The following is a 72,089-nucleotide window of genomic DNA, read 5'->3' on the forward strand; positions in this document are numbered from 1 at the left end:
TAGATGGACATTCTGTTAATGACATGATTGAATATTCTAATGACTATGCTGATGAACCAGAAACTGAAGTTAGACACAGTAAACGCATTAGAAAACCGACTAATTTTGGGTCTGACTTTTATATATTTCTAATTGAGAATGATCATGTGTCTTTTCAAGAGGCGATGTCTTCTCAAGATGCTGCCTTTTAGAGAGACACTATTAATGATGAAATAGAATCAATTATGTCTAATAATGTTTGGAAATTAGTGGATCTACCTGTTGGTTGCAAAATTATTGGCTGCAAATGGATTTTCAAAAAGAAATTAAAAGTTGATGGTACAATCGATAAATTTAAAGCTCGTTTGGTTGCAAAAGGTTTTAAACAAAAAAAAGGTATTGATTATTTTGATACTTTTGCTCTTGTAACCAAAATATCTACTATTAAAATTCTGATTGTCATGGTTGCCATATATAAGCTTCAAATCCATCAAATGGACGTGAAAATGACCTTTTTGAATGAAGAATTAGATGAATAGATATATATTGAGCAATCTGAAGGTTTTGTAGTGCTAGGGCAAGAGCGCAAAGTTTGCAAACTTGATAAATCCTTATATGGATTAAAGCAAGCCCCTAAGCAATGGCATGAAAAATTTGATAGTTCTCTAGTATATAATGGTTTTAAAAATCATGGTGCTGACAAATGTGTCTACAATAAAGTAGATTGTAACTCAATTGTCATTATTTGTTTATATGTTGATGATATGCTTATTATGGGTTCCAATACTGAATGCGTAAATCAAACAAAAAGATTTTTATCTTCAGTGTTTTGTATGAAAGATTTGTGTGTGACAAATATTATTTTAGGAATCAAAATTATAAGAGATAATAATGGCATTGCATTATGTCAATCACATTATATTGAGAAAATTCTTACAAAGTATGGATATATTAATAGTTGACCAGCATGCACGCCATATGATCCAAATATGAAATTGACTCTAAATGTTGGTGCAAATGTTCAACAATTAAAATATGTCAGTGTTGTAGGTAGTCTTATGTATGCAATGAATTGCACAAGGCCTGATATTTCCTATGCAACGAGTAAAGTATGTAGATATACTAATAATCTTGGGCATCAACATTGGAATGCAGTGAACAAGATTCTTAGATATCTTAAGCATACTTTAGACTACGAAATCCACTATACCAAGTTTCCTTCTATTATTAAAGGGTATAGTGATGCAAGTTGGAATACCGATTTTGAAGATTCCAAGTCTACGAGTGGTTGGGTTTTTACCATTGGTGGAGGAGCAATTGCATGGGGGTTTAAGAAACAGACCTGTATAACTCATTCTACAATGGAATCTGAGTTTATTGCTTTGGCATCTGCGTGTAGAGAAGCTGAATGACTTAAAAATATGCTAGTGAATATTTCACTAGGTGAGAAGCATATACCTGCTATTTCAATGTTTTGTGATAGCCAATCAACTATATGCAAAGTAGGTAATATGAAATACAATGGAAAGTCTAGACATATTAGTCTAAGACAAAGTTTTATAAGACAAATGATTGATGACAATATTATATAATTGAAATATGTGAAGTGATGTAAAAAATTGACAGACCCATTTACGAAAGGCCTTTGGAGAGATGTCATCAGTAAAACATCAAGGGGAATGAGAATTAAGCCAATTAAGTCATTACCTAAGGATACCCAACCTAGAGCGCTGGAGATCCCACATGCCTAGGTTCAATGGGAAATGAATTGGTGAATGACAAATATTGAGCATATTTATGTAAGCCCATTACTGATGTGTGCTCATGAGTTGTAACTAATGTGAGGGTTGAGCTAATAGCTCTTAATGAATTTGTAGGCCTTAAGGCTAGGGTGTGTGTTACAGTACACCTAGACAAACTCACCTATGTGAGTGTAGAAGTGTGAGCCGCTTTTTATGAGATCTGACAATTCTAGAGCACTCATGAATCCAGGAAAGCACAAGGCTCAAAATGTGCCAACATAAAATCCACACAATCGAACTTTTTAGAAAGTTGTGTATGATTGAAAACTCGTTAACAATATAAGGAGCTAAGTTCGAGGTAAGTCCACTTAGCACCTTGGTTAATTTAGGTTTTCTTTCAATAAATGGGGGTTCAAGTCTTGCAGACACTCTCACTGATGCATAAGTTTCTATGCAAGCCAAGTACATTTTAAAACTAGTGGGGGATTGTTAGAAAAGTTTTAAAATATAAAATCTTGGTGATTTTGGTTACTACCAAAAAGTGCTTTAAAAAAGTTTAGTCCCATATCTAAGAGAGAAAAGTTTTTCAAGTCGTTTAAATAGAGAGTTTGTTATCTATTCTTTACTTTGGTAAACCTTGAGTCTTTAAGTGGATTGTCGACGTTGCTGCGCATTGTGCAGCAACGGACACACCATTCATGCGCACGCGCGCATGCATGTGTGCGCAAGGGCGCTTGAGGTGAAATGTGACATTTTGATGACGCACTTTGCACTTCGCATGCTCGCAGTGATGCGATGTGCAAATGTCTGTTTTTGTCTTTTTGGTTTTGAGATATCTGGCCGTTTGAAAGGTTTTAATAGCATTTATATTGAGTTTATGGCGCTTTGTGGCTGTTGGACGGTTTTGAAGGCCTCTGATTGACAGTCAAAGGTGGGTGACCATTCAAGGACTTTTTCGTCCTATTTTCAATCCGTCAGGATTATGGCCATTAATCTCATTTATCTCAAAACATTTTAGGCCTTTCTAACAAGTCTATAAATCTCTTCCTTTTCCGTCTTTTGGATTATCAAAATTTCTGACTCTCCAGTTTTCTCCTTTCTTTCTTTCCGGTTTGGCTTGCAGAGTTCATGTGTGGGAGAGGTCATCTGTTCTTGCGAAGCAGTGACTCTCTTGAAGTTCAAGCCTAGTTGTATCCTAGGAACTCAGTCGTAACAAAACCCTTTTCGCATCATCGGAATTCTCGAAGTGGGGTGATTGAAGTTCTAAAGATAGCGATCTTAAAAACATGCCTTTAGGCTTGAGATCTCTTTTCTTAAATCCTTTTTATCACAAGGTTGGTATAACACCATTTTCTCCTCATTAACGTGAGTAATGAGATCCAATTCACAGACGTAGAGCAAACTGGAAAAAAGAACATATGTCGAGTTCAATTCAGAAATTAAATAGTTTCAGATTTATGATATTAACAACCACCTGCTGCCATTTTTCATCAAGCACAATCCATGCTTTTCAATCCCAGTTGAAACAAGGTGATAAGATGGTGATAGTTTCTTTAAATTGATTATAGATTAATACAAAATTTTATGCACTTATAAAAAGATTCACAAAAACACCACAGAAGTAACATATATCAGCAACAAATTATAAATATCTCCCTTCTCTTGTATAAGAGCAAATACCAAATTTCCACCTATCATCAACCATACAATTAAAACCAACATATAAAGACAATACCGACTCTATCAATATCTACCATATATCAAAGTTTCTCAAAATTTAACAATCCCACAACCAAAGATTACATTAATAGATTATATCCTAGCCATATAGGGCACCCCTTTACCATAAAACTGCTTCAGAATTTCCCCCACCATCCCCATCAAAACCAGCCAAATGCATGCTTAGCATGTGAAAATCGAAGCCAATAAGAAACAAGTTCAGAGTAACATGCTTACTTTTTCTAAGTCAATAATAGTGTATATATATACACAATTACAGACTAACGATAATCTTGAGTACAACTCATTCACAAGGATACCTCCAGATCTAATGGAGATAAATAAAGAAAAATTATCAAATGGTTACAATAGTTCACGATAAGAAAATAGTATAAAATATCAACAATAACCGACTCCTCGCCTTACGATATGGCTTTCCTAAATGAATGATAATTTAGGATAGATAGTAAATTTCAATACTCCCCCTCAACCTGGTGCATATAGATCACGAATGCCCAGGTTGCATAATAAACTTAGAAATTGATTTTTACCAAGTGACTTGGTAAACAAATCAACTAATTGAGAATTTGTTCCAACATGAGTTGTCTAAATCCTTCATGTCTTTATATGTTCTCTAACAACATGACAATCCAGATCAATGTGTTTTGTACGCTCATGATAAACTGGGTTAGTTGCAATATGCAACGCAGCTTGGTTGTCAAAAAACAAGTATGTCGGCATAGAATGAGAAACTTGTAAATTTGTCAACAAAAATCTGAGCCATGTAAGTTCACAAACTGCATTGGCCATGGCTCTATACTCTGCCTCATCTGATGAACGTGATAGTGTGGATTGCTTTTTGGTTTTCCAAGAAACAAGATTGGTTCTTAGAAAAACACAATAACCTGATACAGATCGTCTTGTGTCTGGCAGATTGCCCAGTCAGCATCACAATAAGCCTGTAGACACAAAGGAGATGAGGTTGACAAAAAATTCCTTGCCTCAGATTTTTCTTTAAGTACCTTACAACTCTTAGGGCTGCATTCATATGAGTACGCTGAGACGCATGCATAAATCTGTTGAGAACATGAACATAGAAAGTAATATTGGGTCTTGTTATAGTTAAGTAGATTAACCTTCCAACTAGTCGCTGATATTTGGACGGATCATCAAGAGGTTTGTCACCATGAGCACTTAATTGAAGTCGTTGTTCCATGAGAAAATCACTAGGCTTGGCTGCAAACATTTTGTTTAATCAATAATTTCAAGTGTATACTTCTTTTGAGACAAACATATTCCTTCTTTAGATCTGGCAACTTCAATTCCAAGAAAGAACTTTAATTTTCCCAAGTCCTTCATATGGAATTGTTGGTGAAGATGTGACTTTATATGATCAATTTCTTGATCATCATCGTTGGCCAATATTAAATCATCAACATACACCAAGAGAGCAACAAAGTTTCCTTTCTTTTGATATGTAAATAGGGAGTAGTCTAACCTTGACTGAACAAAACCAAATTTAAGTAGGGCTGTTGAAAAGTTTTCAAACAATTTTCTCGAAGCTTGCTTAAGCCCATAGAGTGCCTTATTTAATTTTCATACAAGATGCTCCCCCTGTTTGTGATATCCTTAAAGCAAAGTCATATATACATCTTGCAATTCTCTATGTAAAAATGCATTATGGACATCTATTTGATGGAGCGTCCAATTTCTAACTGTAGCAATGGTCAATAAGCAACGAACAATAGTAAGTTTTGCTACAAGGGCAAATGTCTCATGGTAATCCAACCCTTTCTGTTGAGCATAGCCTTTTGCCACCAAACTGGCTTTGTACCTTTTTACTGATCCATCAAATTTATATTTAATTATGTACACCCACTTGTTTCCAATGGGTTTGACGCCATTTGGTATTTTCATGACAATCCAAGCGTTGTTCGCTTCTAATGCTTGAAATTCAGATTGCATGGCTTTTTGCTATAGAGGATTTTGGAAAGCTTGAGAAAAAGAAGTTGGTTCAAACTCACTTGAAATAGAAACAAGAAAGGCTTTATGTGAAGAAGACAATTGATCAAAGGATACATACTTTGATAAAGGAAATCTAGTACCTTGCCTTAACTTCAATGTTGGTTCGGACGAAGAATTAATAGCCAAACAATAGAAGTTTTTAAGTAAAATAGATGGTTGTCTTTGACGTGTAGATCTTCGAACTAGTTCTACGGTTTGAACTGATGAATCATTGATATTTTGGGTTGGTTCAAGATTTGGTTATGAAGTATGTTCAGTTTGAGAATTTTGATATTCATTGGTCTCAACTAAATATGACAATTCATGAAGTTCATGTTCAACAATTGGTAGGACAGGTTCAAGATGCTTTTCTGGTATGTTATGAAATGGAAAATTATTTTCATGAAAAACAACATCACAACTAATGACAGATTTATGATTTTCCAAATCATATAACTTATATGGCTTTTGACCATAAGCGTAACCTAAGAAAACACATTTTTTGGCTCGAGAATCAAATTTAGTTTTGCTTTGATTGTAATTTGTAATAAAACATAAACAGCCAAAGATACGCAAATGAGCATAAGAAGGACGCTTGTTAAAAAGGTGTTTTTCTTTTAAGAGGAGTTCTATTTATAAGGTAAGTCGTGGTCAAAACACATTCACCCCAAAACTTAAGAGAAAGATTTGACTAAAAATGCAAGGCTCTAGCAACTTCAAGGAGATGCCTATGTTTTCGTTCAACAACTCCATTTTGTTTAAGAGTTGCAACACAACTGTGTTGATGTATGACTCCACATTCAGCCAAAAAAATCATTTTAATTGAAAAAAATTTAAAACATTATTGGTTCGAATAAATTTTTTTTGATTAATGTTGAGTGTCAACCAAACTAAAAAAACTTTTAATCAAATTTTGAGTTTCAAATTTATGCCTCATTAAAAACACCCAAATATATCAAATGAAGTCATCCACTAAAGTTAAAAAATAGTGTGCCTTTGTGATAGAAGCTTGAGCATAAGAACCCCAAATATCTCTATGAATCAGATCGAAAGGCATAGAAGTTGATATCTCGCTTAAAGGAAAAGGAACGTGTTTGTTTAACACACAAACAAATGTCACAAAAACAATGTTTGTTCATAAAAATACCCAAATCATAATCACAAAAAAATTTCATCCTTTTTGGAGATGGATGTTTGAGACGACAATGCCATAAGTCAAAAGTAGAGGTACGAGAACTAAGGCTTATAGGGATACTATTTGAGATCTTCAAGTGATATAGGTCATTTCGTTCCTCACCCGCTCCAATCATCGTCGTCGTGGCAAGACCCCGTATGACATGAGATTGAGAAAATAAAGTAACTAAACAATTCAATCTTTTAGTCAGTTGACTAACTGAAATAAGATTAAACTGAAAAGATGGAACACATAAAACTTTATCAAGAGTAAGATTAGGATCAATCTCAACTGAGCCTATGTGCGACACATGAGCATGATTTCCTGTAGGCAGTTTAACAGGAAGAGATCAAGAATCACAATTACTATTGGATAAAGAACTAGCTGATTTAACCATATGATTGCTGGCTTCTGAATCAATGATCCAAGGAGTGGAAGAAGGTGAGTTAAGAGTAGGTGATAAACCTGCAAAATTGACGATTGGCGAAGACTGCTTGACAAGAGCCAAAATCTTGTTATATTCATCCATAGTAAAAGAAGGAACACCATTTGATGGAGCCGTCACTTGATCCCCATCTAACGTCTTACCAGATTGAATTACAAGAGGTGTCTGAGTAGCAACATTTGCAATGAGATTTCTCGATCCTCCTTTGTTTAGAGTAGGAAAGCCATGAAGCCGATAACATTTATCCTTTGTGTGACCTGTCTTATGACAATAAGAACATGCGATCTTAGAGTTTCGAAACTTGTTACCATGCATTGAAGAGTTCTCTTATTGCTAGTTCACCACAAACGCAACACGTTCAGTATTGGATGAGGATTGCAAATATGCTTCTCTTTGTTTATCTTCTTGTAGCACAAGAGCATACACCTTAGCAATAGTGGGAAGTGGATCCATAAGAAGGATTTGTCCGCGGGCTGCATTATAAGAGTCATTTAGTCCCATCAGAAACTAAATGACTCTTTGCTGTTGTTGTTGTGAAATTTGATCCTTCATCGCACCACAAGTGCATGAGTGTGCAGGGCAATAAGACATTAACTCATCCCACAACGCTTTCAATTTAGTAAAATAAACAGTCACAGATTCAGAATCTTGCTGAAGCCTAGATATGGCATAATGAATTTGATAGATTCTTGGCTTTATGCTTTGAGAGAAACGATCCTTAAGATCATCCACACATCTTTTGTTGTAGTAGCATATATGACACTACTAGCAAGTTCATGTGTAAGAGAGTTTAACAACCATGAAAGCACCATATGATTACATCTAGTCTATAATGCATAATCTTTTGAAGTAGAATTGAGTTTAATAATTGTACCATCTACGAAACCCAACTTATTTTTGGTGCTAAGGGCCATACCCATTGCCCTGCTCCAGGTGGGATAATTTTCCCCATCCAATGTCTGCATCACAAGAACTGATCCTGAGTTCTTTGAGTGATGCAAATAGAAAGGGCTTGATGATTCTGCAGTGGTTGTTGTGAAACCTGAACTCCCTTGTGTAGTTGCGCCGTCTACCATTAGATCTTCAAGAGGTTAAATGTCAGAAAAACCAGCAACCTTTGATAGAGTAGATGGGAAGAAAGTTGATCCAACAGGTAAACATCCAACACCCAATACACGGTGGTTGAGTAGGGTCCCATGAAACACCAAAATAGAATCAATATGCTGCTGCAGGAAGCCTGACAAATACAGACTGATTCAAACAACTATGCACACCAGGCAAGGTCAAGATATTGCAGTAGTAAGACTGATAAACTCAACAATGTGTAGATTGATACAAACTGACAAATTGCAGCAATGAGAGGTCTCTTAAGCTTTGATACCATGTGAAGATCGAAGCCAAGAAGAAACAGGTTGAGAGTAGCAGTCTTACTTTTTCTAATTCAATGATAATGTATATATATACACAATTACATACCAATGATGATCTTTAGTACAACTCATTCACAAGGATACCTCCAGATTTAATAGAAATAAATAAAGAAAAAATAGCAAATGGTTACAACAGTTGCTTAAAACAAATTACACTAGAAGGAAAGTATGATAAGAAAATGATATAAAATATTAACAATAACTGACTCATCTCCTTACGATATGGCCTTCCTAAATGGACGATAATTTAGGATAGATAGTAAAACTCAATATAGCAACCCACTCTCTCCAATCAGGCAAGATGGCATTGATGAATTCTTGCCTTGCTTGGTCCTTGGTCATATTGCCCAGTGCCAACCAAGTTTGCTGCATGGCCATGAAGTTGGGGGTCAGATGGGCACATGGAGAGGTGTAAGGGTGTGAAATGACCATCTATGGCCTGTGATTTATAGGCAAACAATAGGGCCTTAGTGTTCTCATCCAAGAACTCCACTGTAGAGGATGGCCCTTTGCTCAAGAAAAACATGGCTTTCCTCCATTCTTGCTCTTTGTTGGGGGTGCTCTCCATTATGGGTATACCACTTTTTTCTCATTTCTCTACCATGGTGGTGATCAGATGAAATTCCTTGTGCGGGTTACTCTCTCTCTCTCTCTCTCTCTTGTAATTTAAGGAACTGAAGAAGCAAATTCTGTGTAAGAAGAGGTTAGGGCAATCATTTGATTCTTGGGGTTTTATTTTTATTGTTTTGTTGGGCCAACCATTGGGTATCTCTGTGGGATAAGGTGGGTGGGGGTCTGATCTTATTAAGATGGATCTAGCGTACAGTTTAGGTGCTAGAGACACCAAAGCCACCCATCTTCCAGATGGGCGGCTCGTAGATGTAGGTAGCTTCATACAACCCCAGGCGCTTCTTTGTTAGCCCATAGATCTGAATTGTAACGAGCCTGCGAGCAAAATAGTGAATGAATGAAAATGTGTTGAGCTTTCTTTGTTCACCCTCGTTGTGATTACCCTCAAGTGATTACAATTTCTCTCTCTCTCTCTCTCCCTTCTCTTTCACTCTCTTGCACTCTCTATACTCAAAGCTTTTGCAGCAGCAAGCGAGCGACTGAAAAGGCTTGTGGCGGTAAAGAAGGATCATCGTGCGGCACTGGCCTGTTGAAGAAATAGGCTCATGACAAGTGGTATCAGAGCCCATTCTCGAGCTTGGGAAGGGACTCCGAAGTCAGTGTCAAGAGATGCGCCGACTGACCACGATTTGTGAGCAAGACATCATGGTGCACCAATACAACTTGTGAAGCACCAAAGGTAAGGCAGTTGCCGAGACTGAGGAGATGGGTTCATCTCGGGGCTATGCGCAGATGGCCAAGACTGTCAATAGACTGGTGGCTAATGTGACTTTGCATGAGCAAGCGATTTCATGCGTAATTGAGTCATTCAAAGCAATAAATGATGAGGTAACAAGCCTGCGAGAGTAGGTGAACTTGCTGATGGGATAGGTTACATCGCTGACTACGACAATGACCGCTCTACATACCGAAGTAGGGGAGCTTCAGTTGAACAACCACACTTTACAGTGGACAATGACCCTAAATGGTGGAAATGGTGATAGGTCATCAAAGATAGACGTGCCGAGGCCATCAAAGTTCAATGTTTCCAAAGATAACAAGGCCATAGAGAATTTTTTGTTTCAGATGGAAGACTATCTGAATATTCAGAATGTACTAGCCGAGGACATCAGGGTGAAGGCTGCAACAACTCTGCTTGATGGAGATGCTACAGCCTAGTGGAGAAGGAAACATAGCGACATGAAAAGAGGGCATTGCATCATTGATACTTTTGAGGACTTCAAAACTGAGCTATGAAACTACTTTATGTCACAAAATGTACAACGCCAAGCATATCAGATGGTGTCAGAACTGAAGCACACTGAAGCCTTGATAGATTACATTAGGACGTTCCAGAAGCTCGTGTTGGATGTACCCAATATACTAGATAAAGATAAATTCAATTGGTTTATTATGAGACTACAACTATAGGCACAACCTGAAGTGAAAATAAGCAATCCTGAGACTTTGGAAGACGCATACGTGACAACTGAGCGCCTAGTGGATACTCAGTGCAAGACCTTCACTCAATTTTGACAAGAAACAGAACTACAAGAAGTACAACAATGATGACAAAGGGCGGGTTGTGACTTGTTGGTTTTGTGGTAATAGACATATCGCAAGGCAATATTAAAAGCTTCTCGTGAAGGACGATGGACAAGCCAATGCGATACAAGCAGAGAGTAGTGATATCGAGGTCGTGCAACCCAGAATGGGAGCCATCTATACCATAAATGTGGTCAGAAGTTATGCAGTAAAAAATATACCAGTTAGCAAAGAACTCATGTACTTAGAAGTCATTGTGAATGAGAAGTCTACTATGGCAATGGTAGACTTTGGGGTCACACATAACTTCGTCTTGCGAGAAGATGTGAAGCGGTTGGGCTTGAAGCCCAGGTCAAAGCAGAAGACCCTTAAGACAATGAACTTTGAGGCCAAGCTCATTCTTAGTGAAGAAAGGGATGTGGCTAAACAAATTTGGAGTTAGGTCGGCAGAACTAACTTCTCAATGGTGTTCCTGGATGATTTTCGAATGATTTTGGGCATGGAGTTTCTTCGCAACCAGAATGTAATGATGCTGCTGAAGGTGAACTCATTGACAATTATGGGGTCAAACTTGTCGCACATGATACAATGTCCCACTCTTTGAGGCAAGACTTCAATGCTATCTGATATGCAATTGAAGAAGGGTATCAAGTGGGGAGAGCAGACATTCCTAATTATTGTGTGCACCGAAGAAGTGAAGGTTGAAGCAACAGTGTCGCCAATCTTTACCCCACTATTGGCAGAGTTTCAATAAGTGATGCCCCCAGAACTGCTGAAGCGTCTGCCGCCGAGATGCAAAGTCGACTACAAGATTGAGTTGATCCCGAGAGCAAAGCTCCCTGCCATGGTCTCTTATCGCATGAGACCAGCTTAATTAAAGGAGTTACGTAGACAACTGGACAAGATGTTAGAAGCAGGCATCATTCATCCTTCAAAAGCACCCTTTGGCACCCCTGTGCTCTTTCGGGTGAAACATGATGATTCCAAGAGGCTATGTGTGGATTAACGTGCGTTAAACAAAGTCACGGTGAAAAAAAAGTATTTGTTGCCACTGATAGTGGACTTGTTCGATCAGTTAGGCAGTGCCCGTGTCTTTTCGAAACTTGATTTGCGATTGAGTTACTAGAAAGTAAGGATTGCAGATGGTGACGAGCCAAAGACAACTTATGTCACTCGTTATGATGCCTATGAATTTTTGGTAAGTGAGAGAAATGTCTCTTCGGGCAGAAGGAGATCAACTTCCTTGGCCACGTCGTGGGGCGTGGTTTGCTGCGCATGGACGAGCAAAAGATAAGAGCCATTCAGGAATAGTGTCTACCAACCAAAGTGTCAGAGTTGTAGTCATTCATTGGCTTGACAAACTACTATCGACAGTTTATTAAAGGCTACTTACTCATTATTGCGCCCCTCACGGATTTGCTAAATAAGAATCAGGTATGGATCTGGACAGAAGCCTGCCAAGATGCCTTCGATGGCTTGAATAAAGCCTTGGTGAGGAAACCTGTGTTGTGATTGCTATACCACAAAAGACCCTTTGAAGTCCACACAGATGCTTCAGACTTTGCCATCGGTGGAGTTATCATGCAGGAGGGACATCTGATTGCTTTTGAGAGTCAAAAACTGAAGGATGTAGAGAGACGCTATACTGTGCACGAGCGTGAGATGACGACCATTGTGCACTGCCTCAGGATATGGCGGCACTATCTTCTAGGTGCCTAGTTCATCATTAAGACAGACAATGTCGCCACGAGCTATTTCCAGATGCAGAAGAAGTTGACGCCCAAGCAAGCTCGATGGCAAATATTTTTGGCTGAGTTCGATTTTGCGTTGAAGTATAAGGTGGGGAAGACCAATATTACTGTTGATGCTCTGAGTCGCAAGGTAGAACTGGTAGCTGCACGGTCGGAGCATTTTGAAGTTCACTTGGAGGACACATTGTTAGACCGCATTCGCGAAGGTATGCGGCAAGACACAACGACACAACATATTGTCTATCTAGCACAAGCAGAAAGACTCAGTGATTCTGGCTACGAGATAGCATCCTTATGACTAAAGGAGGATATATCTTCGTGCCGCGGTGGGGATGCCTTCACTGCAAACTGCTTAAGAAGTGACATGATATACTATGGGTCGATCATCCAGGTCTGGAGCAGACCTTAGCACTCGTTGAGAGCGGCTACTATTGGCCGTAGGTGAGAGACGATGTTGAGGGGTATGTGCGAACGTGCCTCATCTGCCAGCAAGACAAGAGGATCAACCAGAAGACTGCTAGTCTCGTTGAGCCTCTGCTTATTCCAGAACGTCCTTGGGAAATGATTTTCATGGACTTTATTGTTAGTCTGCCAATGGTAGATGGCTTCAGCTCCATCCTGGTGATGGTGGATCATTTCTCTAAATACGTCACCTTCATCTCAGCTTCGAAGGAGTGCTCCACAAAAAATTATGGAGTTGTTCGTCAAGCATGTTGTGAAACACTGGGATGTACCAAAAAGCATTGTGAGTGATCGCGATGCTCGCTTCACGAGCAAATTTTGGCATGAAGTCTTTCAGCTACTCAACTCTGATCTGCTATTTTCAACAAGTTTCTACCTACATACTGATGGGCAGATAGAGCGCATCAATGGACTGTTAAAGCAGTATCTCAGGCACTTTATTAGTGTCAATCAGAAAGATTAGGTGAAGCTCCTAGACGTGGCCTAATTATGCTACAATCTTAAGAAGAGTGAGTCTTCAGGCCACAACCCATTCGAGATAGCCACGGGACAACAATCGTTGACTCTACATACTCTAGTCACACAGAAGAAGGGAATGCCATACTTTGCCTATCAGTTTATTTGAAACTGGCACGAGCAAACCAAACTAGCGAAGGCATTTCTGCATAAGGCGGCTAAGAGGATGAAAAAAAGGGCAGACAAGCATCGTCAACCTGCTGAGTTCTGTGTTGGGGACAAAGTGTTGGTGAAGTTTTATCCTGATCGCACGAGCATCTTTCATGGATGGCAGAACAGACTGATCAGAAAGTACGATGAACTATTCACCATCACCAAAAGAGTGGACAAGCTAAACCATCCCTCGGACTTCAAGGTGCACTCAGTGTTTCATGTGTGCAGCCTAAAACCATTCTATGCGGACGAGGGGGATCCAGAACATAGTGTGTCACAACACACTCCTATCCTACAGAGAGCTCCGACAACACAACAGGCCGAGAATCATCTCAGCAAGATCCTTTGTCACATGGTCAACTACTTGGGTGAAGCGAAGAAATATTTTGTGCAGTGAGAGGAGATAGTGTAATCGACATGGGAACCAACATTTCGGATGAAGAGCCGCTATCCAGATAAAGTAAGGGCTTACCATGAAACATATGGCACCGAGGGCAGCACATGATTTGAAGGGAGGTCCACATGTTCCCTTGTAGCCTACTTTGTACAGTTGTGTCTAGAGTCTGTTTTGCTTTGGCTACTTGTAACTTTCTCCGGACCACCCTTGTACTTTAGTTTAGGTTGATCAATACCCTAAAGGGTTACCTTGTAGATCTGAACTATAATGAGCCTGCAGACAAAATAGTGAATGAATGCAAATGCGTTGAGCTTTCTTTGTTCACCATCGTTGTGATTACCTTCAAGTGATTGCAATTTCTCTTCCTCTCTTCTCTTTCGCTCTCTTGCACTGTCTATACTCAAAGCTTCCGCAGTAGCAAGCGAGCGACCCAAAAGGCTTGCAACGATAAGAAAAGACCGTCGCACCACACTGGCTTGTTGAAGAAATAGGCCCGTGACACATACTGCATTGGTCAGAAATCGAGGTGGTGCAAGGTTGATTAGTCTTATTTTTAAAAAAAATCAAAACTCGTTAAAATAAATTTTAAATAATTTAAATATTATTATGACACATATCATTTTCTGGTTTAAAGTGAGCTGATTTAGTTTGATTCAACTTGGAATCAATCGATTCACCTAAATCATTGTCAAAACTATTCAGGGTCCTATAGGATTTGGGGGAGGACTACCATCAAAATTGGATATTCTTTATGGTCCTTTATTTTTTGTTAGAGATAAACCAATCGGTTGTACGACTTTATTGTTATCTCACCGATTGGTTATGCATGAAAATATGGATAAGCCAAATACTCAATAACATGGTTGCTATTTTGATTAAAATTCTTATCTAATCAAAATGTGAAAGTGATCTAGATTTGTTTGTTGTAAATAACCGATGGATAAGAGTTATCCTACCATTGTGGGATTTTCAAGCTCATAGTTTTTTTCTCTTCTTTCTTCTTGTATAAAAGCATTGTAATATTCAACGTAAGATATGCGATTATTATTCTCACTGAAATTTCGTTTATTGTTTTTATCCTAAAAATCCAATCCTCATTTAACCATTTTTGAGATGGAGGAATTGTTGGAACAATTCATCGTCTCAAATTGAGTGCAATTTTTTTTTTCAGAATTTTTTTATTGTTTGAAACGAATAGAAAAGTTGCCATCTTTCCTTGTAGTTTTCCTAGCATTTTCCCGCGTCCAAACACACCGAAGGTAAATTTCTTCGACAAGAAAAACCGAAAGAATGTTAACAAATCATCAATTTTTTTGTTTAAAACATTTAACAATAGAATAAAAGTATTTGGCGAATAGGAAAAAATACAAATCAGACGATTAACTGAGTTTACCATACTTTACAAAAATTATTGCGATGGTCAATTTGTCTCTAATATTTCTGATATTTTTTTTTCGAAAATGAAGTAGATGGTACTCACTTTTTTTTTGCACCAAACCTTGTTTTGTCTGAGACTAAAAAAATACATCAAACATGGACAATTTACTACTCAAAATATGCCAAACATGGCCACTTGATGTTTTTATTGACAGTTTTACCCTTTTGTCGCCTAACAAATTAGATGTCTTGGTCATGTAATTGTCACCTGAAAAAACCAGGCATCAACTCAGTTCACCTCGAAAAATAAGACATGTAAGTTGCCGTTTGAACGCGTAATTTTTTGCCCGACAAAGGGCAAAGTTGTCAATTTGACAGTAAATTAGCCATGTTTGTTGTATTTTCTAACTTGCAGTTAGGAATTGTATTTCCAATAAAAGTGTGGGCTGTCTACATCATTTTTTTGGTTTTTTTTTCCTCCTTTGTTAGGGCAATGTTTATATGAAAACTAGGATCTTATCTTCCCATGCTATTACAAACAAATCAGTCAGATCTCTCACTCTTTCCGTTTTTTGGTACAATTTTGACGAAAATTTTACTCAGAAAAATGCTCTCTCTCATGTTTTCATATGAATATTCAAAATTTTCTATGAGAAATTTCCCACTCCCAGGCGTGACCAAATATACGTACTCGTGCCATAAATTAGGGCATTTTCCTTTTTTGGTTGGTCACTGGGTCGGGCCAGGCAGGGCTGGGTTCGGGGAATACTTGACCCAACTCTAGCCAGTCTAGCTCTCATTGGGATAAGATGTATCCTGCTTGTTTTACATCAAAGCTTAAAACTAAGTTCATCTACATATACTCTCCAATAAGGTTGAACCCAATTTCAAGCCTCTAGCTATCAGCTGCCTGGCATGGATTGGACCCCAGTCCGGAACCGGTACTATGTCTGCACCTACTCCTCTCTCTTCTGCTCATCTTAATAAATTTCACTCTTTGCATGTAGGAGGGGACATAGTAATGGACTGGGCTTGGGTTAGACCCACAAAGATCGACCGTGCTGGATCTTGTGTTTGATCCAGTTCGTTGCTATGTTGTCAGATATGGGTCTTTGCATGTAGGAGGTAATTGCTTGTATGCATGTAAGCGGGTTGGGTTTCAGGGTATGGACCCAGTCCATTTCAGGAAGACCTTAACTAGGTTCGGTCTTGGGATAGATTGATTGCAAACCTGACCTGATGCCAACCTACTAGGTGTTGCACACGAAGTCTCGGAGAGCCTTGTAGCGTGCCAATGGTGGAATTTAGCCCATGACACTAGGTGATTTATGGTCCCAACTTGTCAACTTGGGGCCAAGATCCACCCCAATTCTGGTCCTGTTGTTGATGAAGTCCAAAATGTCTTTAAATGGTTACTCACCTAGGCTTCCAACAGGTTGGACCCAAACAATTGAGATCTATGCCAGCTGGTGGGTCTGCAATATTTTCCAGAGTTTTCATAGTTGATTGTTCATTCCCAACCAATACATGGATCGAACCTGGGTCTATTCAATTACAGTCGGATCTGCATTTGAATTCAGTACTCTAACCTAGTGGTTTGGATCATTGACGCCCGTATAGAGGGGTGTATGATGGATAAGATATCCGTCCCAAAACCTGTCCAAATAACAAATGGACAAGTTTATGTTGTGTTGGGTCAACACAAGGAACACACACACATGCACGCACTCACACACACACTTTTTTTTCCAAGGCTCCAAAAAGAACACCTATGGACGATATTTTTACAATATCATGATATTTTCAAAATCCGGTTTAATTTAAAAGGATGCCATGTTTTCAAAATTCCACCTGTTTTAAAAATATCACATATTTATTGCAATGCAAATGTGATAAAGCACTTTTTTATAATTTCTGTATTTATTTTACTGCCTAATAAATGTAATTTTCATTAAAATTTATTATATCTACCAATAGCAATGTTGCTAAAATCGGTTCGCTATGTGAATCGGTTTCTTGAAAAAATGAAAAAAAACTGAATTGAATCGATCAACTTTCACCATCAAATGACGTGCGTCATTTGAAAATAAAAAATATTAAAAATATATTAAAAGAATTTAAACCCCTTTAAATAATATAAAAAACTGAATTGAATCGGCCCTTTTAGAATCGCTTGAAGCCCATTCGGACTGATTTTAATAGGTATGTCAACTGGTTGGATTCGGGTGGAAAAAGCTAAAACTGAATCGGATCCGACCTAATCGGATACGGATTCAGACTTAGAGTTGGGTTGGAAAAGATAAAATAGAATACAGGTCCTACTAGTCTAAAACCTGATATTTACACTTAATCGGATTCGGTTCATAGCCAGATTTGGGTTTTAATCAGATTTGGATTCAGATTCCAATGAAAAATAATACCAAATCCAATTAATCAGATTTGGAATTGGATTTGATATCGGGTTGCATCCGACCCGTTGACATCCCTAGATTTTAATAACATTGGCCAATAGTTTTCTTTAGATTTCCCCAACAAACAAACATTTTAATTTGCCGCAAGATTTTCCTCACCAAGACTTTTCCCACTGACTTTTTTTTTCCTTTTATTTTCCAGTGATTAATTTGGTTTTGTAGAAGACATGGAAAATCCATGCCTACAGTTAAAATCTTTTTATTATTTTTTTTGAAAGGCAAGCTGGGGTTAGGCAGACCCTTTTTATTATTTTTTTTTGAAAGGCAAGCTGGGGTTAGGCAGACCCCTCCCAGTTATACAGCTATACCATTTGGTTTTGAACCTGCAACATCCCAACACAAGGTGACATGCACTAGCAGTTCCTACCAGATAAGCTGAGCTCCTGTTGGTCCTACACTTAATATTGTATCCATTTGTCATGGCCCTCTTATAACCGCATCAAAGAGGGCCACAGTCGGACCTGAATTGGGTTGGATCTAGTAGGAGTATGTCTGGTTCCAATCTCTACTAGGACTGGAAGATGTCAAAGCTCAGATACAACTGGGCCTGTCGGTTTAGGATCTGGACACCAGAAGGGAAAAAAATCCTTTCTAGCCACTATGCATGTGAAAATGTAACTTAAATTCAATAGGGAATGTGGGTCCAAATCTAGACCCGTATTCCCGGTATTCAATGTGTGGATCATTCAGATCTCAGAACAACCTCTTGAGAACATTGATACTTAGACCTTAGTGACAAATATCGTGAGATTTATGAAAAACTTGGGATAATATGTCGAGAAACTGCCTGAAAGTTTAAACGGAAATTTCTCATGAAAATTTTGAAATATTGCGAGATTTATGAAAAACATAAATACCACGATTTAAATGTGATATTTACATTTTAAATGGCTATTTATCATAAAAATTAATGTATTTTTATTTAAATAATTTTTATAAATAATTTATTAAAAAATAATTTATTAAAAAATAATTTATTAAAAAATAATTTATTAAAAAATAATTTTATAATTTATTTGTTATTGATGAGATTTTGCCAAAAAATGCGAGATTTATGAAACTTTTTCAAATTCTCACGAGTTTTTGAAAAACGACATTTTGCCGTTTTTAACGTTTGTCACTATGACTTAGGCCCCAACCATCGACAAGGTGCGTTTGGATACTTTGGAGGAGAATTCTAATGGAGAAAAGAATTCTCAATTCAATGAAATATCAAAAAGGGAATTCTCAATCTCTATATTTCTAGCGTTTGGATAACTTGGGTGTACCATTCATTTTCTTTGAGAATTCTTATTTTATTATTTTGTTTTATCATGAAACTAACGTAAACATTATCATTTTTCTGGATTGGGGTAGACAAAAAATAAGGTATACTAGTAGGGATGCAAACGGATGAGAATTAGTTTCAATCTGTACATTACTGGATCTTACTTGATCTCATCTTGCCTAATTAGATTTGGTTTAGGAGTTAAAAAACAAATATCGAATTTGATTGTAAAACCTCCTCCAACGTAAATAAAAAGAAAAAAAAAGAAAGTGGTTCCCCATTTGGGGGAACCGCCTCCCCCTCAAACCGCCCAAGGGGGTGAGGATAAACCTCACACCCCATAATCCGCAGGAGGGGGTGAGGCTTATCCTCACCCTGTGTGGCTCTCGCGCAACCTCCTCCTCCACTCAACAAGATAAAGCGACAGAGAGCGAGGGGGAGAAGGAAATCAACAAAAAAAAAATTATGGGGCTTACTGGATTTTGGCGTCGATGACTCAGGTAATAGGCCCCTCCTTCTTCTTCGTTTTCCCCTTTCTTTTCCCCGTGAGTTGAGGGTCGACAACCATAGTTGTCAGTGAGCTACAAAAAAAAAAGAAAAAAAAAGAAACATGAATTGAGAGAGAGAGAGAGAGGTGGCCGGCCCCTCTGCCACAAGGAGGAAGGAGGGAGAGGGCTGACCCCTCTGCATATGTGAAAACGAAAGCGGCTCTACCGCTTTCGCTTTTAGTCTTTTTAGCAGGGGACTGGGTTGGTCCAGGTGTGACCTGGATCGAACATGATCAGTCTGGGCGCGACCCAGAAAAAAAATGGTTGGTCAAACCTGTTTAGGTTAAGTCGATTCAGACTAAACCGGTATGAACCAAACCAGTTTAAGTCAAATCGGGTCAGACCAAACCGGTTCAGGTTTGAGCCAGTCTGAGTCGGGTCTCAGATCCATATTGGTTTGATCTGGACTAGAACGAATCTAGATCCAGTCTGTTCAAGTCAATCTGGACAGATCCAAATAGAACTGAATCCAGAGAGATATGGGTCTGGATCTAGACTGACTGTTCTAGAATCATAACAAAATTGGATCTGGTTCAGATCAGTTCTGAATCTGAATCAGAACCGGGTCTCGGTCCAATCCGACAATTTTAGATCCAGATCAGAACTCAATATAGATCCAATCAGACAATTCTGGATCTAGATTAGTAAGAGGTCTGGATCCAGTTAGGCAATTTTTGGATCTAGATAAAAAATTGACCTGAATCGGGTTGTGAGTTATTTTTGAATTATGAAAATAATTTCAAAATAACCAAAATGCCCTTGTGAATATCCAAAATCCATTTTGGTAAATTGGGCATAACTTCACACTCTGAACTCAGAATCAAGTGAGGTTTGATGCGTTGGACTCGTATCATAAAAAAGAATCTGCTTGTTTATTGGTTTTGGTTAAATTAGAGACACAAAAATTAAGGTCTCATGAGTCAATTTGAGAGAGGTATTTTGATAATTTTGTTAAAATATATGAAGTTTTGTGCATTAATATGAATATAATGGTATAATGACTAGATCCTACTGTTAGACAATCTTGAGACTCGATTGCGACTAGAACACACTATCTGTACTCGAGGTAAGAGATATTATAAATAATTTTAGATTTGAATAAACTTTTTTACGTTGCATGTTGTTATAAATTAATATGATTAGCATGATAGATTTGAAGTGTGAAAATAATATGCATAAATTGACCATGCATGATATTATGAGATGATAGCATACATATGTTAATTATGAAATACATGTTAGTTGTTATATGTCATGCATCTTAGAAAAATTATTTTATTATAACATATCTATGTGATAAACTGTTAATGACATGCATTCTGATAAGTTTGTGTTTAGACTTGACTCTTATTTTTATTCTATTCATGTTGCATAAATGAATATATGTATAACCCCTTAAATGCCGGAAGTGATGACCTGTGGTAAGGGTTACCTGATTTGCGGTCAGAGTGCAACCACCATGAAGAGTATGCCACTGATGTGGAGATCATACATCATTGTGTGCTTATTATGAAATAAGTGTGAGTCGTAATATCATCCTGAGATTAAAGAATGAGATATGTCATGATCATCTTACGATATCACTCATGAAAGAATGAGTGAAATATGAGTTTGAAAATATGGGTTTATGTATTGAACTTAACCTATGACTTAGGGTTACACTCAGACAGTGTTTGAAGACTCTAGACGACCATGGATGGTTGAGAACCATCATGGTTAGGATATAACATAAACCATACCGAGATTGAGATTGAGCCTGACCTCCCGGCGGGGTCTCCTTTTTGTTTCACTGCAGTGTCTGGTGATTCAGAGACCACTGAGAGTGTATGATTCATTGTCTGGCCAACATATAGAATTGTGGTACTCTACGTGGGTTGCTACACCCATAGACGACTATGACCTGTATAACCAACCTAGGAGTAGTGTGGCGTGATAGAGTATTTAAGAGTGTATTGGAGGATAATTAAAACATACAAAATTATGTGATGTGTCGAAAACTAAACTCAGACTAGGTGCTTAAAGTTCACTACATTTGTAAGTTTAAGTATTATTTGCTTATAAATATTTTTTACTGGGTTGTAGACTCACCTCCTTATTTAATTACAATTGTAGGTTTCAAGCACACTAGCACAGACAAGACTTGATCAACTACTTTTTCGGCAGAACACTTGTTAGTTTTTACTTTCTTGTCATTGAACATTTGTGTAATTGTTATCTTCTTTTGTTATAAATGATGAACAATGTAAATAAAATGAGTTATTGGAAGATAATGAAAAAAAATTTACTCATGATTTCTCTGTGTGAACTCTATACACTTTGCCTTTGAAAAGTAATACCAATCGAACTCAGACTCCCAAGGTCCCAGATCGGAGTGTTTCATCGATAGTGATCATAAGTACGACAAGAAGAGCCAGGGCGGTTAGGTCTATGATCCAAGGGGTGTTTTTTCCATGTAAATATAAAAAAAACATGCTTGATTATCAAGTGCACAAGATGCACATGTGAGTTTTGAGAATGCACCAAGCTTTTCCTCATGCCCATATAAGTTTCCACCAACCCTAGTAACAAAATGACAAGCTTTCCCTCTGAAGAAAAGCTTGGTGCATGGGCCGGATTTGGGTCAAGGTTTTAAGTTTAGGCCCATTAGCTACCAGGCTAAAACCCAACCCATTATATATGTCGCTCGGGTCTCTGTTGGCCCACAGGCTACAAGGCCGGCCAAACGAGCTTGAGTTATTTATTAAATTTTAATAATATAAAATTTTAAAAAATTAATTAATTGTATAGTAACTTGGTAGCTATTATTATTTACCTAATTAATTGTATTAATTTTGTGAAGAAGATAATCAGTTGGGTACATAAAAACTTGCTAATTATTTATTATTTACCTAATTAGTTGGGTTTGAGTCAGGCCCGACTGGATTCACATTGGCCCATTGGGCCAATAAGCCGGGTCATGGGCTGCTCTTCAAACTCGAGCTCATTAAGAATTGGGCCATCACCGGGCCCGACACGCCCTATGCCCACCCGACCCTACTTACATGACTTTATCTGCTAAGTGCCAAATGGTACTAGTTGTCATCCTATCCTATGCAAGACAATGTCCAACATGAGAAAACTTTTTTTTATTTGTTTTTTTCACTTTGCAGATCTTCACATGGATATGTTTTATCTTGTCCAGTGGTCATTAGCACTAGAGAAGGGGATGAGATGTAGGTCATACTTATTGCACTGTTTGTCACTTGTTAGATCACGTCCTTGTTTTATAATTCTCAAATGTTTTTCTTACTCTAAAAGTACACAAGAGATTGGAGATGGATCCTAATACTTGATCCAATGAATTGCGTATTCAAATCTAATCAAGAAAAGCATGCTTTGGGGCAGGATATTGACCCAATGTATCCGATCCATGCTTAGTGTATAGTTAGAAAACAAATTTGTTACTATGTCTAGACTGGTTATTAATTAGAGATATCAATGAATTCGATTTTATTCGATAACCAACTGATCGAATTTTATTATGTTTAGTTGCATTTGGTAAGCCAAAATCGTATCTGATTAATCGCATGCAAATATGGTTTTGATTTTTTGTTACCAACTCTGACAAATATCAGAATTTGATTAATATCCAAATCTGTTTATATGTAAAAAAAAGAGATCTTGTAGGAGCGTTTCACCATCCAAATCTGAATCGATCTTGCCAACATCTGATTAGTTGAATATAATATTGACCACATCTGATCTGAATCTGAACCCTTCACATCCCTAGTTTTAATATATATAGATCCATCTAAGTGGATTGGATTCTAGATATCTGTTGAAGTGTTAAGAAGAATCAATAATCTGGATCCTGAGATTGGATCTACCTAATGATATCCACCCAGAGTTCTATAATATTGTCAGTTTGAAATTGACAGGTGGAAGCTGGGATCACATTACTTGGCATCTATTTTTTAGATGGACCCAAGAAGGGTTATTCATTTTGACACAACACAAAGGTAGGGATGGCAGTGGGGCGGGGGACAAGGTCTCCACCCCCGCCCCGCCTCAAGATTTTATCCTCCACCTCCGCCTCCGCCTCCATCCCCGACGGGGATGGATTTTATCCTCCACCCCCGCCTTCATCCCTGTTTCATGTCCTCCATCCCCGGTTCAAACGGGGATGAGGCGGGGCGGGGCGGGGCGGGGCGGGGCGGGGATATTGCGGGGAAAAGTGGTCGGGGCGGGGATGAGGCGGGGATCGTGGCGGGGCGGGGAAAAGTGCACGTCCTTCCCCGCCTCCACCCCCGGACGGGAATGGATTTTAATCTTCGTCCCCGCCTCCATCCCCGTTTCATACCCTTCATCCCCGGTCCAAACGGGGAGAGGCGGGGCGGGACCCCGCTTTCCCCCGGTCCACTGCCATCCCTACACAAAGGGCATAATTATACCCGTTGGACCCAAAGGAATGGCCGCAATTCTTGCATGATCCACTAACCACAAAAATATCGTCCACAAACACAAAATTTTAAACAAGAAAAACCTAGAGCACACGTTTTGGAATCTTAATTATACCAACAATATATATATATATATATATATATATATATATATATATATATATATATATATATATATATTAGAAACATATCCTAAGTTTTTTTCTTGGGTATTATAAAGAAACCCCAAATATTGTTCCCTGGATAAACCAACTATTTTTTAAGATTTACAAATTACCACTGGAATGATATACCATGCATGTCCTTTGATAAAGCCAGAACCAAGAACACCAAAGGTATGTTTGGTTGTGTTTTTGAAAAGTGAAAATACCTTTTAAAAGAGATTCACTTTTAAAATCTAATGAGATTTCATTAAAGTGAATTTTACCATATTCACTTTCTAAATCTAATTAGTTTTTTTTAGGGAAAGAAAAACACTTAATTAAAACCTCATGAAACGTTACATGGTAGTGGCAGTGTGACAAATATCACGAGATTTATGAAAATCTCACGATAATATTGCGAGAAATTGCCTGAAAGTTTAAAACGACAATTTCTCACAAGATTTTCAAAATATTGCAAGATTTATGAAAAAAAACATAAATACCGTGATTTAAACATGATATTTACGTTTTAAACTGCTATTTATCACAAAAAAATCCTATATTTATATTTTTAAATAATTTGTATTAATATTTTCTTATAAAAAATAATTTATATATTTTTTATTGCCAAGATTTTGCCGAAAAAAATGCGAGATTTATGGAATTTTTTCAATTTCTCCCGAGTTTTTTGAAAAATGAGAAATTGCTGATAAAAACTTTTGTCACTATGGGTAGTGGTACAAGAGTTAGTTAAGACAACTTGATCACTAGCTAGTGACTTCTAAATTAGGGCTCTAACCTTCAAAATTGACTAGGGAGCTAGGCTTTTGACTAACTACCATGGCCCCAAAAACCAACCTACTTCTTGTTGGGCAATGAAATAAAAGTCTGGTGGATCAAGATCGGGCATCTGGTCCATAAAGTTTGTTTGGGGTCAGATTTGAAACAATTAGAGAATTGTCATGGGTTAGGAAAGGAGAGGCACTAGTGCAAACTCATTACAACTATTATCTGTTTTTTGTGGACCAACATGGAGCTCACTAGACCAATTCAAAGCAAGTAGCCCCATTTATCCATCTAACCCAGCTTGACTTTGACCGAATTGTGAATCGGTCCACCACATAATCCATACAGGCCACACAAGAAAAAAGGTCAATGGAGGCTCAAATAGGTGATCCGTCTCTTCTGGACCAACTTCAAATTCGATGGAATGGTTTGAGGCAAGAAGCTCAATTTCATCGTAGAACCCAGCTCGGTTCGGCCAGGTTACAAATTGGTTAATGACAATACCTACAAAGGCTAAAGAAAAAAAAAGGTCAATGGAGACTGGGACCAGACCTATGCTCAGTCATAATGCACCACCAACCATCTTGGTCCTTGACCAAGGTGAATGGCGTTTTCGTAATATTTAAAAAAACTATTTTTAAGCTTGAGAGAAAAACTTTTATCCATAAAAAGAACGACCGAACCACTGATAAAACTCTTGCCTGTGGAAAAAAAAAAAGAATAATTAGGAAAAAAAAGAAAAAACAGGATCTAATTGACGAGTAGATCTACTACCCACCAGATTTCTCCCAAAATTAATCGAATTTGCTCTCGTTTCTTCTCTCTCCTCTTCTTGCCAATGTTGGCATCCAGAGTCTCCCCCGCTTCTTTCTACTGCTTTCTTCGTCTCAGGAGCGTCCGGGTTACCGTTGAGTTGAACTATGGCTCCTTCATGTTCCCGGCCGCCGGAAAATCGAATAAACCGGCGTTTATCCGATGGAGAAAAGGTGGGTATCGGCTAAAATCGACCGATGAATCAGGGGTGTCGGGTTCCGTCTCTTCTCATTTGTATTTGGACACCCAGGTAAAGATTTTACTTATCTCTGCACTTTTTGAAAAAAATTTCCGGAAATTTTCGTGATTTTTTCTTGTGGTTTGCTTAATTCTCGTTTTTTATGAAGATGAGTGTTGATGTTCTCGTGGATATAATAAATTGTGTCGTTCTTTATGAGTTTTGAGCTCGTGATGACGGGTAAATCTGTTCGTTTCCATGGTTATTGCACTATTTGTTCATAGTCGGTTCAGGAAAAGAATTTATTGAAACATAGTTTTGATTCTTTGGTTCTAATGTAATGTTTGTTTGGTACTCTAAAAAAGTACTGGTTGATGTTTGTGTTTACCTATATGGCGTTCTTTCAACCTTCGGAGGGTTTAACTTTTTGACGTGTTCTCGTAACTTTCTGAGGATCTCAACTTAGTTTTCATGTTGCTGCTGCCTTCATTTCTGAGATGCAAGGAATCGATTATTTTTTATGTCAAACTGTTAGTCATCGTTCTGTATGAATCATCTGTAAGCAGTCATATATTTCAATTTTTTTCGCTCATTATTTATTTATAAGGCAATTACAGTTAGTTCTCATGTTGTTTTAGTACTTAATTTGCTTGGGCCACAATAAACTCTTGTTTTGGATTTTATGTTTCTACAAATGTCTATTGATATGGATGGACTTGTCAATTAAAAACTTCTTTTGTATGCCATACAGAATTTTTACTCTCCAGACTTTTCCCAATTACTATGGGTTGGCCCTCTTCCTGGGGATCTTGCTGAAGTTGAGGCATACTGTAGAATATTTAGAGCAGCAGAGCAGCTTCATAGCGCTATAATGGAAATTTTATGCAATCCAGAAACAGGAGAATGTGCTGTTTCTTATAAGACTGCATCTAAAGATTTGCAGTCGCTGGAAGAGAATATTGCAGTTGCTCTAGGATGCATGGCGGCACTGCTTAACAGGGCAAGAGAGGATGTTCTTGCTGGAAGATCTTCTGTCATGATGTTGTTTCAAGGTGCAGATGTGGATGTATTGGATGGTAATCCTCCACCTCTTGCAAGGTTCAGAGACGAAATGAAAAAGTGTAGCAAGAATTTGCAGGAAACTCTTGAGCACTATTTTTCAGCTTTTGATAATCGGAGTGACTATATATGGAGGAAATTGCAGAGGTTGAAGAATGTTTGCTATGATGCAGGATTCCCACGGGTGGATGATTTCCCTTGCCAAGCATTATTTGCAAATTGGACCCCTGTATATTTATCTGCTAGGAAGGAGGATATTGTTGTTAAAGAGTCTGAAGTATCTTTTTGGAAAGGTGGTCAGGTAACAGATGAAGGCTTGAAGTGGCTAATAGACAAGGGATTTAAGATAATTGTAGATCTTAGGGCAGAGGACGTGAGGGATGATAATTATCAAGCTTCTCTGGATCTTGCTGTTTTGTGTGGAAAAATTAAGCTGGTGAAGTTTCCTGTTGAAGTTGGAAATGCACCCTCAATGGATCAGGTTGAGGAGTTTGCGTCTTTAGTGTCAGATTCCAATATCAGGCCACTTTATCTTCATAGTCAAGAAGGAGTTTGGCGAACTGCTGCTATGGTCTCAAGATGGAAGCAGTATACTACTCGGTCTACTTCATCTTTTCATAGTCCCACCTCAACTCCATTGTCAAATAGTGAGACAATTGAGAGGTCAAACGTGCACAGTGAAAATGTTACTCCTGGAGAAGGCCTGGGAAACATGATAGAATCAGAAAATGGTTCAATGCAGAAGCATTTAGAAACCACTTCGGTTTCCACAGAAATTTCCCCAGAACAAATATCTCTTGCCCATGACTGTCAGAGTGAAAATGGGAAAGTTGATGGTTACACCAATGGATCTGTTAGTGGAACAGACACTATTGGTACCAAAGGTAATGAGAAATATTTGTGCGAAATTGATCCACTTAAGACTCAGGTTCCATCTTGTAATATTTTCTCGAAAAGAGAAATGACTGATTTTCTCAAGAGTAGAAAAGTATCACCTAAAACCTTTCTTGATCTCCAAAAGAACAGGTTTGATACATGGTCTTTTTCAAGAATTAATCGTACACGTAGAAAAAGCCAGAGTCATTTGCGGCATGTCAAACCTGAGGCTTCAAATGGCACTGTTGGAGATATTAATTTGTCTTCTGATCTTAATGGTGTTTATAACAGCACAGGAAAGGACCCGAGTATTAATGGTTCTGCTTCTTATGAGGGAAATGGCCGTGTTAATACCGAGCAAAGGATCTCTGGCATAGTAATAGATGATCCGAGAAAGGGTATAGCATCAGTTGCATCAAGAGGCCAAACTGAAAATGGAGCTAATTCATCCATAGCATCATCATCAAAAATTAATGGTTTGGATCTTGTTGATGGGAATATGTGTGCTTCAACAACTGGAGTTGTAAGGGTTCAGTCAAGAAAGAAGGCAGAGATGTTCCTGGTTCGTACCGATGGGTTCTCTTGCACAAGGGAAAAGGTGACCGAATCATCACTAGCCTTTACACATCCTAGCACCCAGCAACAGATGCTTATGTGGAAATCATCTCCAAAGACTGTTTTGTTGTTGAAGAAGTTGGGGGATGAGCTCATGGAGGAAGCCAAAGAGGTAAGCTCAACCTTCTAGTTATATGAGCTTCTAGGTGGGTGTTTATAGCGTTTATTATTTTTGAAGGTGCTGAATTGGAGTACCTTTGCCTGTTAGTGATATCAATAGAGCTGGTTTATAGTTTTGAATATGTAAGAATGGATATGAGATAAGGCCACTATCATGTTCAATGCCAACTGCCAATTACTTTGGAAGTTGGTGGTTGAGAATTCAACTGAAATGATTGATGCAGATATCTACCTATGATAGTGTTTTCATCAACTTATAATGAGAAGTTGTGGGTCATGACTGTTGTCATTGCTGTTGATAAAAGGAGCTATTGGCTCAGATGACACCAGGCTAAGAATGGCTTGTTTTCATCAACTTATAACAAGTCGTGGGTCATGACTTTGTTATCACTGCTGTTGGTAAAAGGAGTTAAAGTTATGTGAAGGTTGACCTATTTACTCCTTTTTCAGGTTACCATGCAAAAATCTAGTTTCTTTGTGTAATTTACAGGCCAGCGCATATAACTTCAGATGATATAGTAATCTTAATATCTGTCTTTTTGATAATGCCACTACTGAGTTCTGTTACCATATCCTTGGCTGAGTTGAGCCCTTTGGCAATCTTTATATCATCCACACCAGCCTTCTGTTTTCTTTTGTACAGTCATTTCATCATTTGAAACTTGCTGCATTCATGCCAAGAGGATCGCCAGTCTCTCGAAAATGAACACCATAATGGGACACATTTATAATGACTTAGTGCTGAACCAAGAGAATATACTGATGTCACCAAATATACATTTGTCACCCCTAGAGTGAATAATTACCAAGAATAGAATCTACTTGGAAGGGAATAGAAACATAAATAAATGACTAGTGAATAAACCAAGAACTATCAAATTAGTCAAACAAATACAATAATAAGATTCTACTGATCCTTGAACTACAGTAGGGTGATGTTCATGCCAAGATTCTTAGAAAACAACCACATTCCCTCTCTTCTACATGCGAAAACTGTAATTTGATTGAAGTACACTTAGGAATACGATCTGATTATATTCTGAATCATAAAAATGTAGAGAAGTTAGTGTTTATAAGATTGTTTCTAATTGAGCTTTATAATGATAATGGAACTAAAGGCCTAGTTAGGGCAAAAAATTATTGGAGAGAAGTGACGATTGAGAAAGAGAACTGAAAATAATAGTTGAAGAGAGCTGTAAAAAATGTAAGAGGTCACTATTAGGGAACAGGTTCAATGTTTAATAAAGAATTTTTGTTTCTTGAGGATAGAAACTTTAAGATGCATTTATGGATGATTTTACAGGGGCGTCACTTACAATAAGTCAGATGTTTTGTTATAATGTTTGTACTCTTCAATGCTTGGAGAGTACTAAAAATGCTTTCAAGGGGCAACTTTGTCCTTGTTTGTTGTATACATTAGAGATTCTTCTCTGATTTTGTTTTTGTTGACCTTCAGCAACTTGTCAACTAATCAGTTGTCAGCTCATCTTAATCCTTTGGGTGTAGCATTTTGAAACTGAATATAATGAAAATTTCCTCAGAACTTTTATGTTCAGCATCAAAACTGTATATTACTAAACATACACTTGTCTTCTGTGATTATACTCCTTGCATTCTGATTTAACACGTGCAGCCTTGGGATCTATCAACTATGCTTAGCTCTTTAGCAGTTCATGTACTGGTGATGGTGAGCTCAGCCACTCAACATCTAAACTAAACCACTCATAGTTTTAAGACTCAATTCATATGCACAATATCAAGTTGCTACATCTTGCTGCAGAATCTTCCTGTCATATGCTGCATGCTATTAACATCTAATTTAGGATGGTGTACCAATTTATTGATTGAAGACTAATATTAGATAAAACCTAATTTTAGCCTTGACACAGAGTCACTTGTTGACATCTGCTTTACAGTTTTTGCTCCTAGAGATCTGTTTGTGCTCATCCAAAGAATGGGTTCATTTTGACTTTGCAAAAAAATGCATAGCATCCTTACTATGAACATTATTCTATGGAGTATGGAACTGTTTGATTCTTTTGTTGGTTATCTAATTTTAGCTCTATCCTTCTAATTTTTAGGTGGCATCTTTTCTGCACTATCAAGAGAAAATGAATGTTCTTGTGGAACCTGATCTGCATGATATATTTGCAAGAATCTCTGGATTTGGGTTTATTCAGACCTTTTATATCCAAGATACCAGGTGTAAAAACTATTCTTGCAAAAATTGACTTTGTTCTTGTATTGAAGGCAGTGTGAAAATAATTGTTGTAACTTTGATGCAGTGACCTTCATGAGAGAGTTGATTTTGTTGCCTGCCTGGGGGGTGATGGGGTTATACTGCATGCGTCCAATTTATTCAGGGGTGCTGTTCCTCCTGTGGTCTCATTTAATCTTGGCTCCCTTGGATTTCTTACATCACATACTGTAGGTTCCATAGTTTCATTTCTCAGTCAAATCTTTTTATTCTAGAATTTCAATCTTAGTATGATATTATTTGGATGTACAGTTTGAAGCTTACAGGCAGGACTTGAGGGCAATTATACATGGAAACCACACAATGGAAGGAGTTTATATTACTCTTAGAATGCGGCTTAGATGCGAGATTTTTCGAAATGGTAAAGCTATGCCTGGAAAAGTATTTGATGTCCTGAATGAAGTTGTTGTGGATCGTGGTTCTAATCCATACCTGTCTAAAATTGAATGTTATGAACATAACAGGCTTATAACTAAAGTAAGTAGCTGATTTTCTTGGTCAAGCTAATCCTTGTTTTACACCATATTCTTTTTGCTTTGTGGAATAATTTTGCACACATAGGATTTCTGGATTTTACTCTTGGCTTCTTTTACATGGACTATTGTATTTTATATTTTGCATTTGACTGCTTTTTCCCAGGTGCAAGCTGATGGAGTCATTGTAGCCACGCCAACTGGGAGTACTGCTTACTCTACAGCAGCAGGAGGTTCTATGGTGAGGATCCTATCAAAATTTTGATTATTTTCTTTGGATTCTAGGTTGGAAAGCACCTAATTCAAGTTTGTATATTTACTGGCAACAGTAGAATTGGCTAAAAATGTATGATATATAAGTTAAGGTACAATGTTTCTAGTGCCTACATTTGTTCCATGATGAATGGTCATTTTCGTAAATTTGATGTTTTGTGGCACAGAAGAAGTCCCTGCTAAAACTGGCATTACATTTGGAGAAAAATACAGATGCTGGATTATTGAGAGCTTGTGAAGCTCAACTAACTCGCCATGATACTAGATATTGGTCTATGACATTCAGCTGAACAAGCATAGGACTAATTTTTCATTTTCCTTCTATATTTTCTGCAAAGTCAAAGTTAAAAAGAAATTAAAGCTGTTAGATGGCCACATTTACACGTGTTGTGGAACATGTAGGGCTCCTCTGAACCCACTGTTTGGAATTTGTTCAAACCTTACCATGATCTTCTGTTTGCTCTCAGAGGGTCTGTTTTGATTGGTGTTAAAGACCCAGTAAGCTGGCTGTACATTTTCAAAGTTTATATTTCTTAGCTGGATCTCTAGTTGGAAGTCAGTCGCAAGTTGGGAACCTCTCTCACATGACACCACACTGACATCTGATACAACTTGACTGTTCAGTAAACCGACTCTACATTTTCAAAATTTATATTTCTTAGCTGGATTTCTAGTTGGAAGTCAGTGACATGTTGGGAACCTCTCTCAGCCTTGCAGACTTATGTTCACGTGACACCACACTGACATCCAATATAACTTGACTGTTCATGGTTCAGCATGGCGAACACTTCATGAGTATTCTTTTTTTCTTTTTAATGATTTAGTATCTTTATTTTTTTTATTAATTGTTGTTTTTCTTTTATTCTGTTGGCACGGATTTATTGATATTCTTACAGTGCTTGATGCTTTACCTGGAAATTTGTAATTGTGCTTTAGGAAGTTGTAAGTTACATTGGTATATAAATACATACACAGTCACACACAGTCACACACACATATGCACATGCGCAGGGGACTGGCTGGATGACTTGCTCTATCTTCAATCTTTGTTCTAGATTTTACCTATCAAAATGTCTACTGGGCATTGGAACTTGTCACATTTCCAATTTAAGTTGATACTTTCAGAAGTTTTGATAGCTATCGGTTCTTGAGAAATGGCTATTTAAAGAGGCATCTGTGTTGTTTGTTGTCGTTCTGATTATTTAGTAATCTACTTGATATGCAGGTGCATCCGAATGTTCCATGCATGCTATTTACACCTATTTGTCCACATTCCCTGTCATTTAGGCCTGTGATACTTCCAGATTCTGCCAGACTTGAATTAAAAGTGAGTACACTGTTCATTGGATCAAACTTTCACATTTATTTCTTTGATATGCACTAGTGTTTCATTTTATTTCTCTTCAAAATGTATTAATTTTTCTCCTTGCAAATATAACTACCAGATTCTGACATATGTCGATAACTACCATGTTCTGATACCATCTATTACCTATGTGACTATGTCCATGCCTTGTCTGTATCAGTCCTGAAGAGTTTGGTGAGTTGACACAGAAGATGAGATGCTAGTTTATAGCGGATGTGATATATAAACTCTGAAATTTGTTATTTTGTTGCACAAGGCTGCTTTTTTCATCATGAATTTTCTCTAGTTGACCTTAAATAAGCTGCAAATTATGGCCTAATGGACTAAAGCACCTTGGAAAATGTAGCATGTGGTGAATATTACAAAATGTAACCAACTTTTAGAGACACATACAAGGTACACTACGTCATTCATTGTAGGCAAAAGCATGATGTTTGCAGCTTAGTAGCATGAGAGTTAGGATAATTTGCTATATTGGGACCTATTGCGGTCTTCAGATACTTATTCTAAGGTTATTGGAAGTAGCCATGCGCACTGGAAGTTGCTCCTTTTGTCCATAAATCTCTGTTATTAATCTTTACAGGGTTAGCAATTAAAGAAAACTAGAATAGTTGAGCTGCTTTTCATTTCGTTTTTGTCAGTAGAATGCACAGGTTTCCAAATGAGCTGAGCCAAGCTTGCCATGTTTGTGCTCAGCTCATTTACCTGAATGAGCTGGCTCATAGCTCTGCTCGCCGAGCTCAATTTCTGAGCCAACCCGAGTTTCTCATGAGCTGAGCTGAGCCGAATGTCCAGCTGCTCATGTCGTTTCCCAGCCGTAAGTATGGCCAATCATATAAAATTCATTTGTTGGATCTCATGCTGCACGATGTCTTACCAATGTATGGGCATTGCAGATACCTGAAGATGCACGAAGTAATGCTTGGGTTTCATTTGATGGGAAGAGAAGACAGCAGCTCTCAAGGGGTGACTCTGTTCAGATATGCATGAGTCAGCACCCATTACCAACTGTTACCAATTCCGATCAGACGGGAGACTGGTTCCATAGCTTAGTTCGCTGCCTAAACTGGAACGAGAGACTGGATCAGAAAGCCTTATAGGCTCAGATAATACTCGCCAACTTATCATCAGCTGCTGTAAATATCCTGTATATGTTTATGTAAGTATCACCAAATCATTAATTATAGTTACTCCGCTTGTATCTATAGCAGAAAAAGAAAATGAAATCACAAATGAGTTTTTTTTCCTTAGCTCTCAGTGTACACAGTTTTGATGTGTGATTCCCCTTACATTTGGTAAAGTCACTGAACTGTAAAATATGTAAAGAGCCTGTCTAAAGTTCTTGTTAAATGTTAGTTTTATAATAATCATGATATTTTATGTTTGCATCTTTTGTAATCAAGTTGCATCTTGGATTGAACCCAACCAGGAGTTCTAGGATTTCGCCTGGGTCTTGTTGAGTAGACTAGGGACGGTATGGTCTAGTAAACCCTTGTTTTTTCACTTCATTCTCAAAATAGATTGACCAGTTGTAAACATTGGATGCATTTGGTTTTGCTTTAAGATTTCACGACTTTATCCGGTAAAACTGCTACACTCCTTTAATCTTTACTCCACAAAGAGTTGGAATTTGTCATGGATCAACAAGGAGTAAAGTTCTGATGGCCCAACCTGGTAAGCTACTGGAACCCCAATTGGGTGGATCTAGGTCCAGGTTCAGGAGCTGCTATGCCAATACCGGGTCAGACTGGCATAAGTGAGTTCTAGGCCAGTGAGAAGACATAGCACTTTCATCCTAATGGAACTAGGAGGATGTTAATTCAGCAAATGACCTTGCTGTCCCTGTAAATGGTGTGTTCTTAGAAATGCCTCACAATTTGCCAAAATTCACCTAATGTCCAAAATTTTGATTTCTGACTTTTTTAGGACATTTTTGCTCCACAAATATAATACTAACTTTGCAAATCTTGTTTGAGAATGTCCCCAAAATGTGTAAACCTCTTTTTATTAAAAAAAAAAAATCATGTTCGTGGACATCCACAAATATGTGAGGACATTCACATGTAAATGTCGGAACATTTGCAAATGTGAGATTATTTAGTTAAAGGAGGTTCACAAATATATTACGACATTCACAATTCATGTTTTCAAATGTTCTCAAAATGTATAAACCTCCTTTTACTAAAATCGTGTAAGAGTCACAAATAGAATGGGTGTTCGCAAATGTATGAGATTCACATGCGAAGGTCAGGACATTTTCAAATATGAAAGTGTTTAGTTAAAAGAGGTTCACAAATATAGTATGACCTTTGCAAATCATGTTGGTTAATGATCTCAAAATGTGTGAATTTTCTTTTATTAAAATTTCATAAGGGGCATAGGTCAGAGGATGTTTGTAAATGTGTGAAGACATTTGCATGCTAAGGTCAAGATATTCGCAAATGTGAGAGTATTTAGTTAAAGGAGGTCCACAAATATAGTATGACCTTTGCAAATCATATTTGTGAATGTCCCCAAAATGTTTAAACTTTTTTTTAACTAAAAAAAAAATCATGTTTGAGGACATTCACAAATGTGTGAAGATCTTTGCATGCGAAAGTTGTGTCAATTGGATTGTACAATTTCATCTCTTTCACCTTCAGGTCCATTTCTTAAATAACCCAATTTTTGTTGTCATAGTTGATAGAAAATAAGATCTACAACATAAATCGAGTTTAAGATGACTTTGAACATTCTAAATTTATGTTTATTATGTATGCAACATTGTCCAATAGATACTTTGTCAGCTTCAAACCAAAGATAGAGCTTGTCATCAACATCCAAGCATCTACAAGCTCCTCTTGTTGCCCTTTAGTTATGAACATTTGTTGTGACTAATCAATGTTTACAAGTTAGTTGGTAGTAAAACAATAGAAACATCGATTTTGAGATTCACAAAGAAATAATAGGTAAGGTAAATGGTCATTAACAAATTATCTTATTTTTTTATGTCTCGATTATAGTTTTTTTGAGTATTTCTATAAAATTTGCTAAATGTTGCATATGTGGTACATTTATGTTAGATTCATTTGAGTATACATATAAACATAACTAAAGAACAAACAAACGAACGTGCAAACCTAACACTTAAATAACTTATCATCAAAGTATCTTCGTAAAATTCATACTCTTTCAGTTCATTGTTCTCCTAGTACATATTTTGACTTTTTTAACAAACTTGATCTCCATCAATAATTAAAATTGAATATAAACACATACATGTGAGAACTATTACTTGAAATTGAATATAAACACGTAAACATGACTCAAGACATTTACAAATACCTCAGACACCATAATTGCTTTCTTGCTTGGGGTTGGAGAACTATTATAAGTATTCATCGTAAACTACCTTAGATATACATAGAAGTCATAAGACATTAGAACAATTCATTAAAAAAGACTACATAAATACAAAGAACAAATTCATTAAATAATTGCTTATAAATACAGATTTTGCAAACCATCAATACTTTAACATACTCTCATTTGTGCTTTCGCCTGTTGTGACCAACCCCACTACAATGACTGCACTTGTATGACACATCCTTGTGTTATGTTCTACATCTTTTCTTCTTAGGGCACTCCGGTTTAGGACCCACTTTTGGTGGTAAGACAAAAAAAGGTTTATAGGAGTGACATGTGAGACATTATCCGTCATTGGCATGAATGAATAAGTATTATATGCCGCTCGATATGATTCAATAGTTTAGAACTTGTCACGGTAATCTTCTTATAAATTGCCTTCATACAAATACATGTGATCACATGTTGGCACTAAATTTCACTAACTTGTCACGTTCTACAAGGTCATGTTTATTTCTCAAGTTCAATACTATAACTATGAGATAGGTTGCGAGCTTCGTACCGATGATGGAGACAACACACTACTTGCACTTGTAGTTTTTGTGTTTCTTTCTTACTGTTATTTTTTTTACCTTAGGTACCATAATTTCTGCTATGTTTTGTTCATCATTCATTCGATTTCAGAAAGTTTCATCATCATAAGATGAAGTTTTTTAATAAAAAGAATTAGGGGCTTGTCACGTATTGTGAAAATTCACACATTGAAGCTCTCCACTATGTTAGAGGTTAAGCATCTATACCTTGTAGCTGAAAAGTGATTACTAGCCCAATGTTTCTCTTTTATATCTATGATTGCATACTTGTATGCATTTTTTTTCTCCCGAATCTTTTTAAGAAAATAATTACACTTTTGTCTTGTTGGTGGTTCGGTTGCGGTCTACCACCAAGGTTGACTGAGTGATATCCCAAATTTATGTTTAAAGTTCTCTGTCAAGTGCTTTATGCAAAATCCAATATGACAATTTGGCCATGTATGAGGAACAACATATTATAACTTTTTGTGCTTATCTGAGATAACTATCAATTTTGCTTTCAGCTTTAGGTATGTCATCATCGTAGTGTCTCAATTTAGCCTTCACATGTGCAAAAAACTATGCCCATGATTCGTTCGACTCCTTATCCATAACTGCAAATGCAACCAAAAATATCTAACCACAATGATCAATAACATGGGTGGACAACAATATACTTATGTATTTTTCTTTTAAGAATGTGGCATCTACAATAAGAAGTAGATAACATCCTTTTAAAAAACTCATCAATGCATGCATGCATGAAAGGATACTTGATTAATGTATATAAATCGATGTCACCTATTGATCTTATTGTACATCGTCGATCCTCGATCAGTCATCATCAAATGATGGCAATAAGTGGGAAGCATCCTGAAGGACTCTTCGAATGAATCATATTGTGTCACCGTAGTCAATTCCCGTCCACACCATACTTGTTTGTATGTAACCTCCACACTTTCCTTTCGACTAGTGCCATTCATGATTTTTATTTGAGTCATCTTTGGGTTATCGTGTAAGCGTTCATGAATAACACTTGAAATTCACTTAATTTTTTTCTTTCTAGTATTAGGTTGGCCATTGATCTGCCACATGTATGATTGTTTCAATACTTCTTTACTTGAAAGAACGTTGTTCCCTGCATCTTTGTGCAATGGATCATTCAGGTGTAATCAATCAAAGACTGTATTTTATTTCTCGTGCATACTACAATGGCTCTATTATTGCATTTTTTCATGAATTTTGCTTTAGAGCTATTCATGATCACATGATCTTTAAAAGATTTATGTTAGTGTTGAAGATTATTAAACTTTTTGCCGACAACTTCTCAATCGTTTGACTCTATTGATAGCTACTTGAATCGTTAACAATCAATAAGTCTTTTATTACACAACTGCTCACACAATTGAGTTACTTTTGCATCAATGATTGCCAATTTCTCCTCATTGAAAAAGAATCCATTGAGCGAGAACCTAGCAAAACCTAAATATTAGCATAAAAACATAAAGCAATTCTATTGCCCAACAAATGCTCATATAACATACTAAGGTTACTATATGTCATTAGTGCATCATTTTCAGCAGCAATTATTTATCCGAAGTCATCAGTGTCTTGGGCATCTCTTATCGTTTATGAGTCTGTCTCAATAGATATGGTATAGTCATCATCAACACTATATCTACATCATCGTTGCTGCCACTAATTGACTGGTGGGTTGCACAAAATAAATCAAAATTCATTGTTTCATCCTTTGCTTTCACATATGCAATAATCTTGCATTTTTAACTTTCAAAATTATCTATACAAATATCACATCCATCACCACACTTACATCTAAAATATAAATTTCAATGTCTAACAACTTGTACCTAGCTTTGTCTTCAGCTTTGAAAAATTGGATGTCATTCATATTGCCGTGATGACGATCACTAGCACTGGGCTACCCACGTGGTTTCACATCCTCTGTAGTGATCATCTAATTAGGTTCACTATCAATTCTTTGTGAAAGTTCCTCATTGTCTACACGTTGAACATCTATATTCCTAATCGGTTTGAGCAACTGCATGCCCTCCACGTGTATAACATTACTATCGTTCATTGTTTGAGAGAGTTTGATGTTCGATAACATACTGAGCTCAATAGATTGTGCTTGAGATAAATGCACATTCTTCATAAAATTCACGACATTGATAAATCAATTTCTTTTACATCTCTTCCAAGTGCTTCTTGTTGCACTATGCAAACCATTACTTAAATGTTACAACTAAATAACATTACTTTTACATCATCATTTTTTCGATATTAATTTACGTTGTTAATATATTGTTAAAACTTGCAAAACCACCTCACTTATGAGCTCATTGGTGTAAAAACCCGACGTCACGAGAGAGTACACCCAATTTTTTTCTTTTGGCAAGGGATGCACATATGTGTGTTTCAAACTTGTGATGGCGCCGCACCCTTCGTGAGTCACCCTTAATAGATGAGCGGTGGGCCAAATATGGTTTCTTTTTTCTTTTGTAAGCAAGCTAGGAGATAACCCCCTCGGGATTCGAACGAAACACTCTTCTGTTGTGATTACGAGATCCAATCGTCCAACTATCTCATTCATCCCTGCTTTTCTTTCATGGTTGATGGTACTTTTCATCTAATATACATACATGAAGTTTCTAATGATCTTAACTGGCATGAAGAGAAAATAGTAATTATATAAAAATTATTCTTTTAATTTTACAACAATTAAAATTATCATGTTTTCAAAAACTGTTAATCCTGAAAAACATGATATTATCAAAAGATCACATATTTTAAAAATATTGTGTTTTTATCATGATATTATTATGTTATTAACGAGATATTTGTATTTATATATATTTATGTTTTAAATATTTATAAGTTTTAAATGTATAATTTTAATATATATATATATATACACACACCATATTTTCCCCAAAAATTGCTGAAAAGCAAATTTTTTAACTTACCACAAGGATTTTCCTTTGCCAAGAAAATCCAGAAGGTAACAAGATTTGTGACAATCCTTTGTAATGGAGTAGTAAGAAGGGAATTGGTTGACCCATTCTTATTAAATCGGTTCTTCACTAATTTTCTTGAAAATCAACATGAATGGGTTTTCTGTCTAATTTCTATTTTTTTATGATAATTATGAAATTTACTGGCTATTATATTGTTTCAACATTAAATGCATATCTTAAAATTTAATTTTCACCCTATAAGTTATCATTTACTTTATTTATGTATGAAAATATATGGTGGTTCCAGAAGATACGGTGGCACACACTCCTTTTTGTAGAGATCTAGCCACCAAATGATAAATCTAACTGTACAGGGGTATTTAGCATAATTTATTTAGTATATTAGAAGATTTTATCATGTTTAATACGCTATAAGAATTCATTTTTGAGATGGCGAAGATCAAATGGCTCACAATTCATGAAAATAAAAATGGTTTAAAAATGATATAAAACATCATATTTGACAATCCAAACACCACCCTTAGGGTTTTTTGTTGTCCTGTTTCTGGTCGATGATCTTTTGTTTTCTTATGCGGGGGTTTTCTTTGGTTCTTGTTCTGATTTGGTTTCTTGATCATGATTGAAGAATGCAAGGAAACAGTCGGTTCACTGTGCGAACCCTAACACCATGTCGCTGAGAAGCTTCACTTCAGATCCTGACCAAGTCATCACTTAGTTGTGAATATCTAAGAATGTTATGATTGTCTATATGCTGATATTTTGGTTTGCAGGATAAACATGTAACACTCACTATTGAATTTGAGAAGCAAATAGCTCTGGGTAAGTGCGTATTATGAAATGCATCATGCAAATATGGAAAGTAGTTGGAGATCATGCAAGGGCATGATTTGAATGCATTGGTATAAGAAGTGTTCTTCTTGACCATGCTCGACATGGGTTTAGCAAAGAGAAATATGGAGTGCTTTGGCAGGTGTGCCATTAACACAAACAATGTGTTCATGTGTGAACCATGATGTTTGAATGATATATAAAAATGAAATATATTGTGTTGATTTCATGATGTGAATGTGTTAATGTTGTATATGTCCTAATGTATGATTGAAAATATGCATATGCATGTGTTTGTGCTGAAAATGCATTTGTTTATGAGATGGATACTTTTTTGATCTATGTTGTATAGATGCAAGTGATATAAGAATATGTGCATATGAGAATATGACATGCATAGGAAAAGATCATGTACATGCATTCGATTTTGCTTATATTTAAAATTTATGATGTGTGCATATTTTAGGTTGAGATATACATATAATTGGATTTATGAGATATGGAACTATACTTGTATATGTTGCATATGCACTTGCTTATGATGCATGTATGTTATGGGGCATGAGTGCCTAATGAATATGGTTATATAATCTTGATTTTTATGACATAGTGTTTTGTGAGACAATATGGTTTATGAGGCGACCTGTAAGGGATCAGGCCTATATAAAAATCGTGAATGATGACTTATGACCTAAATAAATAAAGATGACCTTTGGTTATGTTCGTGAGTTGTAGAGTTTGCACTTACCTGATAAAATGTTCGTAAGTTGTAGAGATTGCACTCATTTGATAAAATATTTGTGAATTGCACTCACCTGTTAAATTGTTCGTGAGTTGCAGAGTTTGCACTCACCAGATAAAATGGTTTTTGGACTGTGATAGAGTAATCCTAGGGTGCTTGACATGTCCCTCAGTTATGCAATTGAATAAATGCAAAAGTTATAAATTGCTATGGACTTGTAGGTCTCGATTCTTTGGTATGTTTGTGCATATAATTTACACTAGAAATGTCAGGATAATTGACATGTTCCTTAAATATGGAGATGCAAGAGTGTAACTTTTGTTGAGAGTTTTGACTTGTATTGTTGTATTCAATAAATGCGGTTTACATGTGAGCATACATGTGATTGAATGTGAATGTTATAGAATGACTTGTCATATGAATGACATTATTTTTTTATGAAAGAATGCATGCGAATGTCTTAATTTATTGAGACTTGTATGGTTTGAATACTTGAGAAGCATACATGTATGATATATATTTGATATTTTTATGCAATTACATGTGCTTTGTTTGATTGCTTATTCATACATAGAAATGAATGAATGTTACCATGAAAATTAATGAATGAATAAATTATTGTCATGAAAATGAATGACTGAATGAATTTCATGTTTGTGAATTTCCTTGATAATCATTTTATAAATGATGGAAAATCACACTATGGTTGCACATTACAAACTTGATTTGTATTCTTTAAGTTTGGTTTTGAGTTTTCAACGGGTACATGTTAATTTCCTACAACATTATAGTTATTATCTTAGATGATTAAAGCGATAGACGAGATTGTTGTTTCTACGGAGGCACACTCTTACTGTAATCCTTGGGGGATCCACACTTGGTTTACTTTTTAAAGACTATAAACCATTAAACTTTTACTTTTCTTGTTCATTATTCTTTGTCTTGGATTTGTGGCCAAAGACTTATATTTTGGAATGAGATCACCTTGTGGATGTTTTCTTTCTTATATATAAAAATTATAATTGTATTTCAAATATCAACTTTTATGTAATTCCTCAAATGTCTTAACCTTTAAATATATTTTGCCTTCTGCATTTAATATATGAATTTTTATAAAGTAATAAACTCAATCGGATTATGTTTACGAATAATTTCGTACTGTATCTGATACTAAGAGGCTAATATGAGCTCACACTTGTGCTCGAGCGGGTCATCCAATATTTGAAACGTGTCTCTAGATGGACTCATTGACACATTACTTTTGAAAGTCATGAAAAACTTTATTCAATTAAATATTTTTATATTTTTTAAAATTTTAGGTTTTAAAAAAAAAGTTAAATTTTTTAGGAGCGTTTTAATATATATATATATATATATATAAAAGAACTAAATATATTAGACCTTTTTTTCTTAAGTCTCATTAGACCCCATACTTTGAAGTGTTTTATGATAGATATGCACCATTAAATGTGTTTTATCATGCTAGACTCAGTAAGAATCCACTCTTGGGTCATGTTTTGTGGATGAAAAAGTATATTTTTATGAACCAGAAAAATTTGATACCTTTATAGCCATTGATTTTTAGATCACCAAAAAACCTGGATACAGGTCAGATTTGGGTGATCCAAAAGTCGGTTCCCACTAAACAAAATCTGTAGACCACATATATGGTGTAAGATGTGAAAAAATATCAAGAACTATGATTTTTGAATGGGCCTATTGAGACCTAACGAGAAAAGAGGGCTTAACGTGCGCATTGCTCTCTCTCTTTATATATGTATATATGGGTCAAGCTGGTTCGCGACCCAATCAGATAGAGAAAGATGATTTGGATTATGAAACCACAAGCTATTATTTAATAACGTCAATGCAATTTGAGTCAACTAAATTATTTAATAACACACATCTTTAAGTTGACTATTTATAGTGTACGTCAAACCACAAGGAGCCAATAGCGTTACTTACAAGAATACACACATGCTTCTGACGTAACATGACGTTTCTTTTCTTTCATTGCCTCTGATGTATTTGCATTTTTTTTTTGTTTTGAAAAAAATTTATTTCAAAGTTTACCTTTTGCCATAATTTAAAAAACTTCACATCACATTCATGCACCTATGTTAATTTGTTAACAGCTTGTATGAACCATACAAGAAATTCACCCCCCCATTTTCCCCTAGACCAAACATTTACATGCAAAATACTTACCATGTTTGGATTTCAACTATATTTGGATTAAAAAAAAAGTTACTAATGAGGCCCTACTATGTCCACATATGAATCACACAGCCATGTAACATTTTTCTATAGCCAATCTGATCTAAATTCTGTTTAATGCAGAATTTGTAATTTTCTAATCAGCAAGGGGTTATTTTTTATATTTTAATATATAAAAAACAAGTTTGTAATGAAATTTCATCCCTAAACTCGGGTGTTAAATGGATCTGGATTCACTACAAGAAAATCGTGGATTAACGACGGACTATATCCATCGCTCATCCGTCGCTAAGCCATCGCTAAACAGTTTAGCGACAGATTAGCGATGGATATAGTCCATCACAAATTTTTGCTCTCTAATTAGCGAAAAAACTTATTTGTCGTTACTTTCGTCGCTAATTTGCGATAGATTAGTGACGAACATTATCCGTCGCTAAATTTTAAAAACAAAATAAAAAAAGTGATCCCTGTCGGGCGGTATTCCGGCAGCAATAAGCCAGACTTGTACGACCTGACAGGCATTGCACAGAACGGCAACTCTGCCTCGTCGCTGGACTTGTACCGTCCTTCGTGAACCGGTGCTCTCCGGCGTCGCCGTCCTCCGTGAACCGGCGTGCTCTTCGGCGTCGGCGTCCTTCAACGATCGCTATGCCTCATCATCATCCTCCGTGAACCGGCGTCGCCGTCGTCCGTGAACCGGCATGTATGCTCTTCGGCGTCGCCATCCTTCGTGAACCGGCATGCATGCTCTCCGGCGTCGCCGTCCTCTGTGAACCGGCATGCTCTCTGGCGTCGCCGTCCTCCGTGAACCCGCATGCGTCGCCAGTTTAAATCGAGTGAGGTCAGTTTAAATTTCGAACATGGAGAGAGAAAATTTCGCTCTCGGTTTAAATAAAAAATTAGCGACGGATTTAGCGAGGGAACTTTTTCATCGCTAATCCATCGCTAATTAGCGACAGATTAGCGATGGAAAAGTTCCCTCGCTAAATCCGTCGCTAAAATGTTTTTCTTGTATTGAGAATTATCGACAAAAAAATTGGTGTCGCTAATCCATCTCTAAGTAGTGACTGTTTAGCGATGAAATTTTTTCATCACTAATCCGTCGCTACTAAGCGACAGATTCATGAAGAAAGTTTTCTCTAGCTAATCTGTCGCAAATTTGCGACGAAAAAAACCCGTCGCAAATTTCCGTCGCTAATTAACATTTTTCTTGTAGTGATTGTGACCAATAAATCAGAATTTGAATCTGACGTACAGTTGAATCCAACTTTGCCCATTAATTATCGATTCTAAAGTGATCTTATGAAATTGATTTGGGTGGATCCAGTGTACTACGATTCATGCCCTCACTGTTGATATTAATTATTGTCCGCGTGTCTTTGTGACATGCCCATTTAATGATTGATGATGCTTTGGGTCGCTAGCATGACAATAAGTCACTATTTATTGTTTGTCTTGGTGCTTCCTTCCTTCTCATCACAACACAAAAGCCTGTTCACGTCCTTCTTTGCTCTACAGTATACAGTGAGAAACAACCATATGGCAGTAGCAGTAGTGGGGTATGCTTGGTTTGCAAAACCATTGAAAAACTATCATAAGCCAATAGCGGTAGTGTAACTATTCAAATGTCTTAACCTTTAAATAAGTTTTGTATTTCGCATTTAATGTATAAATTTTTATAGAGTAATAAACTCAATCGAGTTGTGTCTACGGATGATTTTGTATTGTATCTGATACTAAGATACTAATATAAGCTTGCACTTGTGTTCGAGTGAGTCATCCAGTATTTGAAACGTGTTCTTAGATGAACTTATTGACACATTACTTTTGAAAGACATGACAAATTTTATTCAAATAATTTTTTTTTAATTTAGGTTTTAAAAAAAGTTTAAAAAGGTTAAATTTTTTAGACGCATTTCAATATATATATATATATATATATATATATATATATATATATATATATATATATAAGAACTATATATATTAGACCTTTTTTGTTAAGTCGCATTAGGCCCCACAGTTTGAAGTGTTTTATGATAGATATGCACCATTAGATGTGTTTATCATGCTAGATTTAGTAGGAATTCACTCTTGGATCATGTTTTGTCGATGAAAAAATATATTTATATGAGCCAAAAAAATTTGATGCTTTTTATAACCATTGATTTTTAGATCACTAGAAAAACTTATATACAGGTCAGATTTTGGTGATCCAAAAGTCGGTTCCCACTAAACAAAACACTACAAGAAAACCGTGGATTAGAGACAAACGCTATCCATCGTCAATCCATCGCTAAACTGTTTAGCGATGGATTAGCGATAGATAATGTCTATCACAAATTTTTGGTCGCTAATTAGCGACAAAACTTATCTGTCGCTACTTTCATTGCTAATTTGCGACAGATTAACGATGAACATGATCCGTCACGAGTCTATTGCTAAATAAGTATAGATTTGGTTTTGCGACGGATATTATTCGTCAATAATCCATCGCTAAATTTAAAAAAAAAACAAAAAAAATTTTGCTCCCTACCGAGCGGTATTTTGGCAGCAATAGGTCGGACTTGTACTGCACCACACAAGCGTTGCACAGGGTCTTAGACCGAGCGGCCCAGTCTGCCACTGTGGGGTCTTCTGCACAGAACCGGCGCACTCTTGACCTGGTTCCCCGCTTGTCCGGCCCATCCCGCCACTGTAAAGAAAAACAAAAGCCATATCTCATCCATAACGAAAATATGCAAAGAAAACCAAGAAAACACAAGCTCCGCTTAACTTACCCGATAAAAAATCACTCAAAAGCGAAGCTGCATTCCGATAAAAAAGATGCCGGAGATCTGACGAAGACAAAATAGAGTGAGATCAAGCTTTTCCGGAAAAGGAGACGATGACAACAAGGATGATGATGATACAACTCGACGTCATAATAGAAAAGCAGCTAGCATGTGAAGCGCAGCTGCAGATCACTAGTTATTCTGGTGAGAGTTCTCCCGTCCGGCGGACCTCAGTGACCTCAGATTTCGATCGTCACCTGCGAGGCTTCTCAGGAAAGCCGAACGATCTGAAAGAGAAGCCCGCCGTTTGACGCTTTAATCGAACGACTTTTGGGTCGGTTTAAATTTCACACGGGGAGAGAGAAAAAATTTTGTGCCCTAGATGGGTCGATTTAAATCGAAAAGTAGCGAGACAATTTTTTCGTCGTTAATTAGGGACAGATTAGAGGCAGAAAAATTTCTTCGATAATTCTGTCGCTAATTAGCAACAAATTAGCGATGAAATAATTTCCTCGTTAATTAGCGACAAAATAATTCTCTTGCTAATTAGTATTTTTCTTGTAATGTTTGGTGACAGAAAAATGTTGTTGCTAATCCATCGCGACTTAGCGACAGAAAACTTTCCGTCGCTAAGTTGTTATGGAGTTTGAGACATAATTTTTTTGCCGCGAATCCGTCGCTAATTAGCGATGGATTCACAATGGAATTTTTTTCGTCGCTAATTTTACAAATATTTCAAATGTTAGCGACAAAGCGTTTTCTCTCGCTAATCTATCGCAAATTTGTGATGAAAAAAATTTATCATAAATTTCCATCGCTAATTAGCATTTTTCTTGTAGTGAAACCTATAAACCACTTCTATGGTGTTAAATGTGAAAAACACACACGAAAAACTCTGTTTTTTGAATGGGCCTAATGAGACCTAATGAGAAAGGAGGGCTTAAGGTGCCCATTGCTCTCTCTCTCTCTCTTTATACATGTATACATGGGTCAAGTTGGTACGCCACCCAATCCGTTTTAGCTCTTTTGTGTCGAACTTTGACATAATTTATAAGCTCAAGCCCGGCCCATGACTGGTTGGGTCAAGCCGGGCTTGAGCTGAGTTTGGATGATTGAACTTGAGGTTCCCACATGTCTTCATCCAACTTGCACAGATACGCACTGCATCAGACAGAGAAAGATGATTTGGATTATGAAACAGTAGGTCGATTAATTTATTTAATTGGCAAAATAAAGTCAATATGATTTGAGTCAACCAAATTATTTAATAACACACATCTTTTATTGTCTATCAAAGGAGAGGGTGGTGTATCTTCCCCCCCGATGATTCACTGAATCCCACGTCTGTGTTCAGGGCTTTGAATGAGCACCACGTATACAAGCACATGAGGCTCGTATTCCCGTGTATGTTGACATAACTTTGCATCAGACTCTGGTGTTGTTGCAAAGACTTAAGTACCCTTTCTTGCTATTCTTCTCATAAAGTGATGGTTTGAGAAAATGACAAAAATGCCTTTCATTCAAAAAAGAAAAAACAAACAGTTCAAAAAAAGGACAAACATGTCCTCCATCCAGAAAGTCGAAGATGATGTTGACTCTTCAAAGACTTCTTCTTCTTTCTCCGTAAAACACTGTAAAACCCTCTCTCTCTCTCTAGAGAAGAAATCAAGGGAGGATTCTTGAAAAGACTTAAGTGCCCCAAATATGATTATTTAAGACCCAGTCTTTGCACTGCAGGATTATCCGAGAAAGAAATCTCCCCTGGAGGAGGCCATGAACATCAACCCTCTGACTCCCTTCTCTTTCTGCTTCTGTGCACATCCAGCAGAAGATCCTACATTGCTCCATCAAGCACCGACTGACCTGCACATTGACTCTTGTGGAGCCTGATTCAGAGTTTTTACCCTTACAGGAGGAGGGTTTTGGGGCTCCTCCCAGCGTGGGTATCATCATTCAACTAAATGAGTTGTAGATCCTGATTCAGAATTTTTACCCTTACAAGAGAGGGGTAAAACCTCATCTCACACTCTCTCTCCCTTCTCTCTCTACTTCTGTGCACATCCAACAAACGATCAAACATTTTTCCATCAAACACCGACTGACCTGCACACTAACTGTAGCATCGTTCAACTTAATGAGTTGTGGAGCCTGATTTAGAGTTTTTGCCCTTACAGGAGGGGGGTTTGGGGGCTCCTCCCAGCGTGGGTAGCATCATTCAACTTGAAGAGTTGTGGAGTCTGATTCAAAGTTTTTACCCATTCATATTTTAAGGCATTAGATCTCATGTTTGAACATCCACGCATGTGCAGTTTGCTTTCATCATGTTCAGTTACTTTCTAGATTATACTATGAATTCTGGTGCATTTTAGATCTATCGATTTGTATGTAACCAAAGCTCATTTTAATCTGAATTTTTTATTACAACTTCATGCATATGTCTTTATGCTCTCCACAAAAAATCAGATCATTCTGAGTTTGTTTGACCCACTTTAAAAATCGAGATTCAAAACCTGTTATTTTGCACCGTCAGCATTTTAGCAGAATCAGGACCAACTTGCGGGAGTGATTTCTCTCTAACCAAAGAAGATCTTTCTGATCCGTAAAAAAGGTTGTTTTTTAAATTGAATCTAGTTTGTTCATACCAAATTTCAGCGATTTCTATGGTGCTTTCATACCAGTTTTGGGTCGAAAACCATAACCCTATCACCCTGTGCCATTTTAACGACTCAGATTTTGATCCATTTTGTTTGAATTTTATTTCCCTAATGGAAGATCATTTTTCAATTCTGTAAAACGGGTTCTCTTTGTTTATGTGTCTAGTTCATCCCTGTAAATTTTTAGAATTTTTCATGGTGAATTACTATTTTATTTTGATTAAATACTAGAACCTTATATCCAGATTTTATAAATGTTTTGATTTTGGCCCCCATATCATGACTGTTGTAGCACTTCTTTAACAAATCGTTATTTGATTGACAATATTCTTCAACAAATTGTTGTTATGATTTTTTTGGGTCTCTAATGAGTCCCTATTATGATTTGTAATATTTTTGGGTCTCCAACTAGCCTCACAATGATTTATAGTGTTGTTCGGTCTTTTAACTATGATTTATAGTGTTTTGGGGTCTCCAACGAGCCCTACAGCGATTTGTAGTATTTTTTGGTCTTTTAACTATGATTTATAGTGTCTTCGGGTCTCTAACGAGACCCACAACGATTTATAGTGTTGCTGGACCTCGCTATAGCGATTTGTAGTGTTTCTCGCTAAATACTTGTCAGGGCCATATCTCCCTAACTAGAGATCGGATTTCAAATTCGTAAAAAGTGGTGTCTTCGTTATTAAGTCTAGTTTATTTCTGTAAATGTTCAGCGATTTCTATGGTAATTTGATACCCCATTTGGATCTAAAACCAGACCCCTATCAGTCTGCCTTATTTGAGTGGCATAGGTTTTTATTTCATTTTGTAAGAGTCATATCTCCCCAACGGAAGATCATTTTCCAAATCCGTAAAAAGGGTTTTCTTACTCTATGTGTCTAGTTTATATCTAGAAAGTTTTATAATTTTTTATGCTCATTTGATATTTCAAACCTGTTAAAAACCGAGACATGTTATTATTCTGTTTTAAGTGAGTGGATGGAAGTTAATTATAACCCTTCTCGGTTTTTAACAGGTTTGAAATATCAAATAAGCATAAAAAGTTACAGGGCTTGCTGCGCTAGAAAGGTTGGAGGTATACTTCGGGTGTGCGGCACTGCGTGACATAATCAACATGCCCTCGCTTCGGGTCTTGGTGGTGCGTGCATGCGATGGCCTCGGAACGCTGCGTGGCTTACCCTCCCTCGGCTCTTTGGATTTGTGCGGATGTGGTGGGTTACAGTCGCTACCTGACATGCCGGCCTTACTGCAACTCCAAGTGCGCGACTGCAACAGCTTGCGTGCATTGGCCGACGTGCCTGCATTGAAAGAACTGAAACTGGACCAGTGCTACGCGCTAAATGAACTCCCGCGCCTTGCTTCGCTTGAGAAATTGGAATTGGATGATTTGAAGAATTTGAAAGGATGGCCCGCAGGTATGGAGCAGGAATGCATCATGCCACGCTTAAAGAAGGTGGGTGCATTCCATTGCCCAGAGTTGAAGAGCTTTCCCCCCTGTCCCGCGCTTGAAGTATTGAGCTTCCGTGATTGTCCAAAGCTGCAGACACTGGGAAGCTTTGATCCTCTCTCCAACCGAGATGAGTATTCCAAAGAGCTCCGGAGTCTGGAGCTGAGAGATTGCCCAGGTTTGAGAATCCAATGGGATTGGTCGGCTCAGCTCAACAAGCTCACCACTTTGGTTGTGGACAGGCCGTTGCTGCCATCACCATCACCATCACCATCACAGGCGGCAGCTGCTCTTCCCTCACTTAAGAAGCTAGAATTGCGGGGTGGCCCCGAATGGGACTCGGCACTGCCTCACTGGTTGTGGGGACTCTCCCAAATGGAGAAGCTGTCGCTATATAGGTTAACCCGGCTGACCAGCTTGGAAGGGCCTTGGCCATACCTCAAGAACCTGACATTTCTATATATCGGAGCTTGCCCCGAGCTGGCCTACGTTCCGAAAGCAGAAGAGATGGCGACGACGTCTTGGCCTCAACAAATTGTAAGCCTCCCAAAGCTTCGCAACATCCAAATCCATGATTGCCCCAAACTCCATCTGTTGAGGAATGAATTGGCGCTCTGCTTTGAAGGCAAATTGTCAATTTGGTAGTAAGATGCAACAAGTTCGTTTCGTGGGATTCAGATGCAGGATTTTGCACTCAGATAAAGTGAAAGTGATTTTTTTTTACTGCCATCCGATTGCTGGATCCAAGACACGACAGACCTGATTTAATCTTTTCTTTCTTTTTTCTTTTTTTTTTTAAGGGAATATGGGGAATGTTGTTTTTGCTCCAATGAGTTTAAAACCGAGAGTTGCATACTAACCGTTCGACGATTTGCTTCACTAAGCAGAAATATCTGACTTGTTAGGTTTCTGATTGCTTGGTCTTTTGGTTTATGATGACTAAATTAAAAGGTCATGTTTGTTTTTTAAAGTCCAGAATTTTCTGTATGCTAGTGATGTTCCTGTTTGGTAGTGGATAAAGGGTCACGACTCAAAAGCAGAACTCCCTAGGTTTATGGTATTTTATCCTCTTGCTTAATTTATCTTACCAATATTGTTATCAAATTGTTTCCAATGAGGCTTCTGGTATATTGGTGTTCTCTGCTGTTTGTAAGTTGATACGGTTTCTTAGCTCCTCAGAAGCCCTCATGCTCTCAGCATCAAAGCCTCCAGCAAACTGTAACCCTTTTTAAATCACAGCTTCAATTAACTAGTACTTCTAAATATAAGAGAATAGAACACATTCATCTAAATGGATCTCTCAAAATTAACAGTTGCACAACCGTTTGAGTAGCCAAGCTAGTCATGTGAGTCTCAGTGCAGCATTTGTGGTTTAAGAATTCATAGTGACTTCATATAAAATTTTGTTACCTGATGAACACTAAAAGGCGAGCCGTACGCCTTGCAGAAGCAAAAACTCTCTTGTAGGCTCCTTCTCTGGTCCACTCAAAGCACTAAACAAAATTGCAGTTTAAGTGAAACAATTCACATGTAAACAATGTGTACACGTGGTTGTGTGTAATAGACCTAAGTTTGGTTTCGAGTTTTCTAGGGTCACATGTTATTAACCTACAACATTATAGATATCATCTTGGAGGATTAAAGCGATAGACGAGGTTATCATAAAAGATTTTCACGAATCCATTGATTTTGTGAAAAAATCGATGCCTTTATAGCCATTGATTTTTATATCACCAGAAAAACATGTATACAGGTCAGATTTCGGTGATTCAAAAGTCCGTTCCCACTAAACAAAATCTATAGACCACATCTATGGTGTTAGATGTGAGAAAAAATACCAAAAACTATGATTTTTTGAATGGGCCTAAAGAGACCTAACAAGAAAAGAGGGCTTAAGTGCATTACTCTCTCTCTTTATATATATATATATATATATATATATATATATATATATATATATATATATATATATATATATATATATATATATATATATATAGGTCAAGCTGGTACGCGACCCAATCACAAGGATAAGGATAAGGGACAAAGCAAATAAAGTAAAGTTCTGGTGATAAATAAATATGCTTAGTTGGCAACTTTAATGATTGAGACTATAGCAGCATCCACTTTATATATAATGGCTGAAGGTATGGTAACCTTGGTATTAGACAGAGAGTGCTACAATAACAAGTTGAGCACCATTGAGGACAGCAGCATTCCATAAAAGAGCAAATAAAAAGCACATGATGATAGCCATTCATATTGACACATAAATTACGCTTTGTGGTGCCTTTGATTTCATTCTTACTCATGGTAAATAAGCTTGAGGATTTTGGACCATACTGCAAACTGATAGCAAACTCCTTTTTGCAAGAGGAAGCCCCACCCATAATCCGGTTAACCCAAAAAAAAATTCAAGACATGGACCCTCTTTTAGGTTAGGCTGCAAGCAACGAGCTTTAGTTCCATCCTTCAAAAGTAAGCAACCAGCTTTAGTTAGATCTATTAAAAGAGAATATTATAAGACCATTTCCTTATTATACTAGGCTTTTGATTTAATACATGTGTGTGTGTGCAAAATATTGCCTACTCTTGATAGCATCGTGCTATCTAGCAAAAAATTAATAAGTTATCTGTTCAATCTGACCCATAGCTGTGATCAACATGGCTTATTTATCAGGAACCGCACTTTGCAATCATGAAATTTTGGTGCATTATGGATCATCCAATACAAGTTTTCACTAAATAAACCATGTAGGTCTATCTATGGGGATTGATACATGTTAAAAACTGGTGGTTATATATATATGGGTCAAGCTGGTACGCGACCCAATAAGACAAAGAAAGATGATTTGGATTATGAAACCACAAGCTATTATTTAATAGCGTCAATGCAATTTGAGTCAACCAAATTATTTAATAACACACATCTTTCATTGTCTATCAAAGGAATGAAGCTTAAAGTTCAAGTCAAAACACAAGGAGCCAATAGCGTTACTTACAAGAATGAACGGAACTAAAAAAATTATTTCAAGGTTTACCTTTTGCCATAATTTAAAAAACAACTTCACATCACATTCATACACCTATGTTAATTTGTTAACAGCTTGTATGAACCATACCAGAAATTCACACCCCCATTTTCCCAAACTTGTGACAAACGTGTGCAACGTGATCTGTTCCAACCTGCCCCGTTTGACTGGGAGAAAACGTGATCTGTTCCAACCTACTGGGAGAAAACGTGATCTGTTCCAACCTGCCCCGTTTGGGGTGGAATGAACCGGGGAAGGAGGTGAAAATAAAAACCTGTGCGAGATCTACTTACTCATCCCCCGCCCCGCCCCACCATGTTCTCGATCTCCTTTAATGAAATTATTAATATATTTTTATTATATTATAAAATAATATTCAAATTATATATATATATATAACCTTAAGTTCCAACTTTCTAACCCTAAAAATGAGTCTCCTTTTCTTTAGTTTTTTCTTCCTCTAACAGCTCTAAAGCAGGGATGACAGTAGACAAGGGGGGGGGGGGGGGGGGGGGAGGAGGGGGGAGGAATCAACTCTCTCTCTCTCTCTCTCTCTTTATATATATATATATATATATATATATATATATATATATATATATATAATGTTTGCTACCCTCATGGGTAAAGAACCGCCAAATGTGATCTACATGTTTTGGTTGGTAGAAACTGTGTTTGGATCATGATATTGCAGGGGGTTGAAAATCAATGCCTTATAGTGTGCAAATTTTTTAACCCTCAGAAAATAGTATTTTTATGTTAAAAAGGTACCATTCGAGAGACAATTCCTACTATTTTGTTTTTGAAAGGCAACAATTCCTGCTATTTTGTTTTTGAAAGGCAACAATTCCTACTATTTTGATCATACTGAACAGTCCCCAATGAAGGTGGTAGAGGGAGGTGGTCAAAACCCTAGCTGTCCACCTCTTCCCTTTCTTTGCATATCGAAGGTGGAGTGATCCCACCAAAACCAACTTGTTTTTGGACCAGTTCAACGAATAGCCCTCCCATAAAAGTGCTTTTAACTCAAGTAAAGAAACAAGGTTTTATTGTTTAAATCGGTTCTTAACATTTGTTAAACCTATAAACCAGATTTTGGATTCAGTTTCAATTCAAAATCCTTAAACAAAACCATCTAAACCTTAATACCATGTTAAACCCTTGTGGGTCAATTCAACCCAAACTAACATTAAAACCAATCCAAATCTGAAACTTGTATTTCCCATTTGACCCTGGTCCAAAACCAACCCAAACAAGCCTTTACCCAAATGAACCCTAAGCTGATCCCACCCCTAAATCTGTTAAATATTTTGACCCAATTATGAAGTATTTGGATCTAGCCACCTCTAATTGGACCTAAAAAACATTTTCATGTAATTTTTCTAACTTGACCTATCTATCATATGCAGATCCATTAGAGAACTCTTTATATCTACCAACAAACAATAGAGTCTATGTAACCCTCCAATATGGGACCTTGAGAGTCCGAGTCCAGTTGGTATTACATTTCAGAGAAAAAACATTCAGAGTTCACATAGAGAAAATATGGCTAAACATTTTTTTTTTCATTTTTTTCTAATAACTCACTTTCTTTCACAAAGTTCACCATTCATAACATAAGAAAATAACAAGTACATAAATGTTCAATGACAAGAAAATATAAACTACCAAGTACTTTGTTGAAGTAGTCGATCGCGTCCCGCCTGCGCTAGTGTACCTTAAACCTACAGTTGTGATTATACATGGGTGGGTCTACAACCCAGTAAGAACTAATTATAAGCAAATAAGAACTTTAATTTATAAATGTAGTGGGCTTTAAGCCCTTAGTCTGACTTTAGATTTTGACACACCACATAAGGTTTGTATGTTTTAATTTTTTTTCTTTAACTTTCTCAAACACTCACTTACACCAAACTAAAACACTAGGTGAGTTATACTGATCATAGTCGTCTATGAGCGTAGCAACCCACGCATAACACCCCAATTCTACATGTTGGCAAGACTATATATACTCTCAGTGATCTCAGGACCACCAGGTACTACTGTAAAACAGAAAGGGGACCCCACCGGTAGCTAGCCAGAAGGTCAAACTCAAACTCAATCTCGGCATGGTTCATGCTGCATCCTAATAATGATGACTTTCAACTATCCATGATTATTTAGAGTCTCAAATACTGTGTGTATATAACCTTAAGTTATATTTTAAGTTCATTACATTTAACTATATTCTCAAGCTCTTGTTTCACTCGTTCTTACATAAGTGATATCGTAAAATGATCATGATTGATCTCACTCTAAATCTTAGAAAGGCATTAAGGTTCACACTTATCTCATACTAAGCACACAACGATATAGAGTCTTTATATCGTTAAATCACCGGTGGCTCACTTTCCATGGTGGTTGCACTCTAGCCACAAACCAGATAGCTCTTTCCACAGGTCACCACTTTCAAGATTTAAGGAGTTATGCATGCTAATCTCAATGTAAGTATTTGAGGTCACAACTCTCCATGGTGGCTTCTCGGGTGATATTTTAGCTCAAAGTCATAATCTTTTAAAAATTCAAGTCACCTTCTCTGTCTTAAGTTCATGTCTCTCTATAAAAATAAGTATTTGAGACTTTGATGGTCAGTAAAAACTTTAAATTGTTCGTCGTATAGGTAGTGTCTTCATATCTTAAAGGAGAATACAACTGTTGCTAGCTCCAAGTCATACGTTGGATAGTTAACTTTATGCGTTTTTAGTTGACAATATGCATAAGCTATCATTTGAACATACTATATCAGAACGCAAGACAATACCTTATGAGAAGCATCACTGTAAATAGTGAAGCCTCCAGATCCAAAAAATAAGATCAAAACTAGAGGAGTGGACAAGGTCTCCACCCCCGCCTAATCTCAAAATCCTGCCTTCCAAGTTCCATCCCTCACGCCCCATGAAACGAGATGACGCGGGGCTGGGCTCCATTTCTCCTCGGTCCATTGCCATCGTTAAGAAAAGATTTGGGATGGGGTAGGGTGGAGCAAGGTGGGAATCAAGACGGGGATGGGCCTGAGCTAGGAAAAGCTTAAATTCAGCCTCGCCTTCGTCCCCGCACGGGTTTTGATTTTAACCTCTATCTTAGCCTTCATCTTCGTTTCATATCCTTCTTCTTTAGTCCAAATGGGACGAGGCTAGGCGAGGCCCCTTTCCCCTGATCCACTGCTATCTCTAGAACTTGTTGGAACTAAGGGAGCCCACAAGGGTGAAGGTCCAAAGGGTGGGACCAAATTTTCTATTTTCTTTTAGGATAAAAGAGACCCCAAATTATTTAATAACACATCTTACATGGCCCTTTCCGTGTAAGTCAAACCAAAAGAGCCAAAGAATACGTGCATGCTTCGTAACATGATGTTTGTTGCCTCTCTTTTCTCACTTTTTATCTCAGCTATGGCCAACCTGGCTGCTGCCTTTGGTTTGCCATTTTTTTTTCTTTCATTGATGGCCTAGTTGGCAATTGCACATGGATCTATCATTATATATATAGGAGTGTTAGTGACCCAGACTTAGAAATGAAGGCCCCCGTGACGTAGCTTCGGGTATTCACAAACACTGAAAGCAGTCCTTTTAAGCTCACAAGCAACTCACAACACATGTGCATGAGCAAAAGCAAGAGTATGTGCATGCACAATCACAAAGGAAGCAATGAGGCAAGGATGCAAAAAGTATTTTTATAGATACTTGAAAGCAAAGTACATCAAGAGGAGAAGAGACAGTCCAAATACACAGGGTTCTTAAGCCATAAGACCATTTGGGACACTCGAAAGTGCCAAAAAGGTATATATATAAGAAACAAAAAGGTGAAAAACATGTTGGTTTGGAACACGCTCCTTCGCTTAAGTTGGCACCGTCCTCGATGCCAATTGTTCATGGTTGTCCTCTACAAATTGTCGATGTTGAAACATGTTGGTGGCCTTTTTCTAGGTAGCTTCGCATTCTGGCAATCCCTTCTACTACACTAAGTACTTTTTGACTTCCCCAATGTAGTTGTTGGAATGGTTGAGAATGACTTCAGGTTCTCTGGCTGGGACGCTGACCGTTGATGGTGTGCACTGCAGAATAAGAGTACGTTGAGAAATGCTCCATTGAGAGTGTCCTTCATTTTCATGGAATGGCTTCAGGTTGCATATGTGGAATACCAGATATACTTAAAAGTTTGCTGGCAAGTCCAGCTGATATGCCAAGTTTTCTATGTGTTTGATAATGGTGAAGGGGTTGTTATACTTGTGAATAAGGCCTCAATGGTGGCCTCGCAAGATAGCTGTGGGATTTGAAAAGCGCTTCGCCAACACCTTGTCTCCAACAAAAAATTCTGTTGGTCGACGGTTCTCATTTGCCTATTTCTTCATGCGCTTGGTCATTTTGTTCAAATATGCCTTTGCTAACTCTGTCTGATCTTGCCAGTTCCTGACGAACTGGTATGCATAAAGTGTTTTGCTACATCCTTGTGTAGCAAGGGAGTGCGGAGTCTGCAGCTGTTGTGCAGTTGCAACTTCGAATGGACTATGGCTAGATGACTCACTCTTTTGGAGGTTGTAGCAGAATTGAGTTGCATCAAGTAAATCAAGTCAATCTCTTTGATTGACACTGATAAAGTGCCGCAGATATTCCTTCAACATGCCATTGATCATCTCTGTCTGTCTGTCGGTTTGGGACTGAAAACTTATACCGAAGTGCAAGTTTGTCCCAATCAAGTAAAACACTTCTTGTCAAAACTTGACAGTGAAGCGGGCATCACGATCACTAACAATACTCTTTGGGATTCCTCAATGCTTGACTACATTCGGCATGAACAACTTAAAAATATCGACAGCTGAGCAGGTAGTTGGGGCAAGCATGAAGATAGCATACTTCGAAAACCTGTCCACAACCACAAAAATAGAACTACAATCTTGAGCTTTTGGCAAGCTCATGATGAAATCCATGGTTATACACTCCCATGGATGACTCAGCACTGGTAGGGGCTCTAGTAGTCCACCGGGTCTCTGATTGATGGGCTTGTTATATTGACAAATCAAGTAAGTCCACACATAAGCATCCACATTGTCACGCATATGCAGCTAGTAGAATGCATGTTCCAACAATGCCAACATTCTATGTTGTCCTAGGTAACCCACCCATGTGGTATCATGGCACTCGTACGTCCAACGCCTTCATAGAGTATCATGTCGCGGGACATATAGACGGTTGCCTGCTGAGCGAAGCAAATCGTTGTCCAGCCAAAATCTCTGCGTCTTTCCTTCTTTTACCAATGCGATCAGTTGTTGAGTCGTCGAGTCACTCTTTAAGGCTTCTCGAACTTGATCGAGAAGATTGCTCGTCGGTTGGCTCACATTGTCGTCCCAAGTGAGCAAAGCTGCAAGTTTCGCCTTTCAACTCAAGGTGTCAACAACAACATTGGTCCTGCCAGGCTTGTACTCAAGGACCATATCAAATTCTGCCAGAAAATCCTGTCACCACTCTTGCCTCAGACTCAGCTTCTTTTGAGTTTGAAAGTAGCTTGTCACAACGTTGTCTGTGCGCACAATGAATTTCAACCTCAAAAGATAGTGTCTCCATGTGTAGAGACAATGCATGACTGCCAACATCTCGTGCTCGTGCACAGTGTATCGACGCTCAATGTCATTTAGCTTTCTGCTCTCAAATACAATGAGATGTCCTTCTTGGAGCAACACCCCTCCGATTATGAAGTTAGACACATCAGTTTGCACTTCAAATGGTTGTCAATAGTCGAACAACTTTAGCATTGGTTCTTGTGTTATTTGCTCCCTGTCGAGTGGTATTTCGGCAACAATAGGCCGGACTTGTATCGCACCTTACAAGCATTGCACAGGGTCTTAGACCGAGTGGCCTGGCCTGCCATTACGGATTCTTCTGCACAGAACCAACGCGCTCTCCGGCGCCCTCTTAACCTGGTTCCCCGCTTGTCCAGCCCAGCCCGCCACTGCAAAGAAAAGCAAAAGCCGTATCTCATCCATAACGAAAATATGCAAAGAAAACCAAGGAAACACAAGCTCCGCTTAACTTACCCGATAAAAAATCACTCAAACGCGAAGCTGCATTCTGATAAAAAAGATGCCGGAGATCTGACGAAGATGAAATAGAGTGAGACCAAGCTTTTCCGGAAAAGGAGACGATGACAACGAGGATGATGATGATACAACTGGACGTCACAATAGAAAAGGATCTAGCATGTGAAGCGCAACTGCAGATCACCCATTATTCTGGCGACAGTTCTCTCATCCGGTGAACCTCGGCGACCTTAGATTTCAGCCATCACTTACGAGGCTTCTCGAGAAAGCCGGATGATCTGAAAGAGAAGCACACCGTCTGACGCTTTAATCGAATGACTTTTGGGTCAGTTTAAATTTCACACGGGGAGAGAGGAAAAATTTTGTGCCCTAGATGGGTCAGTTTAAATAAAAAAGTAGCGACAAAATTTTTTCGTCGTTAATTAGGGACGAATTAGAGACATATTTTTTTTCGATAATTCTGTCGCTAATTAGCGACGAAATAATTCCCTCGCTAATTAGCGATAGAATAATTCTCTTGCTAATTAGTAATTTTCTTGTAATGTTTGGTGACAGAAAAATGTCGTCGCTAATCCATCGCGACTTAGCGACGGAAAACTTTCTGTCGCTAAGTTGTTACGGAGTTTGAGACAATTTTTTTTTGCCGCAAATCCGTCGTTAATTAGCGATGGATTCTCGATGATTTTTTTTTCGTCGCTAATTTTGTAAATATTTCAAATGTTAGCGACAGAGAGTTTTCTCTCGTTAATCTGTCGCAAATTTGTGACGAAAAAAATGTATCAAAAATTTTCGTCGTTAATTAGCATTTTTCTTGTAGGAAAACCTATAAACCACTTCTATGGTGTTAAATGTGAGAAAAAACACCAAAAACTATGATTTTTGAATGGGCCTAATGAGACCTAATGAGAAAGGAAAGCTTAAGGTGCGCATTGCTCTCTCTCTGTCTCTTTCTCTTTATATATGTATATATGGGTCAAGCTCGTACGCGACCCAATCCGTTTTGACTCATTTTGTGTCCAACTTTGACATAATTTATAAGCTCAAGCCCGACCCATGACTGGTTGAGTCAAGCTGGGCGTGAGCTGAGTTTGGATGACTGAACTTGAGGTTCCAACTTGTCTTCATCCAACTTGCACAGATACGCACTGCCTTAGACAGAGAAAGATCAAAGCAGGTTATATATTCCCCCCCCTCCGAACAGGGCAGTTAGCTACATCTCATGTTCGGGGGTCCCAAAGAGCACCACGTATGTAAGCATGTGTGTCTCGTATCCTTAAGTTTGTCAGCATTAATTAGCGTTGGAGTTTGATGCGATTCCAAAGACTTAAGTACCCTCTCCTCCATTGGTGCAAAAAAAAATGACGATTCTTGAAAAGGAGTGGTTGTAAAGACTTAAGTGCCCCAAAGATGATTATTTAAGACCCAGTCTCTGCACGGCAGGATTATCTGAGAAAGAAATCTCCCCTGGAGGAGGCCATGAACATCAACCCTCTCTCTCTCTCTCCCTTCTATTTCTGCTTCTGTGCACATCCATTAGAAGATCATACATTGCTCCATCAAGCACTGACTGACCTGCACATTGACTGTTGTGGAGCCTGATTTAGAGTTTTTACCCTTACAGGAGGAGGGTTTGGGGGCTCATCCCAGCGTGGGTAGCATCATTCAACTAAATGAGTTGTAAATCCTGATTCAGAGTTTTTACCCTTACAAGAGAGGGGTCTGGGGGCTCCTCCCAGCGTGAGTAGCATCATTCAACTTGAAAAGTTGTGGAGTCTGATTTAGAGTTTTTACCCTTACAGAAAGGGGGGTCTGAGAGCTCCTCCCAGTGTGGGTAGCATCATTCAACTTGAAGAGTTATGGAGTCTGATTCAGAGCTTTTACCCTTACAAAAGGGGGGTCTGAGGGCTCCTCCCAGCGTGTTCATGACCTCTTTCCCTTACAGGAGGTGGGTTCGGGGGCTCATCAACCCTCTCACTCTCTCTCTCCCTTCTATTTCTGCTTCTGTGCACAACCATCAGAAGATCCTACATTGCTCCATCAAGCACCGACTGACCTGCGCATTGACTGTTGTGGGTCCTTACTGATGAGCTGCCTCTAAATTTATTTGACTCTGGGTCCTTACTGCACTTGAAGTTGAGTCGTTGTATTTTTGTTGTTCGGTGGGTGGTGAGACCCTCCTCTACTCTCTCAAGACTTTTAGCTTGGGCAATCTTTCTTTTGATGATTGTGGTTGTAATGTATCATTGAAGTTAAAATGGGGAATGAAATGACAATAGAAATCTCTGAAAATTTACAGAAATAAACTAGACTCAATAACGAAGATACCACTTTTTACGGATTTGTAATATGACTTTCGGTTAGGGAGATATGGCCCTGACAAGTTGGTCCTAATTCGGGTAGCGATTTACAGCGATTTGCTTACTGAATAACACTATAAATCGCTATAGCGATTTGCGGAAAACACTAAAAATCCCTATAGCCCTGTTTGGGGGGGAACATATAAGATGCAGACCGGCATGTATCCCTATGTGTGTCTGCATCATATTGCATCGTAATTTGGTGCCGCAGCAAAGACTTAAGTATCCCTTACCGCCATTCGCTTTCTCTTCCTCGAACGAACATAAATGCCCTCCTTCTAGAAAACTGAATCATTGGTTCGTGAAAAGGACAAAACTGCCCTCCATCGTTATCGCGCCAAAATGTTCCGCAAAGTTTGTGTATGTAGCAAGCCTTATGTTGTAGGATTTAAATAGTTCAAAACAATCCATTCTCGCTCTAAGCAGAAAACTCTACCTGAGCATACTCTGCTTTCATCAGTTGTTGTCGGAGCATACTCTGCTTTCATTAGTTGTCGTCGGAGCATCCTTTCCTTTGTTCTAGAGCATCCGTTTTTGTCTTACGCGCAGTCGCAGCATCGTTGCCACCTTTTGTTGCGTATTAGTTGTTACTGTTGCTTACTCTACAGTTGGAATATCCAAAATCCCATCGTTTCAGTGAGTTTCGTGTAAGGTTTCGTTATTCAATCTGTAGGTTTCTTCTTATACAACGACTTATAAGTTTGAAAAATCTTACAAAGATGTGTACTTATGAACCCAAATGTTGCGATGATTTGTAATCATGATGATCATTTAATTTGTTGTGCAGGTTAACAATGTCTGCTCCTCATCAGAGAAGAGATACCCCGTCGTTCTATGGTTTGTGTATTAAAGAAGTGATCCACCAGTCTCATCTATCTAAGGTTCTTGAGATGTACCAAAATATACTTAACATTGAGAATGACGAAGACAGGGAGAAAGCCTTGGAATTGTATTATGCGGAGGATTATCCCTCAGATATCGAGGCTGCGGACCAAAGGAATAATGCTGAAGAACGAAAGATGCAGAAGAAGGATGACAAAGAGAAGGCAAAGCAAAGAAATACGGAGGAGAATGAAAAGAGAAGGCAGAGGAAGATGGCAGAGCTTAGGGAAAGGCAAAGAAAGAATGAGGAGGAGAGGGAAAGGTATTTTAACCAGGTAATGATGGAGGCTAGGGCAAAATTGGATAAGGGGATCTTGGAGAATAAAGCAAGGCGAAACAAGGCAAAGCTACTGAAGGAGGCAGAAGAGAGGCAAAGACAAATGAATAAGGAGGAATTGCAACGGAAGGAGGAGGATGAGGAGAAGAAGGAAATGCAACGGAAGGAGAAGGAGGTTCAAAAGGAAAGAGAAAGGAAGAAGAAGGAGGAGGAAGTGCTGGAAAGAAGAAAACACTATTTGGAAGCGGAAGAAAGGCGGCTGAAGGAGAAGGAGGAGGAGGAACAAAAGGAAAGGGAAAGAAAAAAGGAGGAGGAAGAAAGGCGGCAGGCGGAAGAAAGACGACGGAAGGAGAAGGAGGAGGAGGAAGAAAAGGAAAGTGAAAGGAAGAAGCTGTTGGAAGAAAGGCGGCAGGCGGAAGAAAGGCGCTGGAAGGAGAAGGAGGAGGAGGAAGAAAGGCGGCGGAAGGAGAAAGAGGAGGAGGAAGAAAAGGAAAGAGAAAGGAAGAAGCAGGAGGAAGTGCGACGTAAGGAGGCGGACGAGAAAAAGGAGAGAGAAAGGAAGGAGAAGGCGCAAAAGGCGAGAGAAAGGAAGGAGAAGGAGGCGAAAAAGGCGAGAGAAAGGAAGGAGAAGGAGGAGGAGAGAAAGCAGAGAGATAAGAAGGAGAGGGAGGAGGAGCAAAAGCAGAGAGAAAGGAAGGAGAGGGAGCACGAGAAAAGGAAAGAGAGAATAAGGAAGGAGAAGGAGGACGAAGAAAGGAAGGAGAAGGAGCTGGAGAAAAGGAAGGAGAGAATAATGAAGGAGAAGAAGGACGAGGAAAGGAAGGAGAGAGAAAGGAAGGCGATGGTGGAGCCGGTAGTGAAGGAAAGGGAAAGGCAGTTGGAGGCAGTGAACCCACCAGAAAGGCCTAGGTTGGAGAGAGAAAGGAGAATAGAGTAACCAAGGTAAATAAATCTGGCCTGTCTTTGAACATTTAATAATATGTTTAGCAATTTTGGTACAACGATTACTGTGTTAGGTATTAATATCTATAGCGATTACTGTGATAGTCTGTGTGCAACCAATATTATTTATAGCAGTTAGTAGAATAATATTTATAAGTACAAATGGAACTAATTGACAATTGATATGAATAATATGTTATTTTTTGTTATAGGGAGGTCACAGGAGAAGGAGATCACCAGGTAAAAAGCTCGGAGGCCGGTGTCAATGGCCTATAGTTCTGTCATGGTATGGTCAGATGAGTGCATATCAGAGAGACTGATTACGAAATATGCACTTCGGTGCCCTTTTGGACCAGCAATATTTTGAAACTTGCTGGAATACCATGACCCACCTGGTAAATAAGTGGAATGATAAGACTAACACATTCCAGTTTGATTCTTTTGAGATGACCATGACTCTAGAAGATGTGTCGAGGATCACTGGCCTTAAGTGCGATGGCAGTGTTGTCCTATTACGGCATTCAAACTATAACGCAAGGGAAGAATGCACGGCCTTTTTGGGAATGTCGATGGACGAATGTAGTCAATGTATTTCCGGTGGAATGAAGTCCATATCAATGAAAGTGTCATTTATCCGTAATAAATGGGAAGGTCGCTCCGCTACTTGTGCATCTGAAACAGCTGACCAAGAGTTGCGCGGCTTCCTTTTTTATTTTTTTGCTCTTACATTATTTTCCGATTGTTCTGGTTCGAGAATAAGTTCCATGTGGCTGCAGTACCTGACAGACTTAGACGAAGTCAACAACTATGCATGGGGTGCCGCTATGCTCGCACACTTGTACAGTCAACTCTACCATGCGAGTAATGGTACAAAAACAGTTGAGGGATTTTGGCCATTTGTTCAGGTATTTTTTGATTGCATAGTTAGTAATTATAGACTAATTTCATTGAAGGTTGTAGTGTTACTAATAATATTGTTTTTGTTAGGCTTGGGCGTGGGAACATATTATCCCATTGCGTCCACGTGTTGCCCCTGCGAGTTGTGATTTTCCAAAGATCAGTCGGTGGGCTAGAATAAACGTCACAGTGCATAATGCTAAGTCCAGTTTAGATGGGCTGCAACTGAATGAGGTAGACGTTCTAAAATTGTTTGCTTATCATTGAGTATTATAAATCGTTGTAATGTTTAGCTTTCTTAAGTAATCATCGTTGCAGGAATGTTTTCCGTAGTACATATTGTTGTCGCCATATAATGCTTAAGTAAATTGTAATATATTTGTCACTCGTTATTGAAAAGAATTAGCAATGTACAGGTTTTGTGGAGACCTTATGGAGATGGGGAGGCCGATGACCAAGACGTTGTTGCAGAGGCTGCTAGATTGTCTGACCGCGATTTGTGGCTGTTTTGCAATTATGAAGCCGAGTTGCAGTATGGTAGTCGAGTTCTCCTACAATCTGGCTTAGGGCAGTCCATACCAAATATGCCTTTGGAAGTGAGAAGAAAGTTGAATAGTGGTGGGTGCAGGAACGTGGATTGGCGCGAACTCTACAGGGATGAATTATTCATTTGGAACTCGGGTGGTGTCCCTGACGTATCGTATGATTCTAACGGACGACAATTTGATCCCTTCTATTTCGAACGCTATTGGGAATCAATGCGCCGAAATTTGTTCATTGATAAAATTGGGAACCCATGCATCCCAACTGCCCCCTCTCATGTTCCAGCCCGGCCTCTACAACGAAAATGTTGTCTCTCTTCTGTTACAACAACGATGCCCTCACCAACAAAGCGCGATGATGAGCGAACAATTGCTACAAAAGAGCACATTGTCTCTGCCTCAAGGTTCGATCTTATGGAGAGGGAGAATAAGAAATTAAGGACAGAAGTTAGCAATATGGGGATACAATTGAACTCAGTTGTGAAGATGATGACCAACTTTTTTAGTATGATGCACGCAACCCAAAGGCCACCCAAGATAGATGGTCCACCAATAAAAACAGAGAGACAAGTGTATGATATTTCATCTGATTCATCAAGTGCCTAGTAATAAACCGTGGGCATTCTTTTTATCACAATAGTTATTTGTTGTAATTGTATAATTAATTGTCGTAACTTGACATTCTTTTATTGTTTAATTCTTTATTATTATATGTAACAGACACGTTTCGTCTGTGGCTCTCGTAAATAAATAAATTTTAATCGAAGATAGATATCTGTCCGACGAAATAGCGTGGCATTGAATTGAATAAGGTCGCCATCGTTATGATAGAACATTTCTGCCCAGCAATCGCTGTATTTGTGTAAACAATAATTTAACGAGTTCTGACGTTGTAATTGACATCAGTGAATAGCGATCAGAGAAGATCGATACGACGAAATCGCTACTGATGATCATAAGTAAACTGTAAGTAAATTGCAATCGCGCAATAGTATGCCGGCCAGCCAAAATCGGTACGATATTGATCTCTGCCAGAAGTCGCTCATTTGCGAGGATTTCAATTCATGAGGTCAACGACGCAAACGGCAATGGCTTGTCCCTTTGTAAACGTTGTAAGTCAACAAGGATTTGCGGTGTTAAATGATACTAGTATAAAGCGACAATGAACGTTTTTAAAAAACCGACAACGGCTACGATATTTGACATGAATATATCGTTGTATCCATGTTTGATAATCAATTGAGTAATCGTCAAAGATTATTCATACCTGGAAAACGGGTTTGTTCGGGTCGGGTCAATCTCCCATTGAACCATTGTTATAATATGAAGTCGAAACGATAGTTTTTTAATTATTTAAAACCCAATCATTTAAGTTGCGGGTTGTCTTCGATAAATTTTGGATTTGTCGTACATTATTCATTGATCATGTTGGTTGAGCAGTAGAACTTTTTGGTCATAAATAGTCGCACAAGTACTCGACGGTGTGATTATCTTCAACTTCGTGAATCAGCAACAATCAAACCGACGGTTCCTTCATAAACCTGGACTCCCCCCCCCCCCCCCGAACATAGAAAATTGTGGTTGGTGAGGCAAACGAAGACAACTACACGACCAACAATGGCGAATCATGCGTATATTTTCTTCACATCGTCTCCATTTTCAACAAAATCCGTGTCTTTGAAGCCGTTATTTGCGGTTTGTGTTGTGTACTATGTAATGTAATTTCCATATCGTTCATTGCAATGTCCTTATTCATTTGAGTAGTACATCCACCGACGAAGTTGGGCGAAAACTTAGTCAATCACTCGCGGAGGACATCAAACGAATGCGCAAAGAATTCTCAGAATGCAACATGATCAGTAATTTTGTTCGTATGAAACTTGTAGGAGTTGTGTATATACGTAAGTCATGTGTACGTGCGTTAACAACACCATATTTGCTTCAAACAGACTATATCCGATTTCGTCAGTTATATTAAAAGCAACGCACCAAGCCAGACTATAAGCATCGTCAGCCCGTATTTCATGGTATATCGGTTGTATTTTACGTTGCTTTTGGTTATTGATTAAGTCTGATTGATTCGTATGTTAACCTTGCTGTTAGCAATGTTTCGGTATGCAGACGATCTTACGCCGTTTGCCATATTCCAGTGGATTTAAAGACGGCCTACCTTATTGGGTTAACGGTAATCATTGCAGAGACCTTTTGTAAAGTGAAAAGGTAAGCAAACAAACCTAGAATGCAAGGTTACAGCATGATAGTGCTAACATCATTTTTTTGATCCATTTACAGATATTGATTCCTACACTCTGGCAATCAGAAAAGCATTGGGTCTTATACGTGATGAATTTACATGAAAAACAACTCTGGTGTTACAATTCTTTGGAAGTTGACAGTGGTTTACGGCTAGACATTTCCCATCTCGTAAGATTCCATCTTTATGAGTACCGTGTCCTGTACTAGGGTCATGAATTTACTTTGTGTCACATTATTCTTAGATCGGTTTCGTCAAAGCCATTTTGGGAGTCGATGTTAGCGAGTGGATCTATCGCACGACATACCATGCTCCATTACAAGATAATGGCGTTGATTGCGGCGTATTTGTAATGAAGTACATTGAAGCGATATACAAAGGTGCAGAACCCCGTTTCGACGCTGTATGTCATTTCTTGTTCTATGTTATTAGTCATTAAATGTATGTCTATTGGTTCCATATTACAATTTTTTTTTTGCAGGTTGATATACCTGGATTCCGTGAAGAACTCTACCAAATATTGACGTCCTTCCTAATTGCGGAGGCAAAACTAGCAGAGCCACCACGAGGATGTAAAAGGCAGCGACCAGCGGTGCCCAACACACATGATTGACAGTCGCAGAAATAGATAGCGATGTATGCAATGAACAAAGCCTTGTAATGTTCGAAATGATAATAGTCAACATCGTTATGAAATGTTTGATGTGTAAACATGGCGTTATTGCTGACACGCACAGAATGAAAATCGCATAAGAGACTCGAGATGAATGCGGTGAAGCCAAAAATGTCGATTTGTTGTTCACAAATGGTGGTCTAACGTCAGCTACACTACTACTACCATGAAATGTTGTGTAAGAATTTGTAAATATTTTTAATTTCAAACGACTATTTACTTTAATTATGATATTGCATACATATGAAAAAAGTCTACATCGATACAACAACCGCGTCGAAGCGCCTATACACTCGATTCAAGAACAAGTCACTTTTGCAAGAATTGTCGGTTTGTCGGTTCCTTATTCGCGAAGCAAAATGGAACACATCCTTAACCTGTGCGATGTGTCATTCATATGTTAATGAAACGTCCTATCACCCTACGTCAGTTTTCAAATTAATACGACTGTTTTAATAAACAAAGAGCAAATCTCACATAAAATACCCTTCACATTAATGAATTTTAACAATGGCATGTCAGAGAGCTATTCTCAAAACTAATCAATGCGACGGGACCTGGTAGTTCAAATCACGGTAGCACATAGCGGGTGGGTTATATTGTAGAAATATTTTTTGGTCGTACGGTTACTAGAAATTGCGGTAATCCATTTCCACACATTTCGTTCACGGGTTGCGAGCTATACAACGATTTCGGAACAACAACAAAATATCTTTCGCTGTACATTATTTTTAATTACAGAAGAAAAGCATTACATTTAGGAATCACAGTAATCCATTTCCACACAATTAAGTGCCCGCGACTGCACCGCTGGCAGCTCCACGTCAACCAACTCTACCTACGCCGACCGCTCCTCACCATGTTGCGACTGCACAGTCGTAGTTGGGCGACAACGGTGATGGCGGAGCTCGTTAGGTTGTACAGAGAGAGCAATCGATAGGTTTCACATTACATATTTTGTCTCCCGTTCTTTTTGAATTCAATCAAATTTCCGCATATTTCCTGGCGTAAATTTGGTATATCTTCCTGCAATAAAAATATGTAATGTGAAACCAATATATAACAGGAATCCCCAATATCAACGGATGCAAAGTTCATACAGCGATGAAAACAACTTCTTCTCCTTTGTATATTGCTTCAATGTGCTTCATTACGAATATGTCACAATCGATCCCATTAGTTTGTACAGGAGCATCGTCAGCACAGAGCAACATCCACTCGGAAATGTCGACACCCAAATAGTCCTTCAGGAATCCCGCCTGTGATAAAGGGAAAATATAGTACAGTCTGGTTCACCAGAAATAGCTACGCTTCACCTATAGGCAGAAGCTTACCAAATGCATAGCGTCACGTTCTACACCACTGTGGCAGTCTAATGAGTTGTAGCACCATAGTTGTTTTTCCACAAAATTCATCTCGTATAAGACCCAATGTTCTGGAGTTTGCCACAGCGTAGGAAGTAAAATCTGCGAATCGATACAATAATTTATAATTCTATAGACAGATCCTGATGGGGATGTAACGACTAAACCTTGGAGAAGAGGTTTGCTAACTTACCTTATCAAAATTCGCAAAGTCTACGAACTCTTCACCGTTGTTCCAACAAGGTAGTGCATCTGCGAATCCACTGGTGTATGGTTTTCGCCAGACGTACATCTGTTGCACAAAATAGTAAGGTTTAACCAGCAAGAAATTTGAGTAAGTCATAAAAGCAAATAAAACAATGGCAGACCACACATACCATGAAATAAGGGGTGATGATGTATACTGTATTGCTCGTTGCGTTGCTTTGAATATAATTGACAAAATCACACATTGTCTGGTTGCAAAAATTTACAAACTTCAAAACATACAAACCGAAGACCTAGTAAATGCTAGTGGTTGCGTACGTACAAAATTACTGATAGTATTCCCGTCTGCAAATTCATCTTGCATCTGCTCGATGTCATCTAGGACCTCGTTAGGGAGTTGCCGCCCACCTTTATCTATGGATGTTGCATTGAGTGCACCATTAGCGTAGTATTCAGAATTCACCGTTCAAATTATTTTCTACAGTAAACAACAAAAGACAAAATACAACATGAAAAGGCAAAATTATAAGTCTTAAGCGGTAAAGCTGGTACTGTGGGAGTGGTTGTCTTCTTCGTCGGCGTCGTGGCTGGTCGTATTGCTCCCATCGTGCTCTCCTTTGGCGCCATGACTGGTCGTATTGCTCCAATCGTCCTCTCCTTTGGCGCCATGACTGGTCGTACTGCTCCCATCGTTCTCTTCTTCGGTGCCACGCCTGGTCGTATTGCTGCCATAGTCCTCTTCTTCGGCGCCATGCCTAGACGACGATATCGATGTCACCTTTGCAATGCAGATACGGAATCGACGTCATCAGTCAAATATAAAGGAAACATCCTTTAACATGCCACCCTTTTGCAAACTAGATGATTGCGTTTTAAATAATTAATAATACGTCATTTCACATGCTGTCGTTGCTCGATAAACGTTTGCAAATTAAATGATTGCGTTTTAAATAATAAAAAAATCGTCTTTCGCCATGCCACCCTTTTTAAAAAAAAACCCACTAATTATATGATTGTGTTTTAAATAATTAAAAATCGTTGTTTCGAATACCACCCTTTATCGAAGACAACCCGCAACTTAAATGATTGGGTTTTAAATAATTTAAAAACCGTCGTTTCGACTACATATTATAACAATGGTTCAATGGGAGATTGACCTGACCCGAACAAACCCGTTTTCCAGGTATGAATAATCTTTGACGATTACTCAATTGATTATCAAACATGGATACAACGATATATTCATGCCAAATATCGTAGCCGTTGTCGGTTTTTTAAAAACATTCATTGTCGCTTTATACTAGTATCATTTAACACCGCAAATCCTTGTTGACTTACAACGTTTACAAAGGGACAAGCCATTGCCGTTTGCGTTGTTGACCTCATGAATTGAAATCCTCGCAAATAAGCGACTTCTGGCAGAGAACAATATCGTAGCGATTTTGGTTAGCTGGCATACTATTGCGCGATTGCAATCTACTTACAGTTTACTTATGATCATCAGTAGCGATTTCGTCGCATCGATCCTCTCTGATGGCGGTAGCTTTTCTACTTACGCTATTCACTGATGTCAATTACGACATTAGAACTTGTTAAATTATTGTTCACGGCCTACATCGCGGTAGCACGTAGCGGTGTTAGTCAACACCGAGTTGCGGTGTTAAACGATACTAGTATAAAGCGATAATCAACGTTTGTTGATAAAAACCAGAGGGATCTGAACGAACCCACGTTAAGAACTCCAAAGCGATTATGACAAATTGTGGAGTACACCTCACACTTGCACATCCACTGTTAAAGCGAACAAAGCTCACTTTGTAACAGACGAAGAGGTTTACTTACCAATTAAGAAATGAAGTGAGGAAGAGAAATGACACATTGATTAGCCTTTTATTTACAACATATGGCTAAAAGTTTTCACAAGATAACAATTGGAGGTGTTGGGAAAACGAAAGAATTGTTGTAGAAGAAGTTGAATCGACGCCTTTTATTTACAATCATAGCTTTACCAACTAACGTTGGTAAAT

At 38.0% G+C, this 72,089-nt stretch overlaps 1 protein-coding gene across 1 annotated transcript; it reads left to right on the top strand.

Annotated features, from left to right (window-relative positions):
* Positions 1 to 25,733: 25,733 nt before the first annotated feature.
* On the top strand, positions 25,734 to 34,234 carry LOC149817206 (putative NAD kinase 2, chloroplastic). Its single transcript, XM_089986614.1, has 8 exons — positions 25,734 to 26,020; positions 26,700 to 28,610; positions 30,700 to 30,821; positions 30,904 to 31,045; positions 31,128 to 31,352; positions 31,515 to 31,589; positions 32,847 to 32,948; positions 33,884 to 34,234. The coding sequence occupies exons 1-8, from the start codon at positions 25,796 to 25,798 to the stop codon at positions 34,085 to 34,087; spliced, it is 3,006 nt and encodes a 1,001-aa protein (XP_089842740.1). The 5' UTR covers positions 25,734 to 25,795; the 3' UTR covers positions 34,088 to 34,234.
* Positions 34,235 to 72,089: the final 37,855 nt, after the last annotated feature.

Source organism: Nuphar pumila, chromosome 14 (assembly GCF_984573655.1).
Source record: "Nuphar pumila chromosome 14, dmNupPumi1.hap1.1, whole genome shotgun sequence".
In the NCBI taxonomy this organism is placed as follows: Eukaryota; Viridiplantae; Streptophyta; class Magnoliopsida; order Nymphaeales; family Nymphaeaceae; genus Nuphar; species Nuphar pumila.

Excerpts from the sequence above, each read along its gene's own strand:
- LOC149817206 (XM_089986614.1), top strand. The coding sequence starts at position 25,796 with ATGTTGGCATCCAGAGTCTCCCCCGCTTCTTTCTACTGCTTTCTTCGT. Across the intron at positions 28,611-30,699 it reads TCATGGAGGAAGCCAAAGAG|GTGGCATCTTTTCTGCACTA; the intron begins GTAAGCTCAACC and ends TCTAATTTTTAG. Across the intron at positions 31,046-31,127 it reads GATTTCTTACATCACATACT|TTTGAAGCTTACAGGCAGGA; the intron begins GTAGGTTCCATA and ends TTGGATGTACAG.